General features: G+C 39.6%; 4 protein-coding genes across 4 annotated transcripts; all 4 read right to left on the reverse strand.

The window, feature by feature from the left end:
- Positions 1–20,347: 20,347 nt before the first annotated feature.
- Positions 20,348–26,974, reverse strand: LOC119733419 (ZP domain-containing protein-like). The gene is made up of 6 exons (XM_038206995.1): positions 26,786–26,974; positions 26,164–26,306; positions 24,225–24,488; positions 23,206–23,311; positions 21,848–22,037; positions 20,348–20,574 (listed from the first exon to the last, which is right to left on the reverse strand). Exons 1-6 carry the CDS (start codon positions 26,951–26,953, stop codon positions 20,417–20,419), a joined length of 1,029 nt encoding a protein of 342 aa, XP_038062923.1. The 5' UTR covers positions 26,954–26,974; the 3' UTR covers positions 20,348–20,416.
- LOC119733063 lies at positions 26,972–35,995 on the reverse strand. The gene is made up of 11 exons (XM_038206644.1): positions 35,870–35,995; positions 34,978–35,050; positions 33,545–33,642; positions 32,279–32,561; positions 31,864–31,923; positions 31,281–31,369; positions 30,445–30,706; positions 29,685–29,798; positions 28,620–28,679; positions 28,007–28,092; positions 26,972–27,114 (listed from the first exon to the last, which is right to left on the reverse strand). The coding sequence occupies exons 1-11, from the start codon at positions 35,993–35,995 to the stop codon at positions 26,977–26,979; spliced, it is 1,389 nt and encodes a 462-aa protein (XP_038062572.1). The 3' UTR covers positions 26,972–26,976.
- Positions 35,996–36,907: 912 nt separating this feature from the next.
- Positions 36,908–44,464, reverse strand: LOC119732887 (caspase-8-like). The gene is made up of 4 exons (XM_038206479.1): positions 44,423–44,464; positions 43,430–43,531; positions 41,752–42,023; positions 36,908–40,171 (listed from the first exon to the last, which is right to left on the reverse strand). Exons 2-4 carry the CDS (start codon positions 43,521–43,523, stop codon positions 39,821–39,823), a joined length of 717 nt encoding a protein of 238 aa, XP_038062407.1. The 5' UTR covers positions 43,524–43,531; positions 44,423–44,464; the 3' UTR covers positions 36,908–39,820.
- Positions 44,465–60,681: 16,217 nt separating this feature from the next.
- On the reverse strand, positions 60,682–61,545 carry LOC119733064 (myosin heavy chain kinase D-like). The gene has a single exon (XM_038206645.1). The coding sequence runs from the start codon at positions 61,543–61,545 to the stop codon at positions 60,682–60,684; it is 864 nt and encodes a 287-aa protein (XP_038062573.1).
- Between the last annotated feature and the right edge of the window lie 10,544 nt (positions 61,546–72,089).

Here is a 72,089-nt window from a genome sequence, read left to right on the forward strand (position 1 = left end):
AGGTACTTTGTTGACTTTAACCACGCACCGTTTTCCGTTCACACGGTCATCTCCATGATATGTACCCAGGTAAACCCGTCTGAATGCACCTTCAGCGTACATTTGTTTATCAAACTCAACGTAGGTATCCTTGTATCCAATCACTGGAGCGCGGTTGCTTTGGTCATTACCCATGTTTTCTTGGAACGAAATAATTCTGGAAAAGAGAACCAAAAACACGGCTCTTTAAATATGTTGCCAAAGTGTAACGCACCATTTCGGAACTGGGCACAAATCCACAACTTAATAGTGACACAACATTTGTCAAAGGCAGTAGATTTGACTAAGGGAAAGGAAATGTTAACAAAAGAGTTGAGATTGAGGGAAATTAGTTAAGGATGCGAGTGCCAGTAAAATACCAGAAAAGGTATGCGAAATAGCAAGGCTCTTTTTATTTCATCTGGTGGGAGAGTATTATACCAGAGGATGGACAAGTCCGGCCTCAGGTCGACCTGTGCTTTGCTTTTGCCGCACCGGAACTAGACTTGGTCAAGGCGTTCGTCGATGGTGTTCGTAATGACAAAAAAATCTCGTTAGTCAGGTGGCTTATGGTCGGAATCGTGACCGACTGTTCCAAAGCACCAAACTTTTCAGATAGATTTTTATAGCCCTAAAGAAAATATTCAGAATGGGTAACACCTCAAATTATTTTGGTAAGGGTGCCTATTTGCATAAATCATTAGAACCTGCCGCGTAATATATTTATTACCACATTTGGGGAAATTTGTATTATTTTTTTTTTTTTTTTAATATATTTTGGGCATTCAACTTACATATTTACCTAAATGACATTTTCTAAAGCATATCAGAGACTGGATGATGATGAGGACATCATACAAGTGGCTACCATAAAGTTGCGCGCATTTACCTTTTCCTCAGGTATCATCAAGTAGTCTCGCCAAACCTCAGTATTGATGAACTTCAAATTCACCAGGTTACTTACTGGCACAGTAACCCTAACAAAAAATAAATGGAAAATCTTGTAAAAAAAAAATAATAATAAAAAACTATAACATCTTGATATTGAGACAAACGGAAATAGAAAGGGGGCGGGGGGGGGGGGGGGGGGCAGGAAATGAAGTGTCCCTCAATCAGTGTTGTTGACTCGAGTTGCTGACTCGGACTCGAGTCGCTATTTTTCCGACTATTTTTCTGACTTGGAAAAAAATGACTTGAGACTTGACTTGATTTGACAAAGAAAGACTCGTGACTTGACTTGACTTGACAAAATTGACATTAACAAAATAGTTTGGTCATAGTTACAAAAAAACTGTTTTGGTGCACCCACCAGTTTATTATCGGTTGATGACTGATTGAAACTTGACTGGAGAGAAGTCCGTAAATCCCACTGCGCACCAAGCTGAGCTCAGACGGACTACTCAACGCGGAACCTGGCGCTTTGTGCCTGCCACGCGTGGTTTTGTGCAAAGTCTGATCACCTTCCGATAACATACATGTACATGTATCTTCAACATTACTTCATATCGTTCAAATGCTGTGTACTTATAACATGTTGCAAACGGTTTTAACGACTGGAACAACGACTATGACATAGTTTATGAGAGGAAAGAATTCACATCACAAAGCAAAAAAATGCTTTGGAATTGGTTTGTTTAACTCCTTCAAAAAATCATTATGTTTTTCAAAAGAATTTAAAAACTGATAAGAATTATCTAAAGACATTTTGCTCAACAAAAAAAATGTGTATGGAAAAAGAATTTTTTATAAGTATGAAAACTGCACTTAAATTCTCCTAACATAATGAACACTTCGGGACTTGCACATGTAAACTGGTTCCCGTACATCTTGCCGCCCCACACTGAATGCTAGCGACTATTCAGTCGCTACCGTTAGAGCCAACTAACGCCTCAAACACACATGTACATGTGTACATGTACGTACGTACGTTACCGCGTGGCTAGGCTTCGTGCGTCAACATGTCTGCCCCGACAAGTTCGCGTCCGAAGGTGGTGACCTTTGGTTTCAAAGATTTTGAATCGTCTTCAAAGAAACTTGTACAAATTTGACTTGAGAGTTGAATTTGGAGCTCATCAACACTGAGGTTTGCAAGATTACTTGATGACATCTGGAGACAAGGTAAATGCGCGCAATTTTAGGGCATAATAATAGCCATTTTGGATCGTTACTATGTCCTCATAATTATTCAGTAACTTATGCTTTAGAAAATGTAAGGATGTGTAAGTAGAATCATCAAATATACTTTTTTAAAAATATAACAAATAAAAAATATAACGTAACATGTCGATGGATTTGGCATGTAAACAGACAAAAATGTGTGACGAAACCACCCATTTTTGTGAAACATCCATGTATTTCGAGACAATTTACTTTACACACAGCCTTATTGTGCAAAGCCGGCGAGCTAATTGACATAAAGAGAGTGCATAATATATCCAATACAAGTGAGTGCTTGTCGACCTTTCACTATTTTCAGCGACGTTACTCCATGCATCCATTGTGCGCGTCATCAGATAGTCACTTCCATTCTACACTCGGGTGAATTGCAATGGCTTTGCTACAGCACGCATACTTAGACCATAAGCCTAACAAATCAGGCCCTATGCATATGAAAAACTTTTCAAAGCTTTCGCACTGTGCAGCATGCACGATAATTACAATAAACCTCATGTGAAAATAAGTTGGCATGTTTAATTTCTTTAAATAAATCATTCAAGAAAATGAAACAGCCTATGACCAGTATGGTAATGGGATGTCCCCGAAACGCGACCAACGAAACGGCACTGTGAACCTCTTTTGAGAGTACCAGGTAAATTTGCATATTCACCTTTTATTCAAATATGAATTGAATATTCATGAAGTATTCTTTCATATACCGTGGCTCAAAAAAGGTCATTGATTAAACACATAGATAATTCATCGTAAAACCTTATTGCATTGGGAAAACAAATATAAATTAATTTTCGAGATTTCAAATTTTTCTTTTTCCTTGCTCTGTGCAGCAAGTAAATATCTTTAGCAAGCATATCATTAGGTTTTTACTGTTTTTTAATAAAGAAGTTCAATGGGTCCCGGCCCGGCGCGAAAGAGCAGTGTTGATGCATGACGCAAAAAGAAAAAATGAGACAATCAACTCCATATGATGATACTCTTGCTACTCCCGAGTGCAGCAGTGGTGGAAACATACCGAGTGTTGGCCTGTAAAGTGAGTTAATATGACGTTTGTCGTTGTAAACGATGTCGTCTGCTACTTCAAATAATACGTGGGTATTATGCGCGCGGTATTCTGGGTCTGCGTACGCGGGATTATACGAGATTAATTCGAGAAAACAGAAACACACGAAAAGTGCCTCGATACATGCACTGTTTGCACTGTTTGGCCAAGATGGCTAAATAAGTGCAAAGTTAATATCGTGTGCTTTATTTTGATACCAAAAATAACTGCTTTTGAAAAATATAAAGTGTTGTTACGGCCTGTCAACAAAATCCTATTTTTTATCAACTAAATCGAGTGCCGATAGTATTTAGGTGTACATTCGATTCTTAAAAAAGGCCGAAAGAAACAGCAAGGCTCGGTAAATAGAAGAAAGTATACGCTTCGTTTTCATGTGAAACACGTGCAGGAGACTTCTAACGTTTGGTCCAAATCACCGGTTGAAAAATGAAGACTTTTGCGAGATTTTATGACTTCCAATCACATGTTCGCGTGAAAACATTGTGAATAGCACGTGCTAACGTGCATTCGTGCAATGAATGACTTATGAATATTAAGCAGGCCATACTGGAGTTCAACCAATTAGTGGGCGTATAGGTCACAAGGTCACACCGTGTTTGGGCTCCTCGATCTATGCTTTACAATGGCGACGATCTTTTCGCGTTGTGAAATAAAATGGAAGTTGTTGAAAACATTAGGTGTCAATCATAGCACAGTGTTTCAGGTAATTAGCGTTTTTATTCATAAAAACGCGCGCAGGTGGTTTTAAAATTATTTCTACCCAGACAATCAGCGTTGTCTGCGTATTCGCACAGCAGAAGTTTCAAAGAAAACGCACATCTCATGGTGAGGAGTAGAAACTATGTTGTACCATTTAGGGCACTAATGCAGCGTGATGTCTGTCCTTAACCGGTGCGATGTGAGTGTATCGTGGCGCGATGTCCGTCCATAACCGGCGCGGTGTTTGTGTATCGCGGCGCGATGTCCGGAAACCGGCGCTGTGTGTGTGTGTCGCGGCGCGATGTCCGTCCATAACCGGCGCGATGTGTGTGTATCGCGGCGCGATATCCGTCTATAACCGGTGCGTTGTGAGTGTTTCGTGTTTAGTCCCATTACTGGCATTATTGACCTTAATGGTAAAACATAAAAAAAACAGATACACGCACGCGTTCTTTTGAATGTTTTGAAACGGCTTTGGGTACGCAGAACACGTGGCGCTATCAATGGATCTCAATTACATCTTTTACCACAATCATATATAAAAAAATCCCTTTGTTTTGAATCACATTAGAATGTCGTGTTACATGCAGCACAAGTCAAGGATCTAGAGCATGATGAATGCAGACGTTTGATTCTCGAAAACGTACGCATATTTCACTTCAAATTAGATTTTAAGTTTCGATTTTACAGACAGACATTTTTCTCATTTAACACTACCTTTGAATGATATTTATCTCGACACGATTCAATCATACTTTAAGTTGTACTTCATAGCAAACACAGACCGTAAATCACAGGAAAGGAGCACACGTTGTGCATCTGGCGGTAAACGCGTAGTTTCTGCGGACACAGCCAGCCTCGTTTTCACACCCGGAAGTATGCAGATTGACGCTAAACTCGTCGTTGTGTGATTCCTCTATAAGTTCCATCCAGGAAGGATGTGAACTTCTGTTTATAATAAGTGCTGGCATATGATATGTCATTTTATACAACACCTGAATAAATCCCCGTCATCTGATTGATGAATTGTAGATCACGTGACATATAAGTATTCGGTATAATGCACGGTGCGACCATGCGTTATACCCATGCGTTATACCGTTTCACTTTGCGCTTGTTCGCGTATTGTTCAAAAGAGCCAGTGCTACAGCGTTGGGTTCAAACATTTTCGTGAAGGGGTAGTTCAACATCTTTAAAATCAAAATAAATTGTAGTTTATAATTTACCAATCAAATGACGAGAATTTTTTCAGGTGTTGAATAAAACAAATAACGAATGTTTTACGTTCGTGCGATGGAAAGAATAATTTCATTCGGTGACAGATTGAATGTTCTATTCCACTCGGCTTCGCCTCGTGGAATAGAACATTCAATCTGTCACCTCATGAAATTATTCTTACCATCGCACTCACAACCATTCGTTATTTGTATAATATTCTCATATAGGACTTTGAATTATGACGTCACATGTCACGTGATTACGTCATCATGACCTTCCATCAAATTTCACCTACAACACATCCCGGTCTAGGTACCCTCAACCCAAACGGACCTGTAGTTCAATTTTTAACAATGCTTTTCCGGTTTCAACCGGAAGGAAGGGTCACGTGATTTCGAAAGTAAAATAAAAAATGATGATCTTGGATTATTCTATCAAATCCCGTAAAAATCAGATCTCTGACAGTTGATGTTGTATTGATTTTCAAATATTAAATCTAGGAATCTTTGGTTGCTTGCAATCTGATACCTAAATGATGTCATGGTGACGTTATTACCAGAAAGATTGAGAGCTTAGTTAACTGTGCAAATTGAAGCAAAAATCTGGATTAAATCTCTCGTGGTTGATTTTTCAGTAATGTTTTTAAGGTTAAAAGGTATTTTCATGGTAACTTCAGGTCTGATGACGTCATCAATCCCCCCTGCAAATATTTTTAGCAATCATACAAATGATTTCAGCAAACTTCGCCACACTCATCAACTGATTATTCATTTTAAGTTTTTTCAACCTGACGTTAGAGGGAGCTTTAACATTTGATGACTTCACCGTTAATTTGTTTGTAAAGAACAACTTAGCCATAGCATACATTGTTGACAGCAAGTTTACATCTTTTAACAATTTTAATTTACAAGGCACTTCCGGTTTCAAACGGAAGGAAGGGTCACGTGATTGTACATGTAATTTCAAAAATGAAGACACGGGATTATTATATCAATTGCCACAAAAGTCATGTCAGGTCTCCAACGGTTGATTTTATATTCATTTTCAAAGATTACAGCTATTAATATTTAACGTGACGTCACGTGACCCATGATGACGTCATCATGCCGTCACTTCACTTTTTCATCTAAAACACATCCCGGTCTAGGAGCACACCAACTTTCAACCCATTCAGACATGAAATTCTGGAGATATAGGACTTCAAAATATGCACATTAAATGTTACGTCACGTGACTCGTGATGACGTCATGAGGACGTGAACGTTCGGCACACATCTGCGGTGGTGGTCTAAGTGTGTGCCAGGTATAAAGACAAAAACGTGTACAAATGCAATGGGCAAAAATGACTGGAAAATATCTTAACGAAAACAAAGGTTGTTTCGGCAAATATGCCGAAACAGCCAATTATGTCAAACTTACGTCTCGTGCAGAAAACTGTTTCCCGGAGTATAGGCCCTTATCAACGGTATCCTGATGTTTTTAAGACGAAAAGACCTCAGACTTAGAAAAGGTGTACCACAGTGTCCATTGCAAGTTGATTTCAAAGCTTTGTGCCGTGGTCGGCTACCGGACCCACTTTTATTGGGTCCATTAAAATCCTTATCACTGAAAATTCCATTTGGGCGGTGGGGATGAAAACTTCAAAACAACATTCCGTATTGTATTGAACACTATCTGACTTAAAATAGTGTGTTCATTCTATGAACATCATTCTCGATAGAGACTGCCATAGACCATAATTAACTTCAAATATTTTGTTCGCATCAAAATCATTTAAATATGAACAATGTTTTTACACATACTAAATCTCCCAATCCAAGGCAATCTTTTAAAATGTTTCAAACTGCTGTGAGTTACGGTGATCCGTTTGGAAATCACCCCCCCCCCCTTCAAACAAGTGGTGCACGCTTTTTGCAACTTTGTACATCTCGGGTTTTTCCAGTGTTCTATTAATAGAAGCATACACGGCAGGGCAGCTGATCTTCGTGAAGCAAACAACACTTCAGAATCAGCTGGGGCAAAGAACTTGCTCAACACGAGACCACTGTAAACTACATTCAGGTTGTTTTCCTGAATACGGGTCTGTATACTATCCATCATTCAAGCGAAGCTGTTGGAAAAGGGCTAGTTTATGTGGAATTTTGGTTGCTGTGCATGTAGTCTAATATTGTTTTCTAAACATAACAGTATTTTCCAGTGATGTAGTCGAGTCTAATTCGTCCGAGTCCAGTCAAGTCCAAGAAGGTCCGATTCGAAGCCTAGTACGAGTCGACTTTTGGCCGGTTGCGGCTGAAGTCCGAGTCAAACCTGTCAAGTGCTAGTCGAGTCCGAGTCCAGTTGTGAAGACGTATTAAAACAGAATACATAAATATATCAATCAAGTCCGTATAAAAAATATATATTATACGCTTTAGTCAATAATAGAATGATGGCATAACTGGGAGTAACAAAAATTAAAAGTGATCATACAACTCAGGTAGAACAATTTTGAAACAATTTAAAGGTTTTTCAAGACTAAATAGTTCTGTTATGGACTCGATTTAAGTCCGACAGCTAGTCTGAGTCGGTCACTAGCAGAGTTCGAGCAAACCAAATCTAAATACCACGAGTCAAAGCCGAGTCACGAGTCAAACAGAATCGACTACAGTCTGGACTGAGTCTGATCGGAAAAAATACATTCTTTTCGATGTTCCGCTAGAGGGCGTCCTGTCGGCAGATATTAAAACTATGCTTTTTTGTGTAAGATATTACTCATTTAACACTTCCATAATGTATTTGTCTGTAGTAAAATGCTTTGGTTTTGGAATTAGATTCATTTTAATGCACTTCCGGTAACACCGGAAGTGAAGGCCAAGCGGTTTTGTGCCCGGAAATAACTTTTCGAAACATGTTAGAATGCTGTAAGAATATCTATAATTAGTTACGAATGCAACAAGAATAAACCAAGAATTGAAATTGGTTCCCGAATCACTCCGACTATTTTGAACATGTCCCATTTTGTCAGTCAGGGCGCTTCCCGATCTTTCACAATCGTTCACCGAACTATCAGAATCATCCCGAAGCAGCCAAGAATCATTGTCCGATTTACTCAAGAATAACTATTCGCCACAATTCGGCTAAAAAAATTAGCATGTGTGAACATAGCATTAAGGATTTATCAAAATTGTGTTGCTAACTAAAAAGGCCCTGTGCTAGTCCTAAAAAAGACGGGAAATCCAGTTTACTCGCAAAATAGATAAGTATTCGCTGGATCAAAGTTGCCGTAGAAACGGTAAGTTTAAAATTGATGACCTTTACCTAGGAGGCGAGGTGAAATATCAATTAAACAAAAGAACTGTGTGTACACTGTTCAATTTTGTTACATTATTTTATTATGGACGCGTGACCGATTTGTTTTCTTTCGCACAAACGACATAAGTTATTCAACACTTCTGTACCATTATTGGTATATTTAAGACTGGTCAGAATTTACGTTCGCTAGATCAAAGCGCCCCTAGATACGGTAAGTCTAAAATTAACAGGCGATAGGATTGGAGGTCATTATGTCAGTCAAATTATAGAACTGTGTCTACACTGTCCTATTTTTTTTTTTAATTGATAAGAATTATAGCTAAATGCGTTGCCCTTTTTGAGGGCACAAACAAGATAAGTCAACGCACCTTTACCATTATTGGTATATAATAAGGCTGATACGAATTAACGTTGGTGATTGATACATGATTCGTCGTAAAAACTGCAGGAATCAATAAAAGCAGGAATAAATTCAATCGTTCATTGCTTCCATGTTGTTCAATGTATACAAAAGTGCCTTTTTTCCAAAATGGACAGTTTCTCTGTTTGTTCCATGACCCTATGCAATACAATAATATTTTTAAAATCCATATCATTAGGTTTTGACGTTTTTTGTTTGTTCTTGTTGTCAGACACACCTTGCATGCAGTATCTCTCGACTTGATCGCACCGACTGAACAATCATTTTTAACAGAACACCCGTGGCAAGATGCATCAGCATTTGTGCTGTGACATCACCTAAAATTCCTTTTACACTGAAATATTTTACAAAACAACATACCGTGAACTTCCTTCGAGTCAATTCAAAACATTTTTTTCAGCTTAAACGCCGCAAACGTTGGCTTTATTGCCTTTTTGGTCAGATTCATGTATGAAAGCCCGAGGGCTTTCCGTGTGCCATGGAGGAGGCCTGTTTGAAAAGGGGATACGAATACGTTGATAATGTCTCAGCCTTGCCCTGCTCACAATGATTTGTCAAAGTTCTAGAGCTGACTAAATAGGCAGCAATAGAACTGGAAAAGACGGGAAAACCCGTTTACTCGCACAATAGATTGGTATTCGATGGATCAAAATCCCCCTAGATACGGTAAGATTAAAATTCATAGCCTATAGCTAGCTAGGAGGCGACGTCAAATGGCAATCAAACAAAAGAACTGTGTGTACAGCGGTCAATTTCTCTATACAAGAATTATACACGCGAGACCGATTTGTTTCTTGCGCACAAACAAGATAAGTAATATTCAATGCACCTTTACCAATATTTGCACATTAAAGGACGATAGGAATACACGTTTGCAATTGATGTGTAATTTGTTAAGCATTAGGGGAAACCAGCAATCAATAAAAGTAGGAAGATAGTCAAACGTGCATTGCTTCCATATTGTTCAATGCATACAAATGGGACTTATTCTTTTTACAAGGTTGCAAGCGTTTCTACTTCCTCGCTCTTTTTAATACATGACTATCTTTAGCAGACATATCATTAGGTTTTATGCAGTCTCTCATGACCTGATCTTGACGTTTTGCAAATCATTTTAAAGAGAACACCCAAGCCTGCATGGATCAGAAATTGTTATGTAACGATTTTAAAATTACAAGTGAAGAACTTTTACACAAAAGTCTCTTAACTAAAAGTTTTGAGTCAATTCAAAGCTTGAAACGCTGTGTGTGTTGCGGCGTACATCAAACGTTGGTTTTACGCCTGTTTGGTCAGGTTCAAGTCTTAAAGAATGAGGGTTTTCAGTGGTCCTGATCTGAGGGGGCCTCTTAATTGGCAGCGCTTCTAAAAAGAAAAGAACATCTGGTCCAGTCCAAAAGTAAATTTTCATTGCAACTCAGAACTAGAGATAATTTAGTGATGGCGAATGATAAAAAGAAGAATCAAAGTTTTACCAAATTTATAAGACAATACAAAATATTTGCCCACAATGTTTTCGGCTTGCGCCGCTTAAGGGACCTTTAAAGTTTATTGGCGGACTAAATGGGATCTATTATGGTGGCTGTGGAAAAGACAGAAAATCCCGTTTACTCGCGAAATAAATTTGGTATTACAGGGAACAGGAGACAATACAAATCAAAGGATCGAAGTTCCCTCAGATACGGAAAGTTAAAATTAACAGCCAATAGGAGGCCAGACCAATGTCCATCGAACACAAGAACAGTGTCAGCATATTGTTCACACTTTTAAATGTATTTATTTATAAGAGATTACAGCCACGAAAAATTTTGAGACTGTAGCTTTCGTCCCACTTTTTAGCCTAAAATACGATAATTTTCAGCTTATTTTTAACCAAAACAGGATCTAACTAGAGGTTCGCGTTTGTTGTTACAAACGCAGAGTGGTCGGGTAGACAACCATTTCATTAGACATTGTCCAATTAAGTTATGAATATGTTTATGTCAGAAAAACAGGACCAAGAACTTCAACATTTCCAGTACCAATTATTTTGTACAAAAGAATGCGTCTTTTAAGGTGTGATAAATTTCAGTAAACAGTTGGGTACGCGTACAAGTTATTTCCGGTTTGATGGCGTCATCAGTCAAACAGGGAAGGGAGGACACTTGTTTATCATTAAGTAAAAATAACGCATGGAAATATGGAAATTAAGTGTATGTAATAATAACAGCTAACTTCCAGTTTGATGATGTCACAGTATTTGGAAGCAAAAGGTCAATATTAAGTGTAACAGATGTCATTTTGGGGGGGCAAAAAACAAAGTCATGAGACAGGGATCAAATGATGGATTTAAATTAAAAATAAAATGGTTATTGTTGAATTCTTCCTACAGTAACTTCCGGTTCTGATGACGTTATGATTATGGAACCTTGCAAATTAATTTGCGGTTGCTCACGGGATATATAGGGGAAATAAATCATAAAAATTTGATTGAGGGTTTTAACATTTTAAAAGATTAAACTGTTTTCTATGTGCCGCAGGAGGGCGCCCTTTCGTGGATGACGTCAAAATAATGTTTTTGTGATTGGCATTCCTCACTTAACTCTTCCATAATGTATTTGTCTGTAGTAAAATGCTTCCGTTTTAGAGTTAGATTCATTTTCTATTGCACTTCCGGTAACACCGGAAGTAAAGGTCAAGCAGTTTTGTGCCCAGAAATGAGAAATGTTGCTCAAGGCATAGTCTACAACCTCACGAAAAAACGAACACGATACTGTATTTAGTTCAAGAGATATAGGTCAAAGTATTTTGTTAAACCGTGCAATCAAATCGCTTGTAATTTGATACCTGATGACGTCATGATGACGTAACAACAGTTATAACATCTTCGTAACATGGTACAACTACAAGTTCACACAAGGTTTTATGATCATACCATAAACCGTTTGGAAGAAATTGTGCTTTGTTTCGAATTCAGGCTAACGTCTTCATTTTGAATTCACCTAACTTTGACCTTCCGGTAGACCCGGAAGTAAAGGTCAAGTGAGTTCACGTACACGACAAAAAATGTTTATCAATTTATGGTCTATCTGTTTACAAGATTGGAGCATAATTGATTATTTTGTTGAAGAGTTATAGATGAAAGAAGATCGTCATTTTTTCAACGAAAATCGCTTGTAATTTGACACCCGATGACGTCATTATGACGTCAGTGTAATATGCACCACTCCGAGTGAGGGTCAATATATGTTTAAAGTTACAAAGTTCATATCATATACCATTTAGGAGAAAACACGCGGAAACGTGCTATGCAGAAAGAAAAAAAAAGAAAGAAAGAAAGAAAGAAAGATTAATTGCAACAAATCCAAAGAGTGGTCGGGTTGTGCCCGACCACTCAAATAGATAATAGATTAATAGGTTTTATCAATGCAACTGTATCGGATTTGTTACACATAAAGTATCATTAACTTCCATACATTTCCTATTAAGTTATAAAACAAACGACAATTTTTTTTCTATTGGACCCCTAATTTATAGAATGACCCTCATATGAAATTCGTTATAAATCATTATTGTTTTGGGGAAAAATAATTAAAGCAAGAAGATAGTGAATCATGCATTGCTTCCATATCATTCAATGCATACAAATGTGACTTAATGGGTTTTCTGTAACTCAAAACATGGCGAATGATAAAAAAAATATCAAAATTTTCCCTGATAACGGCTGGGTTGAATATATTATAAACAAAAAGGACGCGAGCATTACTCTTACAACCGTATTAATGCGTCATCATTTAAATTTTGTGGTTGAATTATGTCCCTCGTGACCATGTCTCTGTGGCATGGGACCGTTTGTAACATTGCACCGGTGAAAGTTTTGTCCTTAGGTCTGCATAATTATCATTATGTTGTGAGACACAAGAAAGGGTACTTACTCTTTGCATGAATTATGTCAGTTCCTCTAGTCCGTTGCACCTACGCAACCGCTGCAGAGAAGCTCGTGCTTGCAGAGCAACTAAAACGTGTTGTTTACACCTTTTGAGGTATTTTTCCATGTGTGTGCGGACATTCAGTTCACTGAGGATTATGGGATCCTTTTGGAGAGAAAAATACGACACCGTGGATTATAACTGTCTTATATCTAAAGATTGCTTTAAATTATAATGAAAGTGCCCATGGAAGTCGTATACCTAAAGAAAAGTGCATTAATTTCAAATTTCAAATTTCGTGCACGCCGAGTGTTTGGCGGAGATTTGGTGGCACTCCAAAAACAAATTTGCACTGCAAATCAAACAGGACGTAGTAGGCCCTATATCGATAACAAATGATAAAAAGGGGCAAAGGCTCCCTTGATACGGCCAGACTAAATATATCAGCAATTAGGAGGCGGATGGTAATACTCATTTTTGTACGAGTGCCCTTTGCCACCGAGTGCCTTTTTTCACGAGTGCCCTTTGTATCTGTCCCGCAAACGTCGGCAAAGTGCCTCCTTGAAGAGTGCCACCTCATTGTCCGATACTGGCCATGATCGTCCTCTTTAAACAGCGCCCCCATAGGATGAAGGTGTCCATTAAGTATGACACAAATATGGACAATATGGAAGAACAATACCAGACCTGCAGCCACATTGACACTCATTGCAATTACAAGTGTGATGTGGAACACTACCAGACGTTTGCTGCATTTGCTCCCTCTCATTTCGTACAGCTGCTTGACCACAGCGATGTGGGAATGCCTATGCTCCTCAAAAGTACAACTACAGTGTGAAAGAGGTGACGCCAAGTGGACCTTTCCAATCAACCTTCCCGTTCACCTCTCAAGCAACATGACTTCTTGAGGAACACTTTTTGAGGGTCGCTTTGATTACATCTTTGCAGTGCTGTCTCTGCCCGCCCTTGTTTCTAGCACCTCTTAAAACTATAATTTCTTCTCTTTGTCTTCTCTATGCAGTTTTTGTCAGGCTTTTTAACTACATTGCCAAAGGCACTTTTGAGGAATCTTTGGTTTCACTACCAAAAAAAAATAAATACAAATAATAAATTCACTCTACTTTTCACTTAGTAGACACTATGTTTTTTCAGATGTGTTTCACCATTGTCTTTTCTGATTCTTTCTTCACTCATTCTGCGATGTTTTGCGGCCATATTCATGAAACATTACTTACTTAGCAGCCAGCTAGGCCTAAGTAGGGTACTAAAATGCCTAGTAGTCTACTATGATGTTGACAACTAAATTGTATTTCATGAAACCTTACTAAGAACCTTGCTAACTAGTTAATTTCGTTGCAAACATGAGTAACCGGAATTGGGTGCTTTTAGGAGGAGTGTGCATGTATGGAATGTGATGACAACAGATGCAATAGTGCTTGTGACAGGTGTATTATAGGCTAATCCATGTCCAGTACTTGCATGGATAAGCAAAAAAAAACAACTAAAATCCTAGGCATGTATATTTGTTATAGTGTACTGCCCTGAATCAACATCAAATTCTCTAGCAATTGAAGATAAAGCTAGGTTATCAGACATGGCTACAAAAAGGGCCGGCAAGGAAGGCAAATTATTCTCAAGAAGAAAGCTCTTTATGGCAGACAAGTATGAGGAATTAGGCATAAGGATGCAAACACTAATTGCAGTATCGCTGGGCTTATAATCCTCTATTTATCAAAATGCCCCTTTTTAAAATGGAGATGTTCTGAATTCGCCGAAATACTCCAAACGGGGGTGTGGATTTTGATGGATTCAGGGTGGTTACAATTAATCATCTTGAGCATGTTTCGTTTATTTAATTGGCTTAATTGTTGTTACGAGGTAAATAATTTTGCATCTCGAGTTGAGTCATTTTAAGCTTCTTTTCCCTCCTTTTATTCTCTGGATAATTCTTTTTGGTTAAACTAATGATATATTGGGGGATTGTTCGATCCAAAATGATCAACGTACCTAAAACTAGCAAAAGTACTCTTGTCTGATGGCACTGCATTATATTGCAAAATTAAGCGATTTGGGGTTCACTTCTACCTACTTCTACCAAGTAATACCAGTTCAAAGACCATTCCTTTATGCAAGCCATCACGTGCAAGGGCCATAAAAACTCTCTATTAAAAGAAACTGACTCCATGTCGCGTCGGCGAGTGGGGCGGTGGGGGATGACCCAAAAAGTCGAGCATCGGGGCGGTCGAAAATTCGAAAAATGTGCGGGGGGGGGGGGGGGGAAGAGGAGAGAATGCTGGACAACACATGATAACAGTGGGTGCTGTTTATGAAACAAAATACTTGCATCGGAACAGTGCATTCAAAGCTTTTTTACCATTTGCTCTCCATTTTGAGAACTTTTTTGATTATTTCAAAGTTAGAATATATATTCTCTAAATCGGCAGTTTTTGGTTTCTCACCACAAAAATACGGGGCAGATGATCAAATAGACCTTTTCATCAAACAATGATAGTGCATTCAAATTAGGCCCCCATACTTTGAAAAATTTTACAGTGGCTAAAACATTCGGGCAATTTTCTCTCAATTTGTCTAGGATTTCTCACTTTTCATTTTAGAAAAGCCCTTTAATTCTTCATCGGCAAAATACTTTCTGGTCTGAATAGTTTTAAGGGCACAAAATGAAACGTTAATTAAAAATAAATGCTTTTGTCCCGTGTTCATGCTAGAGGAGATCAGCAGGGCTCCTTTCCGTACGAGTAAAAAGAAACCTGTGTGCTTCGGGGAACCATCCACAAAATGACGTGCCGAATCGTGTTGCTGAATCCCGGTGCACAATCGACACAGAGCAGGTAGGCCTAGTCGTGTAGTTTCGACGATAACGAAACTTGAGAGAGGTAATTTTTGGGGGAAAATATTTCGCTGAGATACAGTGTTAAATATCACCTAGTTTAACTTTGTAAAATGAGGTCTGTGTTTTGAATTATGAACGGAAGTTGTAAAAGTTAGAGGGTTCTAAACTACATGATTACCGGCACAAACTACCGGTACCTCGCCGTGCACGAACGGCCACGTCGACCGGGCACTTGGCACCGCTGTGCCCGGTAAAAGTGACCGTCCGTGCACCGCGTACCGCGTAGCATGGCATGCGTCGGCGCATGCGATTCAGTGCCAACGTTATTTTTAGTTTTTCTTAAATTGGGAACAACTACACTAAAAACTATCGAAAAGCTCAACTGGGAGAAGGGGAACAAGCAAATGTCTTGAATGAATTCGTTGAAATATTTACATTTCAATGAGATCATTGCTGCCACCAAAGTGTGATTTCTAATCTGAACAGGCAAATTAATACATGTAACACACACAAATTTCAAATGCAAGAGAATTAATTTAAAAATGCAAGAGAAATAAATGAAAAGAAAACGTACCTTGAAAGCAGCCTGGCCAAAATAGGCCTACTCCATTTTTTCGTTTTTCTCACAAGAGGAGGTAATGTACACGAGTCATTATACCTAGCTTCGCCGACCAAATTACAGCTCAATACAAAGTACTGTGGCAAAGGGAGATACAGGAGAAAAAATGTCAATGGTCATTCCTTGCCAGTCCCTTGTCCACTTATGTTACGGTTGAGTGAGCAAAGCACAATTTAAAGAATTCTTTTTGAAAATATAACAATTGATATGTCTCACATAGCTGCTAGCAGTCTAGTTTCTATTGGATCCGCTGTGCCTTGTAACAAAAACAAAGGGAACCCAACTACCAGAATAAAATTGTGCAAAGCGCAACATTAAACCGGCTACTAAAAATAAGGTTCTTACAATGGAACTGTTATGAGACGCGGATGCAGACTTGTCTACGTAATTTTACATTGGAATTTAATGTTCTGCAAATTAATGTGAGACATAAACATTTGGTTACATTTTTTGGAGGGTGCAGTTTTTAACATTAAACTGTCCCACACTCTTCATTACAACAAAGGGTGCTGTTGCTGTGATTAAATTTCAGGCACACACGTTTAATTTTAGAGGTCGCTGTTCAAATTATGAAACCGAGATTGCTTAGTGAAGCTATTTGTGCGTTAATTCGTTCGCTCGTTGATTGAATGTTGAAACAACAATGAATCACCAAAACAAAAGCTGAAACTAACCACAACGAAAAATCAGAAATTCTGGTGACATATTTGGTAATGAAGTAGTGTATCGGTCTTGTTAATATTGAAATACTGCTGTCAACTTCAAAGGCTTACTTGGATTCCTGGGAAGAATGGCACGGGGCTATATTTCAGCAGTTGTGTGTTCACGTTTGAGAGGAACAGCTCCTCTATTTAATCTCCAAAAACACGTTTCTCCTATCCAGTGTCCTCTCCAACAACCAACAACTACACGCTCTTATCTTATGCATGTCTCCCAATCCCACGAATGTATACAATGTAGCAACTTCAACACGCGTCTCGCACAATGACCCCGTGACCCCTGCCAGCCTGCCCCAGTGCACGATGTATTAGGAGAATAACAATTCAGACTGAACACAAAGATGCATTATTGCAATAAACTGCTATATTAAACAAGTGCCCTTTATTAACGTCGAAACTTTACTGCAATCGTACAGCACATGGCTGAGCATGCATGTATTTGAAATACAAAAAGGTAGTAGCATTGTCAGGTATGCTGAATTTGTCACTTGGTCATCCAATTGTCAAAAGTCTATGGATTCGTGAACTAGTTGTACGAGGACAGTGCAAACAAAAGACATTTCTTTTTGGCATGTTTGTGTCCGTCCCTGTACAGTGTTCAAACTACAGAAGTTCATGTATGACCCATGACCTCGAAAAACAAATGACTGCATGCATATTCAAAAAAACTCTCCACATTTTACCACGATAGTGACAAGACGTCTCAAAATGTGGAATTACATAGTGTCAAATTCAAATTCAGTAACTTTTCAGGAAATGTATCGCAGTGTGGCTCTAATTACGGAAGAAGTATAAGACCCTGTTTAAAATAGTGGCACGGATAGGGAGATATTTGGGGAATTGTTCACTTTGATGATAAAAGCATGGCATTTGGCACACAGTCAGGGTATGTCTAAAGAGATATATTTAGCTATTGGGCCATCGCAGACTAGGCCTTTGAAATAAATGAAGGTAGAATAACAAGCAATTTTCAAAAATTGCAAAATCCTGCCATTGCTTGTTAAGCAACCCTTATTTTTTTCAAAGGACAAAACTGCGATAGCCCTATAGCAAAATATCTTTCTCATGACATACTCTGACTGAGTGCCAAATGCTTTGTTCTTCAAATGAACAATCTCATCACTTATCTGCCGCACTTAAACACACTGTGAAATGAAAGTGGGTATTGTACTTAGTTCCTCCTTTTCTTAAGCCCCAGTAATGACTGGCACTTGGTATTTAACAATATTTACTGGGTTGTTGAAATGAAAAATAATCAGCTGGATTTAACTTATACTCTCCCTGTTTCATTTGTACAACAAAAACACAAGGGAAAGAATGTAGTATCTAGACGCCACTTCTGTGGTTGTGTACAAAGTATATTGAGAGTTAAATGCATTTTCAAAGTATTTTTTAACAAGTTTGGAATTGTTTCTCAGTCCAACATTCATGTATCACCAATATTTGTGCGATGACTAACCTTCATTGAAAAAAAAACAGGCGTCAGGATGCCACATTCTTTCCCGCTCAAGATAGAGCCGTTGGATCCCCAGTCGTCGAGTCCCAATAGCTCCCGTACGTGAACGAACTCATGCACACAACTTTCTCGACAAGTCAAACCACAAAAATCCGTTCAAAACAACGGATTTCATTCACATTTGATACTCAAGAAATGTCCTGCATGTTCTGAGAACATGGACTCAACAAGTAGCGTCCACAAATTGATCACTGCCAACGACTGAAATGAATAAAATTCTTTATGACAAAAGTGAAACTTACAGTACGTATGCAAAGGTCTGATGCTGGCGAGAGAGAGTTTTGCACGTACGCACATAATTATATGCAAGTAGGCCATGGCGAAGTCGTTGCGTAGGACTGTTAGGCTCTGCCCAAAACTTAGTTTAGTAGAGAGCTGTAGGCCTCAAAAGTAATTGTAAACTTTAAGTTGCACTAAGAGTATTAAAAGGATAAAGGGTACCAGAAAAATATCAGGCTTTAAATTGAAGATTATAACTCTTACATGATATATAATATTAATTAACCGAAAGCATGTAATCGACGGTGCGCCTACGTATACTGTAAACAAAGTAGACTGGTTACATGTCCTAAAGTATCATGCATATGCGCTGATCTCTATATAAAGAGAGCAGTGTTCACATTCCGAATAATTGAGGCAAAGGTTGTTTTGAGTGTAGTGCAGTGGACATACATGTCCCTGTTAAGGAGGGGGGGGGGGGGGTGTGTTCGCAACAAAACAAAACATGTAGGATGATATTTTTGGCTGGCTGGGAACATTCAAAAATTGAGCTAGATAAAAAGAAGGTGTGTGTGTGTGGGGGGGGGGGAATTACAGTATACATTCTAGTCCTAGAGGATGACTTATTACCTTTCATGTACACATATGTGCATGAGCGTGGCGCGGGGGGGGGGGGGGGGGGGGCAAGGGTCCTTCCCCTGGGGGCCCGGACAAGCGCAATAAAAAGTACAAAAAGGAGGGGGAACAAAGTGGAAAAAAAGGGCGGTCATTTACTCCAACGCTTTATCCAGCGGCGAATCAAAGCGGTTGGGGGGGGGGGGGGCCTACGGTCAAATACCACCATTAACCCGCACTGACACGCTAAACAAAAAATGTATATAGGCCTACCCTCCTTCCCCACCACCCTTCCCCCTACCGCCAAGAAAACAATAATAATATTAAATCGATCTTTAACTCCCTTTTCCCGACTAATTAGTGAAAATACAAAAAATGTGTTCAAACAAAGAAAATAAAGAAAGCAATCAAACGACATTTGCAACAACATTAATTCGACGATTTATTCATCTATTAATTTCTACGCAATTGACATGTAAGCCGTGAGTAATTAGCTTGTGAAACATTAATGGTTAAACGATAATTAAAAAATGGCAACGTTTTTCTCCACTTTTATGACTATACTATATCAATACAACATTGCTGATGATACAAATTTCATTCATTTTCATTAGGGATGCTCAAAAATCGTGAGCCACTCCAGTCGCCAGTTTCAGCTAGTTTTTTCTCACCAAATCGGCAGGGCATATGCTTAAATTTTCGGGTAATTAGCCATTTTTCTACTGCTAATAAGAAGAAAAATGGGGAACAAAACTAAATTTAAAAAAATTTACTCACAATTATCGAAACTGATTAATTTTGCCAAACGAGTTTGAAGAAAAAAAAAATGCTTACTACTCTACTTAGCCAGTTATTTTTATTTAAACACGATATGTTAATATTGAAATTAAGAACTGACTGACAGACTACACTGTGTATAATTTTGCTGCATTAAATTAACTTCTATTGAATATCACCCACGCCTAACAGCATATAAGATTTTTACTTAATTTAAAAATAAGATTTTTACTTAATTTAAATATAATTTTAAAATATTGATGAATGATTTCCTTTTATGAACTAAGACTAGACTAGTAGACAGCTCCTGTATCTAGTTTTCTTCAGTGGCCAGTGGCGAGTACAGTTGAAGGCGTTGGGTGCGTTTACGCATCACGACAATCAGTGTGCCGAGTACCAGCACGCAGCCAACCAATAGGCAGACAGTAGTCAAAAGGATTGGCAACTGAACAGACGACAGCTCACTTCCTTCTGAGAAAAAAAAAACAAGTTAAAATGCTAATATTTTTAGGCAGGAACTTAACACAAAATGCCAGTATCCGACTCAACCTATTCAACTGTAATTATAAAAATGCACAAATTTTGAATTGTTGTCACATCCTTTGAGCCCCACCCATCTTTGTCCATCCAAGCCTAACCTTCCCCGAATATCCACCCCAACTGCACTTGACACAAATCACACACCTAAGTGTGTATTTGCATGCAATCAGGGACCCTCTATTGTCCCTCTTTTGTTGTACTCATACTTTTTAGGAAGACCTCCCATATGTTTTGTACACGAATCCAACTTGGGTTCCTCTCGGGAATTGTGGACCCTACTGCCCTCTATTGAAACGAACTCCCATTTTCACTACATTCATCCAATCAAACCTAGAAAGCCCATCCCTGCATTTACACTTTTCCAACCCACTCTACCGTATTCTATCCCCACCTGACCATGCTCCACACTTTGTATACATGTATGCCATCATGACCCAATATTTGATCAAAATAATGTACCCCACTCCACCCTACACCATCCCATCTCCTACATTCCACCCCTCTATTCCAACAGTACTCTCTACACAATTCATTCCTTAACCCCACTCCATGCCAACCTACCCAATATCACCCACCCTATCTATTTGCCCCTCCCTATCCCACCCACAACTATCTCTGAATATACACAAGTCTTGAACATTGAGTGCAGAAAAAAAAAGAAAAACAAAATCAGTCTGACTTATAATATACTAACTCTATAGTGAACACATTTCTCCAAAATTCACATGAGGTAAAGACTAGGTCCTCAGTATTTCACTAACCAAGTTTGAGGTCTCAATTCAAATTTTCAAGGAGTCTTTTCGTCAACATTTTGGATCTTAGAGTGAAGCCAAGTAGTTTCGTTTTGAAGCTCAAGGGCAAAGCTAGACAGGTACATGTCCAACTATTTTAAAAAGACCTACTTTAAGTAGTCTTGTGGCATGACTATGTGCAGAAGTAAATAATGTGTAGTAATATAGACTAGGTACAGGATTTCTCATTTGACATATTTGATTGATACAGTACTAAAGGGGTGTTGTGTTGGACTGGTTGTTTCATTTGTCAGTCTATTGTACTGCATGTTTTTACTATCTTATGTTTGGCACTCTCAAACACAGTAGTGAGAGTCCCAAAAATGTTGACTAACACTTACACCCTACCACCCTACCCATCCCCACCCTAGTCATGCTCCATTTTCATAGCCTACCCCTCCTCCTTTCCCTACCTTTCCCCCCATCTTCCATCACGGATATGGGTCCCTGCGTGATGGCATAAGCGCGGGAACCAGACGCAGATCTGGCATGGCGTCTGTGCACACCGGGGAGTAAGTTCATGCTTCTAGTTGGACATCCAATGGCACAGCGCGAGTATGCATCAGTGGAGTTACACAGAACCATGTCACAATGAACGTACACCTATAAAGAAGGAACAGATTTGGAATTTAGATAAAAACTTGAGACATTAAGTTACAACATCTAGGTCCCTAGTATTCAGATGGAAAAGAATAATTTGTCTCTGTGTGCATCAACTACAATCATTAGCCTCAGTCCCCCCTTGAAACTCTTGGCTTTTTAAATCTGAGCCCACTGAGATTTTGAAAATCCTGCACCTGCTTCTGAATCATTCTTGCTGACCAGTAGTTTTGTGTGAGCTGGGATCCATGGGAGATCAGTGAGTTTTTCTCACTGAGTGGATCAATAAGAAATAAATAAATAAATAAATAAATAACCTGACATGCAACTGTAGGTCTATGACATGGTGCCTGGCAGATATATGAATAAGAATATAGTAAAACAAACAAGAAATTAACTTAAGATTTGGAATTTTCCAAAGAACAGTGAGAAACTTTCTCTACTTGATTTTTATTATTAATGCCAAGCCTTGGTGTTAAACCATTCCAAATCTGTTATGTAATTGAAAGTAACTACAGAGTGTGTCAAACAAAATGCAACATTCAGGCAAACAAATAAGTAAAACTGATAATTGCTTTTTCTTCAATGAACTTATATATCAGATTAAAGCTCTCAATCCACTCCTTGGACATGCTAAATCTGGGTTGAGCACTGAATAGGCATTGAATGGGCATTGAATAATGACATCACATGTGACCTAATTAAAATGTACACCCTTTCACTTAATGGATTGTATTTTGGGATCTAGGGACCCAATGGCATGGGGTAAAACGGGGTGAACTGAAGTATAGTCAGGCTTTAATGTAATATCTTATTTCATTGAAGAAAAAAAACAATTAAACTGTGTTTATTCATTGTTTTTTCCAACAGTTTCACTCTTTTGGCACACTCTGTACAGTTGTACAGTATGCGCGCTTTGTCATTTATATAAGATTATTGGCAACTAAACAAGCAAGAAAACAATTAGAACCTGCTCTATAAGGGTTTCATTCTCTGTGCCAAACCTTACTAGATTTGACTGGTATGTTAAACCACTCAAAATCTACTTCAGTACAACATATGCACAGTACATGTCAAACAACAAAGGCACTTTTCTTTTTTTGACCTTGCTGCTTTGCTATACAGCGCCCGCTTCAGTTCATGCACAACCTCAAAAAGATTAAACACCTACCACAGGCTGAGGTAGGGTATCTACGAATGCAAAGGCATCAATCTCGAAACGTTCTATGTCCGGGTCGTCTGATGGATGGAACACCACTGTGTTGTCCTCAATGCACCTGCACAATAAAAATTAAATGAAAGAACAGTAAAATGGGTGATCTTGACTCTATGCCAGTTTTTGCATTTCATTATATTTTTGATTTAATTGGGAAAAAAGATCCTCTTAATGTCAATTACACGTTTGGGCACAAGATCAAGAATGTCATTATTGTTCTCTTTGTGGTTCCTGTGCAGAATCAAAGGAAGCACAGGGAACCACAACTTCCTAGCCCACATTTTAAACAAATAGAAAAAAGGCCTATACTTGACTCTGAATATGAGTTGATATCCATTTTGTTCAGAAACATGTATATTAGCCTTTTGATTTCTATTTTTGTAACCTGGGTGGGGGCCCTTACAAAAATGTCATATGGCGAGGCTATGGGAAACACATGGGAGTAATAAGGATTCTCATGGTGTTTTCTTAAAAAACACGATGGTGTCTCATGGGAACACCAAGCACAGCGAAAAAAACCCGCCATGCTGTCCCATGGACACCATTTGTTTTCCATGGGAAAAACCCCAAGGTGAAAATTCCAGGCGGTACGTGGGGTCCAAAACCCCATGGACCACCATGGGAAATCTCCATGGCGACCCCATGGGCAATCTCCATTGTATTCCAATGAAAAATCTCCATGGCGATCCCATGGGATATTTCCAAGGGATAGTTTTGTAAGGAGTGGGGGGGGGGGGCTACGATTGTGTGATGGTGTGAGACTTTTGTTGATTATATTGAAATATACATGAACTCAAAGACCTATAGCACACACAAATCATTTTCTGATCCCCTACCAACAAAAACAACTCTTTTGTTAAAACTACCTCGACAGATGAACCATCAGTAGCTTGGCTGTGTGAATCTGAACATGCTGAAGATGTAAGGGTACACATGACTCAATTTCATTTGCACATTAGAAACCATTAGCTCACCCATCTTGGATGAAAGTGTAACGATGAAAATCATCCGAGTTGGAGGAAGGCGTGGCACGACACGTCTGCACAAACAGCTCCAGTCCAGGCTCACTCCAAGTTCGAGCCTCAAAGTAGAGCTTGTTTCCCATTGCGACGTGGACGGGGTAGTCAGCGGGCTGGTAGGGTGTGGTGTAATCGTTGCCATGGTAAAGTCTGAGGGAGAAGTTGAAGGAGCCGAAGCCATCCTCTCGGAATGTGATCTTGGAGGTATCCGGACGGAAACTGCATTATGAAAAGATGAAAAATCAATACCGTCAATATCTTGGTCTCAGGCTGCACCTCTTACTGGTTTCCTCCAAACCACCCCAGTGAGTCCAGTGATCCTTTACTTAAAGTCAAAGATGCACTAGCCTCAATTCTTAATATTTAAATCTTGGGTTACCCCAGCCTGGTCATTCCTGAATTTCAACCCACGTAAGTTAGCATCCATGTGCATCATTCACTGGACTGGAATATAATATCCAGGTCTTGGGTTTAACTCTGCCTGAGTTCTTCAATCAACCCAGGTCAGCGATCCAAATCCATGCACTGGATTAGAATCATAATACCTTATAGTCTCTGGTTATATCACTTCATCTGATTGGTTCCCTCAGTAATCATTATACCTTGGTCTCTGGTTTAATATATCACCTCATCTGGTTGCTTCCCTCAGTAATCATAATACCTTAGTCTCTGGTTATATCACCTCATCTGATTGGTTCCCTCAGTAATCATAATACCTTAGTCCCTGGTTATATCACCTCATCTGATTGGTTCCCTCAGTAATCATAATAATAGTCTCTAGTTATTTCACCCCATTTGATTGGTTCCCTCCAACCTACTTTATAGCCCAGTTAAATCCTCTTAGGTATATGATCACAGGGACTCTAGCCTCATATGCCTGGTTTCCTCATCAGAACCTAGTTCAGCAATCCAATCCCTTCAATGGCCATGATGCATCACATGACTAACAACCAGTATGGTCTCGGGTTCCAACATGGTTCCTTCCAACCTATCCTAGTTCACACTATGAACCAGAAAAGTCTGAAAAGCTTAAGATAGCCTACGGACAAAAATGTCTGCTAATGTAAACAATGGCGATCATTATTCAGTTTTTACTAGACATTTTGTTCGGAACAAAAGTGTATTATACTGACATTTCATGCAGTGTTGGTTGTAACCCTGCTAATCCCCTTCAACCCAACTCTATTTTAGACATCTGTTCTAGTTTTATATATAATGCACTAGACTCGAATTTCAACAGCTAGGTATCAGAATATACCCTTGCTTATTTCCATCCAACTTGAAATCCCTTCAATGTTCATGAATCACTGGACAGAATATCAATATCTTGTCTCTGGTTATTTCCTGGCCTATGTCCTTCCTTCCAACTCAATCCTAGTCCTGCAATCTATGCATTGTCCACTGTACATTTGACCTATGGTCTTATGGGTACCTCCAATCCGTCCCAGCTCTGCAGTCCGTTCAACATCCATGATGCATCGATTGCAATCCTAACATCTAGGTGTCAGGTTAAATGTAACCAGGTTTCATTGCACTCAACCCACAACGATTTTCTTTCAATGTCCGTGATGCACTACACTGGAATCCCAATATCCTGGTCTCAAGGTATACCCTCTAGCATCCAACAAAACCTAGCTTCTAAGCAATGTTGTAGTCGAGTCCATCACAAGTCCTTCAGGCTTATAAAGTCAAGTCACTAGTCATTCAAATGAACTGTTAAAAAAGCATTCCTTTTTCATTGTTCACCCAGTTACTTGTGACTGTACTTGTGAAAGGACTTGTGATGGACTGGACTACAACACTGCTTCTACGTCCATCGTGCACTGGACAGAAATCTCAATCTCTCAGTCTATCAGTCGTGGATTCTAACCCAGCCTACTTCACCCAGACCCACCTTATTTCAGCGAACCCTTCCAAATCCATGATGCACTGGACTGGAATCTCGATATCTCGGTCTCGGGTTATAACACTGCCTGGTTCGACAGGGACAGCCTCATCGTGGATGACGTTGAAAAAAATCACACTGTCTCCATGAACCTGCCAGAAAACAAACGAAAACAAGTAATGTTGCAAACAAACCACAAGGAAACGTTTTAACGCACGTTTCAAAATAGAATCATGAAACCTTGGTATATTTATTTCAAGGTATTTTCTTCAGCTAATCCTGACAATTGCAGCAAACAATGTATATATCACTGACCTCACAGTTTGTATATGCCAAACTTTCAAAAGGACCACAACATGAAGCCAACAATTGTTGCGTTGTAACATTGTTTTAATGCGTTGCACAAAGAAATCGACCACCAACAAAAGGCTGGATATCTCAGTTGGTAGAGCAACGGAATGGCAATCCGGAGGTCGCTGGTTCAAAACCGCTTCAGTCAATTTCTTTGTTCAACTAAGCCCATTTGACTTTTAGGTAAACTTTTGTAATTAACCTTCACAAAGGCACGTTAAGAACTAAAATGAAAGCTGTACCAAAAAATCAGAATCCAGAATAATATTTTAGAATATACCTCCATGAAAGTTCCACATCGGTCGTATGTTGTTGCAATCTTAACGTGGGTGGCGTTATGATGACTACCGACGCACGCCGGGTCAAGAAAATGCAAATGAGACGACAGGACATCACCAATCACAGAGCGGGGGATGAAGACCGTCATGCCAGAATCGCAGCAGTCCATTGATGGCAAGAGGGGTGGTTGAGTCATTCAGGGTTGGTGGGTAGACCATCCGATCTCCTATGTTGTGAATTCTGTAGGCTGTTTGGTAGGGTTGTCAGATTCCGATGATGTGGTTGAATCCTCAAGTACATGAGTGGTGTATATTGGGACCTCATCAGTAGCTGTGAAAAAAAATCCAAAATTGACAACGCTATTCCATTTACTTCTTTTGTTTTGGTCAGATTACCGATTGACTCAGTTATCTGATAACAAATTCAATGTTTGAACCTCACAATTTGTTACAACACCGATATAAGTCGATTTGGCATACGTAGTAATCTGATAGGCTATAGCAAATTTACCGTTTGAAACTCATTTGGTACAAGACAAATGAGGTTAGTCGATTAGGCATACGTTGTAATCTGATAAACTCAAAAGTTTGAACCTCACCATTTGGTGCAACACCATACACAGCTCTACAAAGGTATGTATCATTGACAGCGGCAGATGGTTAATAGCATGGAGCTGCGCCATTTACTGCACCTTCATCAAGTAGGACATAATATTCCTGTCCTATGGGAAGGTAACTTGGCCCATGGACTAGAACTTGCAGCGTGTCGGGAGCTGGAAATCGGACGTTGTAAGTAACCCAGGTGGGGATTCCTAATCTAAACTGTCCGCTGCTTTCGTAGAAATTAGCATAGACCCAACTGGAGCCTGTTGCCTTGGTTATCTGCAATTTGAATTTCAATGGCAGTGAGTTCAGTCCAGTCACAAGAAATAACGGATGAACAACAACAAAGGAATGCCTTTGTCAAAGCTCATTCATATAGCATGTGATCTGAATTGGGACTGGAAGACTTGTGATGGATTTGTGATGACTCGACATCTCTGTTCCATTTTAAAGGGAAGTTCTTGAACTTTTAATTTATTACTACCTTATTTGCATCGCTGCAGACATGCATAAATAAACAAAAATAAAAGCTTTGAAATGATTACTTGAACCATGGAACATGATACATCATCTATGCTCACACACTTTAGCATGACTACCTCGTTGGCTAGTATACTCACATGTTGATCAAATCTGAAATTCCAGATCCAGCTATAATAAGGGCTGACTGTAGCGTCAGCCCAGGCCTCAACGACAGCAGGATATGCTATAGAAACATCAATCAATAACTTATGTATTAATATGGGTACAACTGAGATGCCGACACAGTAATGACTCGAGGCTTAGTAATAAGAGGTATCTGAATTGAAAGGTGTACCCACTGTGATAATTTTAAGTTGTGACATTCACACATACAGACACGGGAGAGAAGAGCTACTGGTACTTTTGTTCATGATGGAGGGGTGTATAGCTGGGTTCAGCTGTTAATGCCACTTGAACAGTTTTCGCTTGACGGTATAAAATAATGTATAATTGCATGCTTGCCATCTTAAATTATTCAAAATATATTGAAGTGACAGTCCAACCCTCGTGAGGGTCATATTCTGTTCTGTAATATAGGTTTTCCGATTTTGGAAGGGGCTTGAACTCCCCCCCCCCCCAACAAAAATTATGGAAAAAAAACAGAACGAAGATATTGATTGTTTACCAAATTTGAAGTAAATGGAGCTAGGAATCCAACGCTGGGACTTCTGATAATCAAATATAAAATTAGAAGTGAAAAAACACTCTTACCCATACTTGCACAGTCCATCCATGGAGTTGTTGCTGGCTCGGTAAACGGGGATTCCGTAACTACATGACGAGGTTATTTAGAAAATAAATTAACTGGTAGTTGTTAACTTGTCTGATAAATGAGATCATGAGATTTTACATATTTAGGCATTGTGATAAACATGTAACATATAAGTCTAACATCACATGGCGTCCCGAAACATGGCACGAATTAATTTTGTTCTCAACCTTGCTTGAGCAACATGATGGTCAACATTTCACAGAAAGTGAATATCCCTATTCGTACTTATACAAGTCTGATACAATGTTACGATTATGTCATTCGAACATGAATGTCCCCGTTTTACTTTAGATACGTAGTACACCCAATTATGATGTGTTAAATGTAATTATCTGACGTGAGTGAAAAAAAAACACTTTTGAGTATGTCAATGATGATGATTATAATAGTTAATGGTGTACAGGTTGATTTGGAATATACGATTCTTCCAATTAGGTCACACAAGGCGACTGTCAGCCGGATTCAATGCCCTTTACACAACCGCATTTTGGACGTCTGGCCTTGCTTACAAGATTTCCAAATCGATTTTTGTTTCTCTCTTACTCAAGGTGATAATAGCAAAAAATATTTAGCCGAATGAGTTTCATGCTCAACATTAATGACGTTTTTCAAAATTCTTCCCAACAGTTGGTCAATTGTTACCCACATAAACCGACAATAAGGTAATTTCATACCAATGTTAGGTCTATAACATTGCCTAACAGTGCTTTAACCAACTTACAGTGTATGAATAGGTGGGTGAGTTAATAGTTTGTTCTGTCGTGTATTGTTTTGGAAGTGGAGTAGTTTTCACAACCTTCCTTCGAGTTAAAGTCTTCGCTATAAGAATCTATCTGCCAAGTTTGGTGCTTTGGACCAGTCGGTCAGAATGTTGTCAAACATTAATTCTACGCCAACTGACTATTGGAAGTTGATTCCAACAAGTTACTAGAGTGCTATATACATAGGTGGGTGAGTTAAAGACTTTCTGTCCAGCATTATCATGGAAGTTGAGTATACTACACCTTCCTGGGTTGTTGGCCAATATTCGGTTGTTGGCTGGAAGCCTGGGTTGTCGCGTGTCGTCCAGTCTCCAAACTGCTCGGTGGTGTATGCGTATGTTGGGGCCCCATCAGTAGCTGTGTCAAAATGATGCAGAAAACAAAACGCCTTTATTAGTCATTTCATCCCATGTTTTTTATTTATCACACTGTCCAGTCTGCTGTCATATAGATTTAGATCATAATCAAACTGAAAGAGTACATGTATGTCATGGCAACAAATAAACTAATGCGAATAACTTTTTACGCCTGTATGTATCCCCACGTTATTACCCGAACTGCCTATTCGAAAAATTATAAAAGGCCTACCGTCCTGATGTGTGATATAGTTGTTTTTATATGCGCTCAATAATGGAATGTAGGAACGAATGTTGCACTTACTATAGCTCCCATAAAAACAATCGTATAGATAACGTGTGATGTTATGAATTCTCATGGCTTGTATTAGGAAGCAGAAATATTCCAAATCTATGAAGAGCGGATTATTATTCCTGAAGAAGTACTAAAGAATCTACAGTAGTAACATTAAATCCAGATTTTGTTGTTTATGACAAATCCAACAAAGCAAGGCAGGTGGACACCACCACATGGTATCAGAATACAACTGTTGACTGCTATACACGCAATGTGACATGGCAGTTTATCACCAGAGAGGCCAAAGAATTAAAAAAATATAAAAAAAATGTTCCACACCACAGCAGTCAAGTGTAAAACAGATACCTACCTGGTGGTGAGCCGGTGTACAGTGTGATAGCAAGCCAACCAGAAGGAGCATTACAAGGGGCAGGACCAGTCACTACATCCTCAGCCATTATAATGGTAAACACTCCATTACCATCCAAATCATATAGATCCAAATTCATCGGCGAATAACAGTCTGTTTCTATTGTGTCTACAGCCGTCTGGACGATTTTGCAGTTCTGGGCAGACTGCCAAGCATGTCGTCTGTATATGTAAACACCTGTTAGGCTCTGAGCCACCGTGACCTAATGAATAGTTGGAAGAAAATACAGCATCAAGTGCAATGCCAACTGCTAATTTGCAGACAATGGCACTGGTAAGCAGGCCATTAGTCTCAGATATTCACGTGTGCACAGAACGCCTGATATATATGGACATGTAAATTTAATGCTATCCCGGGTGTGCAGCCATTTGGTGTTAACTTTAGAAATTGTGACTTCGTTTCGAGCAAACATTCGGTCCAAGCTGTTGATTTGCACTTGAGCTGCCACGCTCTTCGGTAACAAAACAACGGGTCACCGAAGACTCGATAGAAGGCGCTCGCTGAATGGTTAGGATCTGGAGATCATGGCGGAGTCTTGTTTTGCACAATTAATCGCCGCACATATCATTTAACGCTTGCCTTGCAAGTGGCTATTCCATAAAAGGATCCTTTCCAACAAGGAAGCACGTAGTTTGTTTCTTACAAGCTCTCTGACAAACGTAGTATAAGCCCAGCGTTCTTAAAAAAAAATGTGAAATCACCAAACTTTCAATTGTACATCCCCAATTAATGCAAACAAAAGTTAATTGTTACCTGTAATCCAATTTGATACTAACCTCTCGATCATACTTGAGGGTTAGTTTAGCTATGCTGAGTGAAGAGTAAAATCCATCAGCTGGCCAAGACTGAATGACAGTGGGACGTTCTGTAAAGGAAATTATTTCACAGCTTCCAACAGTCATCCAAAAATACAGTTTGAATCCCATATTATAAGACATATTCTTGGCATCATTTACTCTAGGTAGGATTAAATAACTTCTAAGTAAAGTTTCATGGCACTGTATGGACACAGTAGGCCGTTATGTTTACCACATCTTAGATTTATTTAATAGCAAAAGCATTTTAGAGCAAAGCATGAGCTTTAGAACATTAGCACCCTCCCACACACTGGTAGTCTTTTTTAAGATTTTTTTTCATGACATGTTGCTTTAGTCTTTGGGCCCAAATCGTTTTCGAACAATATGAAGAAAAAGTAGTCGGAAGGATAAAACGTAACAAACGTGTCAAAGTGTTCCTCTAACGCAAGAGTAGTCAAGTCTTAGTACTTCCATTGTACCCGATTGATTTAAATAATCAAAACATGTCAACAGTGAGGGCGCCCTTCGCAAGCTTACAGTTTTACAAGCAGCCGTATCTTACCTGTGTCAGAGCAACTTGATGGTGGCGCTGAAGTTGTGTTGTACGGAGTATCGTAGTATCCTACATGAGTACAGAAACAACATTATTTTGTTATCAAAAGCGCCACAAAATGGTGCGACTTAATATAAAGATAAACACAATTCATTCTTGTTAGCTACATTTTGGACAAAAGAAGTCTTTGAAACAAATCATATCAAGCAAAAAACTAAAGGAGCTGATCATTTTGGAAAGGTTGAGTGGTTAAGTCACCTTAAGTAAACATGCAGTAAAGTCAAGAATAAGCCTCGTGCAATTTACATGCATATGGACACCACAAAAACTATATTTATTGCACATAACCAATTGTACCCCACTTCACTCTTGTCAAAAATAAACCGATATAAGCATACTTCTACAAATGGTATAATGTTCTTACGATCTGGCAAGCCACTGTACAATACTTTGTAGAAATTGGGGTCCGTAACGGCAGCTGATGGAACATAGCATGGCCCAGGACCGGTCACTACGCCCTCATCCAACAGCACATGAAACACTTGCCCTCCAGCTAGCAGCGCTTTCAAGTTCGCGGGTACAACAACTTGCAATGTGTCTGGGGCAGGGAAATGAACGTTGTCACCAGCGGAGGCGTCGATTGAAAATACCCATGCGCCGACCCTGTAGTAAACCTTGACAAAAGCAGGTCTGGTCGCCCTATTCACCTGTGTGCGGAATTCCATTCAATTTTTCACAATATGGATAATGACAGAACTCACTAATCTCCGTAAAGCTCGCCGCACATGAGTGCTACGTGATGAGCATAAAGTCATTCGAGGCCGTTTGCTCAGCAGCGAAGCTCACCGTGTGCGGTAAAATTTTACTGAGTGTTCTGCCTCTCGAGGCCGAGAGGCAAATATCTATCTGTTTGCCTCGAATGACTTTTTGCTAGGCACGTAGCTCTCGTGTGCGGCGAGCTTAACACACTTAGTTCTGCGTACATTCGTTCGCAACAGACTGTTCAATGATATGTTCAAGTATGTGCACCGTTTGTCGGATGCCGCAACCTTTGCGATCACGTGGAAGCCTTCTACAAGGGGCATTTTCATTGAAATTATGTCCCGATTATGTCACTGTATCCAAAGCAGAGTGCGACATGTTTTCAACGAAATTCCCTGAAAACGTGATAACAAAGACTGTGTTGTCGCCCATTTTGACGGTTAAAAAAGACGTGAATAACAGCTGAGTGACGCCAAATGACTGTTGCTATTTCAAATAGTTTTTTGACCACAATCTTTTCATTCTAAATGCTTTAATAAAGAAGATATTTCTATTGTTTCTGTCCAGAATATACCGTCATTGCAGCAAATTGGCGGCACGGGGGGTGGGGGGGGGGGGGGGGGCACGGGGATCCCCTGGAAAAGCAACCAAATCAAATGGAGAAAAAGGGGGGGGGGAGTGGTGTGAAGTCATATTTGCTATTCTTAAACATCTGGGCGTCTGCAGTGGTGTTAATGGGGGTGGGGTGGGTAAATGTCCCCCGCCCACCTTCGAACCTTCGATTTTTGTGGGTAATGTGCTTTGCTTCACCTACCCCCCCCCCCCCCCCCCCCACCTCCTAGGAAAATAACATTGCGACATCCATGATCGCAGCGCTTTTTCTGCTCGACAATATGGATATTATAGAAGGATCAGTATTCACACTCACGTTTTGGTTGAATTTGAAATGGAAAGTCCAGTCGGCGGTGTGTGGAATTCTGGTGACTGCTGGATCGGGCCAGGTCTCGAGAATAACAGGAGGGGATGCTAGGCCAATATCAATCAAAACAAATATCACATATAAAATATATGCATAAAATATAAGAATTGGTGGCAGGCGCGGTTCTAGAACCAATATTTGGGGGGGGGGGGCTAGCACTGTGGATCCAGAATTTTGTTCAGGGAGGCGTGCTGAAATGTAGAACGGTTATTTTTTCCAGACACTTAGGCCTCCAAAAATCAATAGGGGGAGGGGGCATATTTTCAATTGGGGCCATATTTTCAATGGGGAGCGCAAATTAAATCCTAAAATCATTCACACTATATTAACTAATGCACCCCTTGTCACGGCTATTTCTCCTTTAGGGGGAGACCGTTCGCATGTCAACACAATCCTTCTTTTTGGTAATGCAATTTTTTTTTTTTACGGAATTTATTTTGGAGGGGCTAGACAAAATTTTTGGGGGCTACAGCCCCCCCAGCCCCCCCCCCCCCCCGTACAACCGCGCCTGATTGGTGGGCGAGTCAAAGATGCAGCAGGGGTGAAAGCAGGGGACTTAACAAATGTCGTCTCTCTGACTGACCTGACATAGAACAACAGATCATGCCCACCACCCACTTTGTTTATGATCAAAAGGTAAACTATTGTGCAATTTTGTGCCACGTAATCCAGCATACTAACTGTATATTGCAACCCTATCATGCCACAAAATGAAGTCAGGTTTTGTGGTAGGTAGTGTTGCAGTACAATGTATGTGGTCTCACTGTCCTGTTAATGAACTTCAGAATAATTCTTCAGGTTTTGAGTTCGAATCCAGCCTCCTACCTGCAGTGCCAGTATCCATTGGTGTAAACACACATATTTCTTACTGAGGATAAGAGAGCTAGCAAGGTTGTAGGTCGTTTAAAAGTGTGAACGAGATGTTATTCTCCATTATACAATGGAATTAGAGTAAATAGTTCCAGGGATGTTTTATATGAAGCCCGGGAAGGGACAGGGTGGAATTTTTTTTTGGAGTTTGCTAATTCGTTCGCACGAATAACTCCAGTAATTCGTTCGCACGAATTACTAATTCGTTCCCACGAATTAGTAATTCGTGCGAACGAATTAGGAATTCGTGCGAACGAAATAGCAATTCGTGCGAACGAAATAGCAATTCGTGCGAACGAATTACTAATTCGTGCGAACGAATTAGCAATTCGTGCGAACGAATTAGCAATTCGTGCGAACGATTTAGTAATTCGTGCGAACGAATTAGGAAATTCCAAAAAAAAAATCCACCCTGTCCCTTCCCGGGCTTCATAGTTTTAACTATACACCGTAGTTTGGGTTAGGCAATTGACAAAAACAATAATCTGAATTGAAGAGAAAAAGAAGCTTACCAGAGTATGAGCACTGCAGCGACTTAATGGCGGGTTGTTCATCATGCTGACTAGGTGAAACATCAACAGTGTCCTGTGGAAAGAAATGTTTAAATGTGACCCGCTCTGCAATAATTGAGTCAGAATTCGCAAAACTCACGTTTTGAGGTAACTACGTTAATGAAATGAGAATGAAATAAGGTTACATTTGGTATGTCATGGATCTCTCTATGACATTTGGTTGCTTTGTTGTGCTTGTTTCATTCTGTCAATTTCCACAAAAACTAGAAAAGTCTCAATGGAGAAAACAGGGCTTGCAAAATGACAAATATACTGTAACCAACCAAAAAAATCATCAACAATCCACATTTTGTTCCTTTCGAACTTTTTTTCTTAAGACATCTAAACTAAAACTACCAAACAACCAAACTAAAACAATACCAAAAAATCTTAATTTTGATCAAATGTTCACCGTTTCCATTTCAAAATCTCAAAAGCTTGATTCAAATTATGCGACATCAGACTATTTACTTTTCAGAGCGGGTCACCAATATTTGGTTATGGACTTTGCCTCTACTGGAGTTATGTTTATAAAAAAAAATACTGTGTACTCTATGCTATTCAAGGGTTTGCTAGACAAAGACAAAGTTTACACAGGTTGGATTGCCACTCGACACCGTGCTATTAACAGTGCTTAGTCAGCAGGCCGGTTCAATTAAATATAATAGTAACGGGTAAAGCAATGAATATCTTTTATAGTGAGAAGCTTACGTTTTGGAGATTTTAGGTTTGCCTGTCCCAACAATATTTCATATAATGTGTTTCGACACAAGAATACATCAGGATATATCGAGATAAAACTCGGAAAAACCAATGTTCATGCACAATGGTATTTCAGATCCTGGACACTGACCTGAGACCCGTTTTCAGTCGCCTTCACAGATAAAGTTAAATCTCTGACATGGGACGAGTGGGCCTCCCCACAGTGGCATCCTTGAAGAGAGACCACAACTAGCAGGGCCTGAAGCAAACCACCCATCTTGCAGACGGACCGGGATATTGCTCTTTCCTGCACGTTTTCTACTTTTGACACAGGTTTTGGAATTCCAACGCCCTTATAAACTGGATGAACTACCAGTTATCAATTAACCCGGATTTACTTTAAGAACAGTTAAATCTATCTGGTTACTGTACAGGGGAGCCATTTACCCAGGAGGGGTATTAATTATTTTTTGCCTGTTTAAATAGATATACAACACAGATGCAGACTTTTCCAGAATTAAAGTATTTCAACGACAGCATGTGACAATAGTTGCTTTGTGATTTGTCCTGTCCAATATTGTCACAATATCAAATTCGAATTCACCACTCTTTAAGTAAGTATACATTGTAACAAAATGTATACATCTTAATACAATGTAATAAATGAAACATTGTTTGCGAGCAATCTTTGAAATCTGCAAATATCCGTGGTATCTTGGCAGCTGTGTAGACGATAATCCGTTTGATGGACATGTATGCATGTCCGGGTTTCCACTGACTTAGATAAAGATTTTGAGTAGTTTGGGCAAATAGTGAACTTTGTTTATTTGCAGATGGCGAACTGCGACCCGCACTGCACACACGGTATGGATGCACAAAACGTATCATGAAAGAAACACCATCACCAAGCAACTTAAAAATTTTGAGTAGTTGGGCAAATCGAGATTTTTTTATTATTTGCAGATTGCGAACTGCGACCTGCATTGCACACACGGATGCACAAAGCGTATCATGAAAGGGACATCAACACCAAGCAACTTTTAGCATAATTTTGAATTAGTGTTTTTCTTTGTACGTCGTGTCTGCTTGGTTTTTTTTTCCCGAAGTCGTAATACAGTATTACATTGAACCTTATATGACACGGTTTCGAGCCGGACAGGAAATATACAAAATAGTGGACAAACAGAAATCAATTTCTCCTTCAAATAATCTGATTGACAACAACCCAAAGAATCGTATTTACATTCACATAAATAAACTGCAATCAAATATTCACCCAAAATAAACGTACATGTATGTTTAAAACGAGTAATTCAAGCTTCAGGGTAGGTGAAATACGTACCAGATTGAAAATTTCACTTTTTTTTACTAAAATATGTGATGCAGAATCTCTGAATCAAGTTAAAAAGTTAAAAACAAAATGTAAATTTCAAACTCTCGAAATGCGTCTAAAATATGATAAGGTTTAAAGTCTCAGAAAGTTATATTCAAATCCCAAAAAGTGAGAAACTGGTTACTAAGCTTACTTACAACACATGTACTCTTAAATCCAACATAACATGTGTTGCCACATCAATTCAATTCAGTTTTCGATATTTTATTTTTTACAATTAATATTAAAACAATTAAAACAAAAACAACTAAAAGTGAAATTCCTCTTCCCAATTTGCAAAAAAACCCCAATACTTATACATAAAATCTTAACATATAAGAATTAACATCAGACGAATTAAAGAACAAATAAAGAATTATAAAACGCCATCGAAAACCCCAGCATCAAATCAATGATTAATCTACGATATTCAATCAAATGATACGATTAACAGCAAATACTGCATGCTCCTTGAATCCGTGAAATGTGCGGCGCTACTACTTAAAACCTAAATATTCTACTCTGGCAGAAAACTTCAACCTGTCCTTGGCAAACGAGGTGTCAGAAACCTATAGCCTGCGGTCAGGCTCAATGAGTCCTGCCTAGTTCTGTCAATCAGATAGTCACTCAAGTACTTGGCCATCCAAGTATCAACATATATACCCGAAATATAACAACCTCACATCTCTAAAACAATGAACAGTTAGTTGGCACTAATATTTAGTTCATCCCAAACTTCTTTGAAACTAATTCCAATCTGAAAACTAGGAGTTCTAGCTCTATAAATCCTGATCATAATTCCAACTTCATCCTGGCAATTCAAGCTCTCGATTAACAACTTCTCAATAACAACAATCCAACCGAGATTCGAAGATACATTATTTCATAATCGCAATCAAATTAATAAATAATTTACTAGCAATAAATCTTTGTAAATGAGTACAAATAAAAATAAATGAAATTAGCCTTACAGTTCGTTTCTTCTAGGTTCACTTAGTGTCTTTGCCCAGTGCCTGGTCCATCATCTCTCAAGACAAGATGACCAAACTGGCATTAAAAGGAGCCAAAACTTACACAAACTTTCACAGAGAAATTGCAGCAAACCGTCAAAGTGCACACAGCATAATCTTCGGCAAAAAAGGTGCCAAACTGGTTCAAAAACACGAATTCAAAATATCTCTAATCGCAAAACTGAAAGACCTGTCAGGTCAAACACCTGTGGCGTCTAATGAGTGTTCTGGCCGGCATATGGGACCACACCTAAGTTTAAAACATACCAGGAATCAAAAAGCATATACATTGTTATCTCCTCTACATTGCATGTGGCTCACGTAAGTCCTAAAGTCCCTATTACAACTCAAGATCTAATTTGACTAACTATGACCCCACTGGAAAACCTTTAGATACGCTGGATGGAAGAATATAAAGCCAAAGACTGTATTCATTCACCTGGGAATTGGTTAACTATGCTGCGGTCAAGAGACCGACTGCATACAAGGTTGACTGAACAGGCTCTCTACACAAACATAAAATACAAGTAAAATTGCAGGGAAAAAGGGAAATTAATAATGACAGCCCCCCCCCCCCTCGCGATCGCTGATGAACTATGTAGTCTATTGTCCGATTGCCAGTCTCGTCATTGTTATTAGGGAGACAAAAATACAAACTAACCTATACAAGGTGAAATACTTAAGTCCTTACTCTTTTCTTTAAAATGTGCTTTCAAAGTACTCTTTGTACCTACGAAGTGTGCTATCAGCTTAATGTTGTGCTATCAAATTAATGTGATTAATCAAGACATTGATAGATTTCAGCTGTTTACAAAATCGTATGTGTCTTACTTGTTCAAAAGTATTAAAATTAGGATTTTGACAGGCAAAATATGCATGAAATAAGACAAAACACTCACAAAATACTGCTAAAGTATAAAATGAGAGACGTCAACAGATCAAGCCAGCAGAAACTGATCAATTTAAAGCTTGTTATATACAAGCCAACCTAGAGAACCAACCATTACATGCTGGCCTCATGAAAAAAAATTCTAATTTTTAATAAAACAATATAGGCCTGGATAAATTGTCGTGATCGATAGCTTCATCAAACGTGGTGTTGGCGTACTGTAAGATTAGTTTTAATGATAAACAGCACTGGTTGAAATCTCAATAAGTCAAACTCTGATAACGCAAAACAATTGTTTAGTCAAACAAAGGATCTATTTCCTTTAGTAGTATAACAATGATATACAACCCTTCTTAACTCAAAACTCTGCTTAAGTCTAATTTTGAACCGGTCGCCTTGAGGTTGGACTTATCAAAATTTCACTGTACAGTACTTAAGTTGCCATCCATTACAACATTATCATATTATATGGGAAACAGATATTCATGCATGTTTATAAATGTACTACTTTTTCGGTTTTTCATTCACCGATGGTTGCAACTCAGGTAAAACCTATTATTACACTGTGCGTCTCCCAAATGCAGAACTCCACCAGAAGTCCTTTGTTACGGTACCTGCTGTAATATTAGATTTGAGCTGGCCATTGGACCCTGGCAAGCACAGTGCTCATTAAGTGAGTCTGTGTGTGAATTCTTTTTCAAGAAAAGAAAATAACCATCGTGTCCCCTAGAGCCAAAAACGAGAATAAGGTACTGATTTAATTGTCTGTGTTGTGTCACAGTTTTCTTTTTATCTCTTCCTTGTTATGAACTTACAGATAAAAGGATGGATTTACTGAACCAGACTACGCAGATACACAGCCTTAGTTAATGTATAGCAGGGTGCTGGCACCTGTTTCATGGTTTGGGCATTCAGATCGGACACTTTGCTGTTCACGCTAGTTAAGATGTCCAGAATATGAGTAGTATTGTGAGACTTGGACATCTCATCTACTAACGCATTGACATACCAACTTCCTTGTGTTGGATCACGGTATGAGACATATCCTGGTACCGTGGAGTAGCTCAGCAGAAAGTCAGCTTCATTAGGTAGTGTTTCGGGTAGGCCAGCTCCTAATCCAACCAGAAAAGCATCAGTATCCATTTCTTGTACTCCTTCTTGATGGCTACTGCCTTGACAAGCCTGGAATAAAACACATCAGTAACAACTGAACTCATTACTTGCTGGGCAATCAACAAATACATCCCTTATTTATAAAACAACACTGATGCCTCAACATTGCTATTCAAATAGAGCATGTAAGTTGAAATCAAAACACCTGCGAGATTTTCTGGGCACAACGTAAAGGATCTACAATGTGTGTAACGTCACCTTTGTTTACATGATGTTGCGTCCAGAGTGGGCCCATCCCATCAATGGCAATAAATGGGTATTTTGAAAGAAAAGTAATCATTACAATTTACAACAAATTGAAATATTGCCAAGTGATGACTATTGAAAAGTGTTGACCACAACTTCGGTTATGATCACGCAGACAGCAGATAACAAATGGGTAAATCCAAACACGGGGTCTGTGACTAAACTTGTCTGTGGTTGTTACCAAGATGTTCACTTAAACGTGGACTGGTGAGTCTTACATACATTATTGATAAGGGGCTACGACACGAGTCGCATTAAGAAGTTTCATGGACATTGTTTTAATGAACATTTATGTCAAGATGATCAATAGCAGCATATGACAATAACGAGAGTGCATGTGAGCTTTGGACACAGCTTTCTCATGCCAAAGTGTCGAAAAGCCGGAAACCAGCACCCACAAAGACACTAACATACATGTTTACGTTACATACTTAGTTTGGACATTCCTTTGTTTTCGTGAAGTTAAGAAAACCTGTGAAAAAAACCTCATTTTTCTTTCACTGTGAAAACTCTTTCAACCCAATTTTTTTCTATGATTCCCTTTAGTGTTTCTCTCATTTTGCCACAGATAAACCTAACCCAAAAATGCCTTGTTTTTCAGAGAGGGAGAAAGACGTCGCTGCTTCCTGGTTTATGTGAACCTCTTTTGTTCGGATGTCCACACAGTGAATGTAATGCTTGTACATACCTGTTTGTGTATGGTGTAAATCGAAGGTTTTCTATTGTTCCTCTTCCTTTTTCCTTTGTTTGTAACTTTTTGCAACAGCTCTTATTGGTTTTGTACACGTTTTCCAACCGAAGAGTCCTCGACTTGGTTCCTGTCCTCCATTCATCGATGATGTTGCACGTGTGTTTCCTTGATTTACACCATAAACAAACGCACGCAAACAGTCGCATGGTCGATTGTGGGGTATTTGCAATTCTCCCTTTATCCATCGATCTTCTTTAGAACTTCTCTTCTGGGGTACCGTTTGACAAAGGCTGACCTGTGGGTACCATTGTTCCTTTTTTGTGAGTAAGGTAAGTCTTGTAACTCTCCATATTGTAACCAGGCCACAGAGATAGATATAATACAATAGAGAAAATCGATAGAAAGCAAATGCGGGATGAAACATTTTATTTCCGCATGGTTGTGTCCTAAAACCTGTACATCAAAACACAAATTAAGCATTACAATACAGTACAGATGAAGATCCCTCTGACAAAGGTATACCCATGTAAACTGAGGTTTCCAAATGAAATGTCATTAAATATTTCCATTTATTTCCATATCTCGGCGTCACATATAGTTGCAAAGTATTATAAGTAGAGAGACAAAAATATCACACTGGTATTCAACGTACCTGTATGAAAAACAGTTTTGGCTTGCCAATAAGACTCCGACATGAAGTTCCTGTGAAAAGTCCCAGGATCTGTTGTATTTGCAGAGGCGTGTTATCTGTGCCGGAGACTGTACCCAATGTCCCATGTGTCATGATACAACATGCAAAACAGTCATAGTCACTGTGATTACGCAGACTGACTCTTTTGAACCAATCAAGCATGTCACTGGCTGTAAGATTCTTCTCGACTTCCACCTGGAAATGAAGTTTGTTGAACAGACGCTCCAATTTACCTGCACATAACACGAAAGATGATATTGACCCGTTATCACCTGACTAGTGGGATGTGCGGCACCTACCAGCTGGGTGGAGGCTATATACATGTAGGTACTATACCAACGTTTATCATAAGTACTACACGACAACAACCAACGTACACAAATGTGCATGACTGAGTACGACATCCAACAGCCAACGGGTCAGAAATATATTCTGCGTACACAGTAAATTTGACTGACCGGACGGCTGTTGAATTTCGTACTCAACATAAAATATCGATTGGCTTATCACAATTCCGCATGCAATTTTTCCCCCGCATATACTACGGCCATAAAACCAGGCGGGTCATATGCTCCACATGTGCACATGCATTTTACCTCAGCGCTCAGAGTGCTAGTGGTAGGGTGCAGTCATACACTGTGCTAATGTATCACTGGGGTCAGCTTTGGTGAAGCAATTTTGCACATTTTTCGCAGGTCATTAACGTTATGATTTTAGTAAAAGAGTTTTTGAGTGGTTTGTATTATAGATAATTTTGTAATATAATAGTGAAAGTCTGAACGAAACAATGAATCCTTTTTTTTTCATTTGCCAACTGCCATAGTGTGACTTCAAAGGACTATAAAATCACAGCATAGGACCTGCATATACACTGGACACCTCTCCATTAACCGTTTCATTTTTCAAACACTCATTAGACCTTTGAAACAAAAACGTGACACACAAACAGACAGACATCAGACACTGTAGAATCTAATCTAATATAGGATAGCGCGGCTTCACGTAGTTTTTAGTGATGGCTGTTTCATTGTGAGCGGAAGACTTTGTACACTCGTGTGTGGTGGGTAACCCTGGTAATCAGCCAAATCATTGCCAATCATTATACAGAGTGAGTAAAAAAACCGAAACCCAAATGTCGGGACCATTGTTGTTTTACTGAAGTTCTGCATGTAGAACTTTTAAAATCTAGGATATGAAAGCCCAATTCCTTTGCTTTCTTTTAGTACAAGAATCATTCAAAAAGTTCCGTGTTCTTTCAGCAAAACGAAAACAATCACGTAAGGATGTGTGTGAATTGTTTTCGTTTTGCTGAAAGAGCGCACACCTTTTTGTGATCCGTGGACAGAACTTTAAACCGGTGGTTGTGTTTAAAACTCCGTAACTTAAAAAGTGCATGAGTGATCTGAATGATTCTTGTACTAAAAGAAAGCTTATGAATTGGGTTTTCATATCCGAGATTTTAAAAGTGCTACATGCAGAACTTCACTAAAACAACGGTCCCGACCACTGGGTTTCTCAACGCGGTTTCTCATTCCTCACCAACTGCATTGTATCATGGTGAATCTAAGCAACTACACAAAATTGTAGGTGGATATTCTTAGTCAGAAACACCTTTTTGCGAAACAACATAATCTCAAACCTGTGTCTGTATCACTTCCTAGGCGGGGTTCGTGTGATCCCTCAAAGTCGACGTTGTTGATGATCATACACAGCCCCCTTGACCTCCGGTCCATTTTGTATTCTAGTAAACATAGTGATTCATTCACAGGACCATTTCACATTCAACAAATTACATAACAATTTAGTAAACGTGGGCACGCTATGCTACATGATCCTCTTAGGTGTTTCTCTTCATTTTGCCAAAGATAAACCTAACCCAAAAATGCCTCTAAACCTGTTTTCCAGAAATGGGGAAAAACTGTGTGGACTTGCCCAAGTCCACACAACGTCTCCTCTACCTGGTTTATGTGAACCTCTTTTGTTGGAAAGTCCACACAGTGAATGTAATGCCAACCCACGCACACAGGCATAGAAGTGGGGTACTTCCTTTGCTCTCATGTACTAAAATTTTGTAATGTCGCACACTATTTTCAAAATGCTCTTATTCAACCAGAATTAATTTCCTGGGCTGAAATTCGGACCTAATATCCATTTTCTAAAACTCTTCCATTTGCGACACATCAACCCACCTTGGAAATTCCTAGTTTTTGAGTAAAATCCATATATCTTTTTCGCGAAAAGCTTGTGGGGTACCAAAACGGTACCCTCCAAGTCGGTGGGCATTCCTTGTGGGGTACCTCCCATTGTTGCGGTATCACATAAGGCAGGGTTTATACGTTCACCCAAATACACACAGAAGGAATACGTTAACGCAATATCCCCTCCGGCTTACAGCCAGGGGGATACAAAGCCACCACATTGCAGGGATCATTTGTTTTCCAGTATTGTGATGCTTTGGAAATAGAAGGGGCGAAACATTTACCAATACATACCTAAAAATCCTACACAAACTCCAGGTAAATAATGAGTTATGGAACATTAAGGTGAAAAAACCCACATTGCAGGAATAATTTGTTTTCCAGTATTGCGACGCTTTGAGAATTTTAGAGACGCAAACTTTACCAATACATACCTGATACAGGGGTCTCCTCGGTTTGTGATGTTCCTAATTCTGTAGGAGAAACATAACAAAGATTTGATATTCCGATTTGTTAGAAGTTCGAAATACAGTCTATTTCACAACAAACACAGTTAATCAGGACCCACTGATCAACAGATATGTGACATAATTCATCGACTGAATAAATCCCCGTTACCTGATTGGTGGGTAGTTGATTACGTGTTATTAAAGTCCACACTCATTGGAGGAGGGGTCATAATTTTGAACTTGATCACCTCATTATGACGTCAATTATATAGACCTTTGGTGAATTTGGTTAACTGCATTTTGATACCCCGTTTGCTACCGAAGACTGTAAATTGTCCAAGATTGACAGCGGTTTATGCTATATAATGCAGTATGAAAATGTAACAATACAAAAGCGTAATTTGCCCCTATCGACTGCACATTGCCCCGATAAAGCGCGGATAACTCAATTCGCGTGATCCCATGCATGAAAACACTTCAATCGAATTCCCTGCCGTTCGTTTCGTGCAGTGTGGCATTGTCACGCAGCAATTTCCATTCGCGTACTCTTTAAATGTGCAACTTTTAAAACATATATCTTTTTCGCGAAAAGCTTGTGGGGTACCAAAACGGTACCCTCCAAGTCGGTGGGCATTCCTTGTGGGGTACCTCCCATTGTTGCGGTATCACATAAGGCAGGGTTTATACGTTCACCCAAATACACACAGAAGGAATACGTTAACGCAATATCCCCCCCCCCCCCAGCTTACAGCCAGGGGGATACAAAGCCACCACATTGCAGGGATCATTTGTTATCCAGTATTGTGATGCTTTGGAATTGAAGGGGCGGAACATTTACCAATACATACCTAAAAATCCTACACAAACTCCAGGTAAATAATGAGTTACGGAACATTAAGGTGAAAAAAACCCACATTGCAGGAATAATTTGTTTTCCAGTATTGCGACGCTTTGAGAATTTTAGAGACGCAAACTTTACCAATACATACCTGATACAGGGGTCTCCTCGGTTTGTGATGTACCTAATTCAGTAGGAGAAACATAACAAAGATTTGATCTTCCGATTTGTTAGAAGTTCGAAAAACAGTCTATTTCACAACAAACACAGTTAATCAGGACCCACTGATCAACAGATATGTGACATAATTCATCGACTGAATAAATCCCCGTTACCTGATTGGTGGGTAGTTGATCACGTGTTATTAAAGTCCACACTCATTGGAGGGGTCATAATTTTGAACTTGATCACCTCATTATGACGTCAATTATATAGACCTTTGGTGAATTTGGTTAACGGCATTTTGATACCCCGTTTGCTACCGAAGACTGTAAATTGTCCAAGATTGACAGCGGTTTATGCTATATAATGCAGTATGAAAATGTAACAATACATAACCGTAATTTGCCCCTATCGACTGCACATTGCCCCGAAAAAGCGCGGATAACTCAATTCGCTTGATCCCATGCATGAAAACACTTCAATCGAATTCCCTGCCGTTCGTTTCATGCAGTGTGGCATTGTCACGCAGCAATTTCCACTCGCGTACTCTTTAAATTTGCAACTTTTAAAACTGCATCATTTGTCATATACTGTTGTCAATAATGTACGATTTACAATCTTTGGAAGCAAAGTGGGTATTAAAATGTACCTGACAACATTCCCCAAAGGTCTTTATAAATGATGTTATCATTAGACGATCAGATTAAAACTTATGACCCTCCAATGAATGTGGACTTTCTTCTATCTTTTTTTTTGCATTTTCATTGATAATATATCATAAATTCCAAGATATGCAACCACTTTCAGAAACCCCACTCAGAATAATAATAATAATAATAATAATAACTGTATTTATATAGCGCTTTTTGCCAGAGGATACAAAGCGCTGGGGGAGAATGCAACCAAGCCAGGTAAATGAAGTATATGAACATTATGAGACCCATTATGTTGCACCTTATAAGGGTTTACAAGGTGCTGCGGCGCATAAATGGCCTATTTTTAGCAATTTGTGCTATGTTGCTGTAAACATGTATTCAATTTCTGCACGTAATGTCTTTCTTTAATTCTTTTTACCTTACGCATACAATTAGCAGAGACAATTATTTACCGTGGAGAAATTCTGCGATATCTGCCCTTCCGATGTTCTCCAATGCTGTGCGCAATGTGGTCCTCTGCTGTTTGACACTGGTGGCCTGGGCCCGTTTCCAAATAACGAGCAGTTCGAAAGCTTGCCGAATGATGTCGTCTTGGTAGTATTTCTCTATAGTCACCACCTCTGTCAATAGCATGCCCAGCTGATTTGCAAGGCGAACCCAATCCCATTTAAGCATCACTGCGACCCAGTTCACGGTGTCGTTATCTAACCATAGTTCTTGGGAGAAAAAAAGAAAATAGGTCTACTAAGTAATATATGTTTTTCCGCATATTAAAAACAAATTTATTCAAATTCATTAACGGAATTAACTTCAATTTCGTCTCAAAATTTATGACCTTGCATATGACCTGGGTATGTTCAATTTTTTCTTTGGTCGCTCATTTTCGCACTTTGTTCAAACAATTTCATATCTTAGCCATACTTTTTCGTGAAAGACAATTCAATTTCGTCGTCCGCAATTGCCGAACGTACAATATGAAGCAATTCGTCATTTTGCAATCAATGTTATATAATGTTATTTTAAATTCGTCACATGATTGTATGCTAATATCTTCGATATTTTTTTGTTTTCGTCTGTTCATTTCTACTTTAAACATATTTAATTCATCACCGACACCACGAACTGACACCCGGTGGTCAGCGTTGCAGAAATACAAATCGGAGAAAAACGCTTTTAAAGGTTTGACACGAATTTACTCAGTAAAATAATCCATCTATCTTAGAGGTTTTAGTATCACTTAACGTGAAAATGCTTTAACTTTGATTAGCAATTGAATGATTAAGACGGGTGTCAGTTCGTGAAAACGAAAATCGTGTGTTTTCGGAGAGTGCACGCATGCAATAGCGTAAAGCCCCTGTCACACTTTTGCGTATCCTAATTCCTTATGAGTTCCTTATCAAACATTTTCAATACGCAGCCGTGCGATCAAAAACGTCGAAATGTTTTGATTACTTTGACTTATGTGCGACGCAAATCTAGCGAACAAATAACGAATTCAGCGCATCCACTGCGTATGAGATGCGTATGAGTTGCGTATGCAGTGCGCAAGTTCGCTATCTGTGCGTTTCTCATAAGTTACGAATAAGTACAATGCGCTGCCCGCTCGCAGGACGAGCGGTACTAATTCGTGCAATACGTCGGCATTCGATATGAGTTCGTTCAGCGTGCGTCGTATCTGCGCTGCAAGTACGCTATGTATACATCCAATATAGGAGGTCAGCGTATTACCGCGTATGAACGGCTTATCCCCCATGAACACATAGCGTACTCGTACCGCGCTCGACCGATGCGGGACCGATGCGCTGCGTATAACTTATGACCTGCGTAACAGCGTACGCAGCATAGTTTTGTGCATGCCCAAAACTATCCAGCGTACTGGGCCGTACCATGTGTATGCCTGCGTACATAAAACTTACACAAAACGATAGAGATGCATATGAGGTGCGTATTGTGCGTATGACTGCGCATGAAAAAAATGTCAATGCGCAACTCATAAGGAATTAGGATATGCAGAAGTGTGACAGGGCCCTCAAGCCCCTGTCACACTTTCGCGTATCCTAATTCCTTATGAGTTCCTTATCAAATTTTTTCAATACGCAGCCGTACGCTCAAAACGTCGAATTTTTTTGAATACTTTGACTTATGTGCGACGAACATCTAGCGTACAAGTAACTAATTCAGCGCATCCATTGCGTATGAGATTCGTATGAGTTGCGTATGCAGTGCACAACATTATTTTTCGGGCTGCGAATAGGTCAGTGTGCAGTGCGGATGCTGAGCGTATTCCGGACGCACCCGACTTATGCCGACCGCATGCCTGACGCAATACGTCGACATTCGCTATGAGTTCGTTCAGCGTGCGTTGTATCTGCGCAGCAAGTACGCTATGTATACTTCCAATATAGGCGGCTCATCATGCTGACGGGGTGCGTACCGGGAGGTCAGCGTATTACCGCGTATGAACGGCTTATCCCTCACGAACACATAGCGTACTCGTAACGTGCTCGACCGATGCGGGACTGATGTGCTGCGTATTTATAACTTATGACCTGCGTAACAGCGTACGCAGCGTAGTTTTGTGCATGCCCAAAACTATCCAGGGTACTGGGCCGTACCATGCGTATGCCTGCGTACATAAAACTTACACAAAACGATAGAGATGCATATGAGGTGCGTATTGTGCGTACGACTGCGTATGAAAAAAATGTCAATGCGCAACTCATAAGGAATTAGGATACGCAGAAGTGTGACAGGGCCCTAAGGGAGTGTCAGTTCGTGAAAACAAAAATTGACGTGTTTTGGGAGAGTGCGCGCACACACTGCGCATGCGTGCGCGCACTCTCCAAAAACACGTCAATTTTCGTTTTCGCGAACTGACACTCCCTAACGCTATTTCATGCGTGCACTATCCGAAAACACATAAAACAAATTTCACGAACTGACACCCTGTGCAGTGTCACTTCGTGGTAACAAAAAACACCAGAATTGACCAATTTCTTGAAAATTCATTGGTAAAATTTGCTTATTTTAGATGATTTTGGCAATTTCAACTTTGGTAAAATTTGTAAAATGTGTAAAATTTGCTTATTTTAGATGATTTTGGCAATTTTAACTTCGTAATGTTAAACTTCAAGATACAAACTGCTAATATCGGCAAAAAAAGAAAATTTGAATTTTTAAAAAACATTTGTACACATTTGATGCAGACTCTGCATCAAATGGATACACAAATAAGTATTGAAAAAGAAATCATTTTGCATATTAATATCCATAAATACATATTGAGGTTATAGAACTACGTTCAACAAGGAAAATACAATACAGACAGATACAATAAATTTGTCACCGACATCACAAACTGACACCCTCTGAGTTTGTGATGTCGGTGACAAATTTATTGTGTCTGTCTATATTGTATTGTATTGTATTATCCTTGTTGAACGTAGTTCTATAACCTCAATATGTATTTATGGATATTAATATGCAAAATGATTTCTTTTTCAATACTTATTTGTGTATCCCTTTAGTTCTTCGACATTTTCATGTGTCAACAACTGGAAGAAATAAGTTCTATACATAGGCAAATGAAAATGTATACTTTGCAATTCATGCAAGAAATAAGTAGGCAAATACTCATGTAAAGCAAATGAACATGTATTTAGTCAGTGTACAGTAAATAGTCGTCTGATATTCAACAAAGAGTCGTCGGATCTCAGCTCGAAATTTGCTAAAACGTGAAACAAAATGGTGGCCGTGCGATGCATTTTTGAAGGAAAATAAGCTCTCATTGGTCTGTAAAGCTACTTTGAAATTTCAACTCCGGTCTAATTCAAAATTAGGCCTATTCAATGAATTTTCTATTTACAACTTTACACACATTTCCTCGGTAATTTATAATCTCGTTTATGTAATGTTTATGGCATAAAACTGGTTTAGAAAATGACTCTTCTTATTTTGCGATGGCCACTATGTACATCGTAACTTGTGACGTGTTTTAAACCGTTGTCAAGGAACTTACGACGCAATCAACACATCGCAACTTTCGTGAAATGGATGATACGACGCGTCGCGAGTTGCGACGTGTTACAACTCGTTACTCGAGTTGCGACGTGTCGCAGCGCTTCGTGAAATCGGGTGCTGCACCCTTCTTTAGAATTTGAGCGCTATTGTTACTTCAAACAAACAAAATGCACAAATTACGGAAAGATTTCCATATACGAAGTTCACTCAACACCCTGTGTACAAACCCTATGAGATTGGACTGAAAAATTCTAAGTGTTTTCTAAGAAAATGCTTGTATTTTCTCACTGCACAAATTGATTTTGATGACATGAAATTGCTATCTGGGGGCTTGTTAGTCAATACAGAGGAAAATTAGTGAACTTCATATATGGAAATCTTTCCCAAATTACAAATGATGGACTATACCTTTAAAGGTGGAATGTACCATCCGAACCGGGTTGAAAATAAAAGTGAGTATGGAGGGTGCGTCTGATGAAGATGTTGTACCAGTCTGCTGGCACATAAGCATTGATATGTGGGCGGGCACTGTGGTACAGGTATATTGGTTCATCAGGAGGTAGCATCTCAAGTGAATTATTACATATATCCTGGATAAACTGTTGGAAACTCTCCAGTGTTGTCGTCGCTAGTATGACAGAGTGATGAATCAGCCCAATCTCGTCGGATAGTGCAAAATTAATGTTAGACCCCCTTTACACAAGGCTGCAACCTTTGAGCCTCCATTTTGCGACCATAAAACTGGCCAGGTCGCCGTTGGAGGCTCAAAGGAGGCCGAATGGTTGCCTAGGTCGGTCAAAGGTGGTACACAGGATGTTCTGACATCGCCATGGACGCCATGGTCGCCGTAAATGTTCAAAACAGTCGCACAAAGGTCGTCGAGGAAGTTGGTTGCTCAAAGGTGGCTCAAATGAGACAGAAGGGAGGCACAAGCATTGCCGTGGGTGCAGAATGGATGCCCAATGGTCGGCCAATGGTCACCACGTAATAGATCCGTTCTGTTGCAAATTTTAACGTCAATCTTGGCGATGCGCCTGCCTCCCTTGTGCCTCAAGGGTCGCCTAGGAGGCAGAAACATGGCTGAATGGTCGACCAGTTATCACCGTTAGTTGCCGTTGGTCGCCGATGATCGCACAGAAGAGGCACAGAGGAAGCTCAATGGTTGCCCAAATATTGCTCTGGGGTCGCCCACGTCGCCTATAATTGCGTTGGTTGCCGTAGGTTGCACAGGGGAAGCACAAGGGGAGGCAGGCAAGTGGCTCAGTGGACCCACAGGTCGCTCATAGCTCGACATGAAAATGCCCGAACAAATGCAGTTTTGGTGGTTCAAGGGAGGCACAAGGATCGCTGGAGGTGCAGTGACATACAAACAGGATTTTCTGGGTTTAATAATAATAATAATAATAATAATAAATTACTCTTTTGGCTGCAATAGGGTGACTTTCCCATAGACTTGTGCACAAACCTAAACTGTCACCTAACCCAAGTTTACCTTATGTTTTTTTCCACGAAATTTAGTATTTATACTAATTGGACCATGAAGAATCGATCTAGATGGTTTTCGACGGCAAAATTCCTTGTCCTAAGGGTCGTTTTCATAAAAGGGCGACAGTTATTTTGTCGCCTCAATAAGGTGTATCGCCCTATTGTGTTCGCAAAACCTGTCGCCCTATTACAGTAATAGTAGTAATAAAAGAGAATACAACTACTTTGGAGGTTCTTTTAAACATTTTATTGAGTAAAGTTTACGTCTTTTCTGCGTAAAATGCAGGAGTAAAGTTTGACACAACAGAAGCTGTGTCAAGTTTACCCCCATAACGACCATGTTCCCCCTTCTTACTGCCATAAACAGTACAATTTTACCCAATGTTGCCTATGTTTTTTTTCTTAGAGTGAAAAATATAGTTAAACAGGATCTTCGTTTGAAACTGATCAAAGTCTTTTTCTAAGCTGTCAACGACTTCGTCTACCTTGGCAGAAAGATCTCTAACACAGGATGTCGTGAGCTTAACACTCTAAGCAGACTAGGTCTCACCTCATCAGCCACAAACAGCCAACACAGAGTGTGGAAGTTGAGAAGGCTCCAACTCGCAACCAAATTAGTAATATACCGGACTTGTGTCATCCAGTTCTTCTATACGGCTCTGAAATATGGACACTCCCCCAGACCGATCCGAGAAGACTCGAGGCCTTCCATCAACGATGCCAAAGGGTCATCCTCGGAATCCGTTGGCATGACCATATCACCAATGCAGAGGTCGCGTAGAACTACACAACCTACCATTGGACATGTAGGCCTAGTCCGTCATCGCAGAGAGGCTCTCTTCCGTTACACTGACTGCTTTGCCGACAATACCTCGGCAAAGAAGGCACTTAACATCGACATGGCAGAGGCAGGATTCTCTCGGCACCTGGCTGGTCGAGACCCTAAGGCCGCCCAAGGACAACCTGAGTCGAGCAACTGGGACCGCCCAGCGAGGTTGACAGGCTCTGGAACCAGGCTACAAACCGCGGACACAGGAGATTAATATGTCTATGCGGTAAGGTGAGTGAGTGATGCCTCAATGCTTCCAATAAACCCTGGACCACGCGGTTCCTCCTGGTTGGATTTCCGTTCCTTAGAGTGGTCAGACATCGCGTATCGGCACACTGGTGCAATATGTCACTATTATTTTGCTCAAACGTAACGATTTACTTATACTGATTCGTCAAGATGAATCGCTATGAATGAGGTATGTCGTCGCCAATTTGTTATGTATCCAAGAGAACTTGCACACGGGGACCAGTCTCATGTAACTTCTGTAACTCTTTTATTACAACACGAGAAGGCGCTTTATTAAACTATCAAATAATATACTCCAGTAAGGTCATTAAACTCCCTGTGAAATGATTCCTTAGTGCCTGCTGTCATTTTGAAGAAAACAATAAAAGGTCATTTCCAAAGATAGTAACATATTTTTGGAATGTCTTATTTGTCGTCGGTTTGTAATTGGGGGACTCCAATGGGTGTAAGCGTTGACACGACGCACACGGGAGCGCGGCTGGTATTATTCTCGGTCCATATGTGACATCACGAAGCACAATGAGAATCATGTCCCGAATGCTGATTTAGAGGTTGTGTTACTAGAGGGCGCAATTCAAAATATGACTCTGCAACTATTGAATCAGAATCGCGATCCAAAATATTGTGTTTTCATGAAATATACAGCATTCATAGAACTAAGTTGTTAAGCACCCGTTTTCAGATTTTGAGCACCTTTGTTGCTTCAAATAAAAAAAAATCCACATGATCCATTTCACCTTCAATGAAGATAGTCCTAAATATTTATGAAAACCCTGACCGTAATAAAATAATTTGAAACCAGGCAACGACTGATAACATCTTTTTGGGTGAGGAAGGCGGGACGGTGAGTGAGGAAGGTGGCAGGGTACTGCTCATCCCCTCCATCATAAACTGACCCTTAGCAACTTGTCCAACTACTACTTACCTGTAGCAGCAAAGGCGGCGGGTATCTGAGCCTCCTGTTGCATCGTGGTTGGGACATTAGTCGCTGCTTCAGATTGCGCACCCATGGTTCTATGGAACAACAATGGCCAAACAGGAGAGTCAGTCCTATTGTCAATGATTTATGAAAAGCTGTTTAACATTTTGTTCGTTGTTAGGTAAACTTGTAATTATTTAACAGATTTTTAGGTACATTCACATCGGATCACTGTCAAGGCAAAAGGCAAGGCAAGCAAAGTTTGAAAATTAGGGACTCTCAATAAACCAGATTGACATTTAAATGTACATTGCACAATGGGTATGGATGACAATTGCGGCCACCCTGTCGTGTATTGACCTACCACCGTGGACGTCCTATTGTCCCTTTTTTGTTTGTACTTCAACCTTTTAGGAAGACTTTCATGTGCTTTGTACACTATCCGTCAATTTTCGTCCACGGTTTGATTGCCTAAACACTCCCATCGTGACTAGCGTTGTATACTGTGGTGTGCACGGCCTAAATTCTCCGTTACTTTTAAGAATCATCGACCTCAAATACATTTTACATTTATTAAGGCAAGGTTTTGTCATCTTTGAGGATCAGTTTCGATAGCTTTGGTGGCGCAAATGGAAATAATTCAGATCCAAAATACACAATACTGCATGGTTTGTATCGCGAGCGCGGTGCGGTGACCCTACTCTAAACAATGTGTGACGTCATCAGTACAACGGGCTATTATATAGACCTTTTTCACTAGTAATTATAATACAATGCCTAATGGGGCCGTGAGGAAAGAAGCGAAAGCGGTTCACAGAGGTACAAACAATTGGGTCATTCTCCCTATTTCTTGAGGATTTCTCGTCTTCTTATGGGTTAAATACTATCCAGCATACTTCTTTATGCACAAAATAAAAACAAAAAACAAATCACTTTCGTCCCGTGCGAACGAGGTTGAGGAAAATTAGCGGGCTCTTTTCTGCAAGAGTGAAAAATACCCGTGTGATTCGCGGTACCATCCAACAAATTTCGGCCCGAATCGTGGGCTGAACCACGGGCTGCGCCGACACAAGCGACGTCACGAGGTACGCGGTGCGCGGACGATTACGTCGACCGGGATGGATGCCCGGTGCCCGGGTGATGTGACTGTCTGTGGATTATGTGTGGTACACTTTCTTTTAAAGGGGCACTGCGTCCTGAAATCCCCGAAAATGTAATGTTTGGGATTGTTTACTAAACCTATTTCAAACATCTGGTTTAAAAGAAACCAACCTAATGTCTTACCATTCCCGAGAAAATACGGGGGAAAAAAATCGATTGTTTATATCGGACACGACGGGGTATGATACGTGTTTCCTGTCGTTTTCAATTAATGTAATACATCGTGTATTACCTGTATTGGGATTAAGCACACCACCACAACAATCCGACCTTTTTATGTTGCTTATAATCGTGTTAGGTTAAGTGGAATATTGCATTATAAAATTTTGGGGAAAAAAACATGCGGTTTCGGATCTCACACAACGAATTGAAGGACAATTGACAGCAACGAGGACAACAACGACAACAACGGATAAAAAAACCACCACTCAATTCGGCACTTCCATTGAGTTAACGTAATTGTTCAGTTTATCCGAGTTGGGTTTTAAGACCCTTTACCCAATGTTCATCTGCGATTACAAAAGTTGTAAAATTTGTGAAATTAATTAATTGTGTTTATGCTGGAGAGACATTATCTTTACATGATAAGGTTTTATGCTCTAACTTAATATGACAAAGACAACTACATGGGCTACTAACAGTTCCTATATGAATTTGTTGTGTTCACTTAAGCTCAAACCTCTGTGCGGGCCCGTTTCCGGGCGAGAATCCCGGTAAAAAAGCCCCTTTTTTCGATGTTTCGAGTCATAGTTTGATAACCATGCGGTCTTTTTCAATGGGGTTAAACGGTTCTGTACAATTTAACTCTTTATCTTTCTCATGGTATATGTTATTTTTTTTATCTTGAAAAAAATCACCGTACTTTCGGCTTTGAAAATGTGAACTTTTCATCATTTTCCTGTGTAAACGCACCGATTGAGCGCCCTCGCGTCGACTCTTTTGACTGTAACTCCTGATTAGAGTATCGAATTGTGTGGGGGTAAACGGAATCGAATAGCTTAGCTCCTCCTCTTACCTTACATGTAAAACTTGCTATGATTGGTTGAAAAAAACCCACCGTACTTTTCACAAAGAAAAAAGTGGCCAATGACAACTTTCGATAGATAAGGCATCGTTCGAGACTTACATGTACATTGATGTACCACTGCTTACCACGCGTTTCATGATCTCGGACTCTGCTCATCACCTGTTTTTCAGGACACGTTCTCCCCAATTCTACTTTAGATAAGACATTTAAAAACTATCCATTTGTAAATCAGTTATCTGGCATTACAACTGTGGTCTTTTTAGAAGTTAATTTCATTTTAAAATAATGTAATTTTGGATCTGAATACTGTTCACTTCAAGGCAGTTGTAGAAATTTGTGATGGAAAGAACGTGCACTTGTTTATTGGGCTGTACCATTTTAATTGTGGGGAGGATATCTATATGCATGTACACGTTAGCGTATACGTCAGATTTCTTGAAGAATGCAAAAATGGAATAAGATGTTTATATTAAGTTTGAAAACATCGCTCACTGGGATGTATTTGAACATTTTTTTGTGCAGGTTAAATAATCCAGTAACTACAAAATATAACGACTTCTTGTAAAAACAGTAATTGCAAATACTGCTTGATAAAACCACTAATCGGATGACCTTTTTGGAAAGGTTAAAACCCGAGCAAAGTTTTAATGTAAAAAAAGCTCAGTGATTGGACTTTAATCAGTCACGAGTGAACAGTTTGGGGCTTAATGAGCTGATATAAGCTGAAGGAGGGGGTTTCCATCTGAAATAACCAAAGGCCCAATATCTTAAGTTTTAAAGTCTGTTGAATGCTGGCATTATATACCTTGCGTTCAGTGGCGTAAATTTGTGCCGGGGACTTGGGTTGGAAATTCGAATAGCGGGGGGGGGGGGGGAGCTTGGCTTGCTGGACACCACATGACACTAGGGGCGCTGTTCTTGATACAGATGTTCATCTTATGTAAATGTATACTTACGCGCCTTAACCTAACATCAAAACGGTGCATTTAAAGCTTTTGTGTTCCAACCCTCCCCCCCCCCAGCACTATTTCATACGACAACAAAGAATTAAGCCATTTCATTGTTTCATTAAACCTGGGCCAAATCTCATGGCTTTGCTTAACGTTAGTGAAAGATAGCCCCACTGTAGATTTTGAAAATCAGGTGATCGTCACAAAGTGGCGAGCATGCTTGAACAACGCCAACTAATGATCATTTCGCATTCGGTCCCATTCATTAAAAAAAAAACGTTCTTTAAGTTTCAAAAGGCGATATCTCACTCCCCCTCCGCCGTCCGGCCCAATTTGCGAATATGAGGTGGTAGGCGATTACAAAGGGGGGGGGGTATGGCTGAAATGTGGAAAACTAACAAGTATACAAAATTGCAAGCAGTTGACAACAATACCTATTCCTTGAGGCAGTGCTAGTGAGATGGACTGACTGTAAAATTTGTGTGTGTTTTGGGGGTCAAATATGCAAAGAGTAAATAGTTGAAAATGTTTAGTACATGTTGGTTCTATTAGGAAATGTTGTACCTCATTACATAGTGAAAGTAAGAGCCATAAATCACATGCAGTATCAATACCGTACCTTGCTCTACGTTGTAATTTGTTTTATAACACTTCACCCACAGATTCTGCATGATTTTAATATTTTAAATTATTTAAATCTGAACACAGTTGAAATAAACTTCAGTTTCAATACAAAATTGGTGGAATATGTATTTCTCTCTTAAAAACTACCCCTTCACGAAATGTTTGAACCCAAGTCTGCGGCGCGCTCTCTTTGGAATAATACGCGCTACGCACAACGCGCACACCGGCATGCATTTGCACACAAATACCGCGCCGTTGAAATAGTACTTTGGTTGCTAATGGTATAGTACTTTGGTTGCTATGCGCATAGTACTTTTGGCCGTGCACAGGAAGATAGCAAAGTTAGAAAGTAACATGTGACTCGCTCTCGGCCAATCAAGACACAGAATCTGTGGGTGAGGTGTTATAATAGGAAATATAGCAACAAAGCTCTAGTTTGGTACTTCCAATGTATTTTTATCGCACAGTAGTGAAGATGACAAATGGTGACGCGCGAATTTGATGACAGGCCACTATCAGTGTTGTGTTTTTCTTCTCGCTTCCTATTGGTTAGTTTTCATAGCCTGCTGTTACTGGGCAAACTTTGATCCTTTAATGTCATCACCCCTGGTTTTTTATTTGTTTAGTACTTATTTACTTTTCGAAAGATTCAAAGTGTAAGTGCACAGGGATTTCCCATATTGTTTACCAAATGGCATCCAACAATATCGTGGCCAGTCAATAATTGAGACCACATAAATTGTATATGTTTGAATGAAAATTTACGACAAAATACTATAAGTATAAAATGACATAAACATCTACTATTAAATAGTTTTGTTTAAGAAATATTAGTATTGTATCTTTATCTGCAACATGATAAAATGAGTTACTACACTTAGATTCATGATTTGTTGAATTGAAAAATCCCTAAACGATCTTTGTAAGTAAAATATGCATGAAAGCTTCGGTATGTAGATATCAGCAAAAGTATAGATATTAAAAATACAAAATGTTGTGACGTCCAAACAATGCAATATTTCATGTGAAACACTGTGCAAAAAGGTCACTAAATTAAACATTTCAAAACAGTTGCAAGTTAATACACACATGCAAAATGTAAACCCTGATGACTGCTGTAATGATTGCGTGGGCGGAGGACGCCCCCCTGTTGCGCCCCGACCCCTTCCTCGGTATCATCGCCCGTGAAACCTAGAATAGTATTTAAAGCATGGAATTTTGCGTCGGGGAGACGTAAATTCAGTCTTGCATTTTTCACTACACGGACGTAATTTTATCAGGACTTTGAACGAAGTTTTATAAAGACTTTTTCAACCAACTTGGTTTAAAACCTTATTTTCTAGGTAATATTCTGGACGAACATTGGAGTAAATCAAATTAGGCTTTGCCCTTCACCGACGTATAAACACTGTATACTCAGCGTGTTACCTCCCAAGTGAAAGTTGGAAAAATCACTGGGGTGGGACTCGAACCCACGACCTCCTGCTTTCTAGTGCAGATGTCTTACCACTCGAACACCAAGCTAACGGGATCGATCGGCTGGTTCAAATCTTAAAGTACATGGGATTCAATCAAATTTGTTTTAAAGTAAAAAAATAACACGTTATTGTCTGCGTCGCAAACGATCCAAAATGTGCAACAACATGGTATAGTAAGTGAAATTTTCACTTACGACTGTAAACACAGTCAAACAAAAAATGTGCCCTAGTTGAAAACGACTGATAACTATAATATTCTTTTTATGGTAAAAACCATTTCTCTACGAAAAAGAAGAGCTTGACTGCAAGGTGTTCATTATTGCACGGAAAAGCCTTTAGTCAACATTTTCACGAACTTTAAAACAAGTTGTTTTCCGCTTGGTTTACTCTGTGTATTTGATATTTCCTTCTCCAGCTCATATCAGCCCTTTTAAGCCACGTACTATTGACTTATAAAATATTGAACAAAGTCCAATCACCAAGCTTTTTGGATAAACCCTCCCCTTTAACCTATTTTAACAAAAGGCCGTCCAACTACTAATAATTGCAATCGCGTTATTTTATGTACACCATATCTTTATGCGTTCTATCTATAAGTTAATTCGTAACTTATAAGAACACCATACTCAAAACTTACTCACAATCTGTTCATTGACGTGTTTATATTTTGTTCCTCTGTCGTTTGCCCTTGATGAAGGCCTTACTAAGGCTACTTTTATTTTTGATTTATATATTTCAGGTCAATCCAGTCAGTGAGCAGTTTGCAGCAGTTTAATTCATTACATTTACATACCCTTTATCATATAACGCCAGCGTAGACTGACAAGATTGACTGTACAACCAATGTGAATCACAACACTATACGGTATATTTCGCTACACATTCATATACTTGAGGGCAAGTGATGAAGATTCGAAATACCTGTTTAGTTAGACTTTGAATCTGAAGAAAAGTCTTCAAAAAATAGAGCTGATGACATTAGGGTGTCAAAGTTAGCCTAGTAACTGCAAGCCAAGAAATCTACAGCAACTATTCAACACTGACAGCGGCCTGACGTGATCACGTTCGCGCGTCGTCGATTTAAGCTATTGGAAAATCCAACATACCCTTCGTAATTTTCACAGTCTTACCCACCAAAAGAACATAACTACTGTCCTTTGCTGCGCGCGGGTTTAATATTGAGGGACACAACTGAATGCGTAATAATTCAGGCCAAGGGAAGTTTCATGCTTTTGACATGAAAGCATAGCAACATATTTTGTGCAAACAGCCATGACCTGTTTAATCTTATAACAACCATGACCTGTGTAAAAAATAATAATAATAATATTGATGCATGCCCTTTAACCAATATTGTGTGAGTCTTTTTTCCCACTTAATATTCAGAAATGTTCAAACCGCATGGCACCATTGACTCCGTGCATATACACGAGCTGTGCATCTTTCGGGGGTGGAGGCACATCGCATGCACGAACTGGTTCACGCGCGAATGATGCCGTTAGGTACCGGTGTAGCACGAATTTAGGTTTTATGAAATACTGATCCATTGGTTGTATTGCGCATGCTCATGCATAGATAACTAGGAGAGGGATCGGTCACGTGAGAGAGTTTTACCAATAAAAGGGGAAAAGAGTCCGATTTTCATTCGGGTCCGATTCTCATATGACACCGGTATGCAAGTATTATTTTATTCCAAATGTGCATCAACCGGTAACGTCTTTGCGTGAGCGTAATACGCTCTGCCGACGTCGCCTTATAATGAGGCGACGTCGGCAGAGCATGTTTAATCTTTTAACAATTTTCTGCCCATGCAACTGCACACATCTCACATTCCTGACAAACTGTCTTACCGGCTGCGATGCAACAGCTCACCATGACGTCCACTCAACGCAAGCGTTTTGGCAACGTTGTTGTGCAGCTCTTGTATGGGTTGGGCCTGTAACCCGACATTGGGCAACTCGCATGTGTTAGTTGAATAACCTCTTAATTTGACAGTATCATTGACCTGATCCTTCTGCCTATAACCTGATCGTTTTACCAAGACAGGTTTTATTAACCCATCACACAAGTGATTGCATTTGTGATTTTGGAAGAACTTTAACACGCCATTCGCCCCCAGATCGGTTGAACCGTAGTAGTCGAGCAAGTACCTAAAATTATCAATGCTATGAATTGCTGGATCGGTGAAGATGTAGCTGTTCTGGTTGTTAATCTGGTTGTAAACTCCTTGTAAGTCTGTCACGAGGATTTGGCCGTTTGATTCATGGTACGTGAAGTGGGAGAAGGCTACTGGAACAAGGGTATTTTCATTGGGGTTCACGTTACCGAAGTTGTTTGAGAATTGGACGAACCGTCCCCGAATGAAATGCTCAATCGCTACCGATGTACCCTCTGGTACCATCGCATCGGCTGTCTGTGCATCTTCACCTTTGGCCCCAAAACCCGTTTCAGACAAACGGTCGCTCATTTTCTTTCTTAGGGTGCTGTGGGTAGCAATTCTTTTGACTTTGGAAATGATGGGAATGAGAACCTCAATCGTTGGAATGCCTTTATCGCTGTGTTTGACGTTGAACCTCTCAGCCATTTCATGGGCTTTCATGGAGGTGCGTTTGTGCGCATACCAAGTGTCTTCTTGCAATCTGGCACAGTAATCCTCTTTAAAGTGTTTCACAACACACTTCTCACGCATTCTCTCTTGGTCGACGGGCATTATTCTGCCTCGGAAGGCGTATTTAAACGTTCCATTGGCAAACCAGTTGTCCTCAAAATCCGCACACACTTCTTTACCATCCCATGTAAAGGATTCAGATATGTGGGATTTAGATATGTTGCTTTCAATTAAAGTTTCTCGGCTCCGAGAACTACCGGTACCCATTTTTCGCTGGACTCATTCACCTGAAAGAAGACAAGACAAGCCTTGTTAGCTAATCCCACAGCTTAATACTATAGTCTATTGAATCGATTCATAACAGCTATTCCATATGTCTTTGTACATGACTCTGGTGTACACCATAGAGCAGCTTTAAGCTCATTACGAATGGTATACTCCAATACAACAGCCTGGCACGGATCTCTTCACCAGCCAACAATCGGGCCATGTCAAAAGTGATATTTAAGTTAGTCAATATTTACTGAGTCAGTCAGTTAGTCAGTGAGCAAAAAGAGGAGTCACGTAAATTTACTTTAAACTGTGAGTGACCCAAACGGTCATACCGTTGCGAAGGGCGATTTCTAAAGGCTACGTAACACTTCCTTTTGAACGAAACTACATGTGCACACACATGTTCACGGTGGCGGGCGAAATCTTTAAAAAAGAATTTCTCCTGTTTGGAAGACCGTATCTTCGTGCAACTTTCAGGGTTTACTTTCCTCATAATGATCCAAGTACGTGCTAAAAATCGTTGTGATGAGATCATCACTTTCGTTGAAATTGGAAAAATAGGCCTGGCTACGTGAATCATTGAAAATTGTAACACTGACGTATGCAATAGCTGTCAATCTTTTCAAGCCTCTCGAATATTAATAAGATTCTTATTCATTATGGTGTGCAGTAAAACCTTTGAGAAAAGCCTCCTGCACGAGTTATTAATTGATAAATATCAACCTTTTTGCCGACTTTCATTGGTCGATACCGAGACCCACGCCAAAACACGCCGAGTGACGCTAATGAATATGCTTATCTACAATACGATATATGGCTTGGCCGAAATCGGTCAACCGAAGCGCCTTTGCTGAAGAATGCATGTGACTTGGGGTCGGCAGAATTCATTGTCGACATTTTCCATGGAGATCGTTCAAATTGTAGCACTAGCGTTTGCAACAACATATTAAGCTGAAATTCGGAATATACTTAGATGATATTAGTGTTCAACTGCTCGTGAAAAAACAATTTTGAGAAAGTCCTAGAAATAGATAAAAATACAGAGATTTGGGGAAGTTTTCGAACGATTTCTTCCAGACTTGAAGATCACCTATACCAGTAACCAGTATTGACGTTTCGGCATCGATGACGGCGATTCTTTTCACTGACATGAAGCTAATAATTTCTTCTTCCGTTATAATTTAACTTTTCAATCATACTGTGCATATTTTCTGAGAAACACAACGTTCAAAAGGCCATGTTTTTTTTGTGGTGCATGAATTTCACTGCTCTGCTATAGCGTGTAAGTACGTAATCGGATTAGCTTTGCCTAACAACGGCAGACGCTTTGCCTTAGCAACCACATGACTGCAAAACTGTTATTGCTAACTGTGAACGACTCAATTTCTTTAACCTGCAATTAAGAGATCTCCTTAAAAGAAGTGTAGCTAGAAAAAGACACTTAAAAAAATTACCTGCCAATTACTTTGTACCTCCAAAGTAGTTCCGCGACACCTTTCAAAGAAAGTCAGACACTTGCGCCCTGCGCTAGCTGACTAGTACTCCAGCGTCAGCTTGCCTGTGGATCTGTGATGCGCCAGACAGGATTGGCGGTTATAAAGGGCTTCTAAAAATAAAGAGCTTACATCATGATCCTACGGGGATTCCCAAGCCAGTGTTCCGATATTGAACTTGTGCTATCACCGACGTCACACTAAACGGCGGGTTGACAGTGTAACAAAAATAGAGGGCAGGCCACTGATTGGGAATCATCTTGTCGTAGTCGCGTCATGGGTGCGGGCCTGTTTTGCCTAAATTATATTCATGCGCATTCTCTTTCCGAAACAAAATCCGTAATTTCAGCTATAGTATCATAGAAGATGCAACAAGCTTTTTTGTGTCCCTTTTTAAACGACAGACTGAAAATGGACCGTATTGCCTGTATAAGTAGGGCATGCGCACAGTTTTCCCATTTTTTTCGTTTTTGAAGTTGCGATCAAAAGTTTCAAAATGGTGGCAGACCTAGTGAAAGTAAGCGCTGTCATATATTGCACAATTTCGCACGTGATTTCCCAGCGAATCGGTTTCGGTATTAAAATTCGTTCATGAATCAGTCAAGTCAACTGGGACCTTTCATGGCTCTGCTATAGGCACACAATTATAGGCTTACGGTCACCATTTTGTGATAACCGCGCCAGCAAAATTCTGTGCTAACCCTGTAAGCGCAGACTTACGGGATGTACGCATGCTTACAAGCAAAAATTTCTTGGTAGCCGGTGAAACACGCTCACCGTAAGCATGAAATTTTCTGCTATGACAATAAGCAGGCATGGCGCTAACGGTAAACAGAGCCAAGAAGTTGGGCCATGGTCAAGGTAGGGAAAGGTATACGCACTTGACCCGTAACTATGGCGTCAATAAACAAAACCACTGATGCGCTACATGTCATTTCCCCATTATTTGAACTAGTGCAGGGCCCGTTAAAAATGTGCCTGTTCGGAAGGGGCAGAACTGCTGACACAAACAACGCACTTGGATTCAACGGTGTTGTTTTCACAGGTTGAACGCACACTTAAAACAGAACCTTTGTACACGTCGTCACCCCCCGGCACTAATATTTACCCATACTAGACAATGGTATCGCCGTATACAGTAAGAGTTGCTCAGTCGACCGCCTATAGTGATGGTTACTGCAGTCGACTGCAAAATGCGTGTGCCCGTGAGGCCGCATACGTACGTGTATACATATACGGCAGGAGACAAAAATTAATGGTATGCAGTGCCTGGCGGTCTATATTCACCCATACTGGAAAATAGTATCACCCTAAATTGAAGGTTCCTTAATCGACCGTAAAACGCATATGCCCATCCTTTTTGCGTCATATTGAGCACGCGCGCATAAGCTCAAATACAGACGTACACAATTGAAGGGTGGCAGCGCGTGGCGGTCTATAGGCCATATACTGCCGTGCATGGTTTGCTTAAGAAAATGCTGCTTTTTGGCAGCATTTTTGAGAACCGAAGTGCCCGTCTAAACTGTGCCTGTTCGGGAGAGGCAAATTGCTTGGCCGTTTGTATTGGTTACTGGCGGTGTTTTGAGAGCTGCTCGTACAAACATCGCACAAGATTCAATAGTATTTACATTGTTTGCACAGGTTGAACGCACTCTCACAGGTTGAACGCACATTTTTTACATGTGGACAGAATTGAGGAAGAAAAGTGTGCTTTTGTTTATTTACCCATTGTGGATAATGTAATAGCCCCCCCCCCCCCCTGAAGTACCCATTGTTGATATTGGAATAGCCGTATGGCGCCACTGAAGTTGCGTGATGTCACAATTAACACTACGTGCGCTAGCCTTGGTCAATGCTGTCGTCGTTATTCGTCCCGTACGCGGTAATCAATCAGCGGCATATCCTCGCGCGTTATGCAGTGCATGTAAATATACAGTGCGAACAGCGAACTCATGCGGCCACTTTTTTAATGCAAATCAGTTGGAGACAATCGACAGCCTTGGTTCAACCGTCCATGTGAGGTTTTGGGGGTGGTGATCATTACGCTAATAACCTTAAATGTCGTTTTCTTATTGGTCGATCTTTACGAGAAACTTGCATAGCGGAGAAACGTGGCACCGTAATAATGCATACACGCACGTTGTGTCTCTGCACACGGCACCAATGCACAAAAAAATGTTGTTTCTGTCACGTACGCAAAGGTGAATAGCTGTAAATAATTTGATGACGTCAGGATTTGCCAAGGTGTGATTGGAAACTCCACATTAGCCCCGCCTACACTTATCTATATTTGCTATACGAGGTCGTGCGCTAGAAATCCAGCGCAAAATAAAGAAAAACATAAGCTTTCGCCGACAATTGAACCAAGGCTCTCGATCGACTCCAACTGATTTGCATAAAAATAGTGGCCTCATGAGGTCGCTGTTCGCACTGTATTTTTACATGCACTGCATAACACGCGAGGATATGCCGCTGATTGATTACCGCGTACGGGACGAATAACGACGACAGCATTGACCAAGGCTAGCGCACGTAGTGTTAATTGTGACGTCACGCAACTTCAGTGGCGCCATACGCATGCGTACACATGCAGGCCAAATCTTTCATGAGACAAATCATGCATGGGGCCAATGTGCAGCTTGTTTGCAGCTTTTTCAAGAACCGCTCGTCCAAACCACTTCAAACTCGGCACTGCACATTCTGGTGTCCCGAGCAAAACACCCGCCGATTTTAACCTCATATGGTGCCCAGTTCTGGAGATAATCAACGTACAGACAGACAAACAGAGATTCCTGGAATTATAGTAAGAATTACTTCCATATTATGAAGCGTTCTGTATATTAACGCGAGCGAAGGATCTGGCTTTGCCGAGAATTTGAAGGGAAAAAAGTCCTTAACACACAGTTTTTGATTTTTTTTCTGAGGAGGTCACGTACGGTAGTCGACCTGGTGGTACCCGTGTGGTTTTTGGCGACTATCGAACATGTCCTTGTTCTTGTCCTCATACGTCAAAAATTTCAGAAAGTGGCGTTAAAATGCCACATTACTAAACTGTTGCACTTAACGGCAAGGAATTTACCAAAAGAGACCCTAAGAATTGAATCAAGATCTCACTTGTTTCATGCAATCTTTCCAGGGAGTAGCGAAAATACTGAATTCCATGATTACGACGATTGCAGTCCGTGCGTTGGCATGTACGCTATCGAGTGGCGATAATACTGTTTCATCACAACTTCAGAACGAGGCTTAGATGGCTGCCGAAGTGTATACCCGGGTAATTTCAAGATTAACATAATTTTATAAGACATTAATAGGGGTCGGCTTGCAGTTCATGTGGCTGATAGTGGTTCGTTTTGATAATGCCCTCTTGGGTTGAGAAATCGCGTAGCCAATATACAATAAACCTTTGTTGGCTCCTAAAGATGCCGTAAATTTGAGGTAACTTTGAGTTACACAGTTACAATAGTAATAATATTTCTGATGCAATACTTTTAAATAATAACAGGTTTGAAAAACATGCATGAAATTGCGTGAACTCATATATTTTTCTTTCGTTTTTATCTGTCGAAAAGTACAAATTAAATACAAATAACAAGTTGTGTACATTAATAAAAATCAGGTGGCTGCAATTACTTGTTGATAAAACCACTACATGTACAATGTTTATAGAACGCCAGATTCTAAAAGGTGAACAAACTTAATTAGTTTTTGTTAAAGGTAAAATACAGTTTGCGGTTATTCGATAAGGTGCATGTACTTGAAAAGATTTTGAGTACGTTGCTTATCATTGCAAAGTTAAATTTTAACTACAGATACGCCTACATATTTGTGTAAATAAAATAACGTGATTGACAAATGATTATTGGAAGGTAAAAACATTTTTGTTTAGGTAAAAATAGGTTTAAGGGGAAATGCAGGTTTTTTTGTTACAAAATAAATCCGTGAGTGCCGTTTGCTTATCAGTCCATTAGAGAATAGGTTGTGCTCTTTTGGCTCTTATTGGCTCTTATGAGCTGGGAAAGGAATTTCCAACGTAAATTCCAAATAAACCAAGCGAAAAATAATTGGTTGTAAAGTTTGTATAAACAAACTCAAGACTTTTCCCTCCAACAAGAACACCTTGCAGTCAAGCTCTTTCCTTTTTGGTATACAGAAATGGTTTTACCTATATACAAAGAATATAGCCCAATCAGTTTTAGACGCGTTCAACCAGGGCCCAGTTTCTTGTCTCTGTCCACCGCCGCGGTGGTGCAGAGTCAAGAAACTGGGTCCTTCACTTACTCTGCTAACATTTTGAGTTGATGGTTAACATATTCTATAGAATGGCGACGAAATTTTGATATGTGTATAATTGTGCTTACTCCCGGAGACACATTTTGAAACGCTGTCAGCACATAATGATGACCATGAGCTGTGCCTTTAGAGGAAAACACCGCCATGAAATTGGATCCTGACCTATACAGCCACCATGCAATGACATTTTAATTTTGCATATTTCTTAAGTGTTTCACAACAAACGCGGCATACCTTGGCCGCCACAGGGACAAACAAATCACACTCGTATTTTTAATATCATTTTTTTTGCAAAAACCTGAATGACTATACTTTGATGCAAACTCAATTTATACTGGCCGCTTTCGGAGTTTCTATGCAACCCTATCTCTTTGTAATTTGTTATAGGTATGAGTGCGCTTAATACATGTACATACAGCTCTTTTTAATACTCATCCTTTTTGGTCGTAAATTTCCCTTTAAGTAACACATAAGTATTGTAATGTCTCCATTATTAACTGGGCACGACCATAGTGGATCAGAAGACGGCATATGCCTCTTTCTGTTTCAAGTGTAATTGCTGGATGCCATTTGGTAAACAATGATTATGGAAAATCCCTGTGCATTTTGACTTCTAATCTTACGAAAAGTAAAGAAGTATTAAACAAATCAAAGAGCCGATGACATTAAGGGGTCAAAGGTAGCCTAGTAACGGCAGACCAAAAAACTAGCCAATTGGAAGCCAGAAGAAAAAGGTCAACTCTGATAGTGGCCTTACGTCACATCCGTGAGTAAACATTTTGAGGGCATTATGGAAAATCCCAAGTAGGCGTATTTGTCACATGTGGACTACTGTGAGATGTAAATAACACATCCAATCAAATACAATCTGTAAGAGCTTTGCTGTTACATTTCCTTACATATTTGTGTTAGGTCTCAAATAAATTCGTAAGGATTTTACAAGGGTAGTCCGGTGGTTTGAAAAATAATAATAATCTGTGCTTACGACCATGATGCTGTATAACATTAATTGACGAGACACACATTTGCACAAATATTGTGTCCTTTTCTTTCATTGCCTGAAATCTAAAGTCACCGCTTAGGGATTTTCAATCCAATATATATTAACTTAACACAAAAGAAAAGGATACTGAATAGTAAGTATAGAATATTGCAATATCTTGAAACTTTTTACACACAGACAGACATACAATATTTTTACATGTACTTACTTGCCTCTTTAGTAATTAATTCAATAACACAAAATGTACATTCTTTTGCCATAATTCGGGTTGAATAAATTAACACATTTACTCCACTTTTGTACATAGATTTTGAGGCGTTAATAAATTTCAAACTTGGTTTTACTGGCCTATCGTAATGGCTTTTATTAAAGGACATCCGTACCGTCGCTAACGTTGAAATTACAATCGGAATGAAATGACTCCTACAGCATAAAGGTTTGCCGGTTCCTTTACATATCTCAAAACATACATGTAAAACAAGTTTGCAAAAAAACGAGTGTTCATATAAACAATTTAAACAGGGGAACATGCTCCGGTGACTTTGGCAAACGATTTTAATATTTCACAGGGATAAAGTTCCCAAACTGGCATCATATAAGACAATTCGAGTTTTCGCGATGAATTGTATAAATCCACTACTTTTCTGGTAGCAAAAATATAATGCGTGTTCAGAGCGATTCTCAATTCAGACGAAAAGGAATGACCGATTTTTAGAAATGAATTAACATTTTTAGCAAATTGGCCGGGAAAACCTATATTAACTACATCTACACATGTATATACGCATAATTGTAATGCTTTTGAAAAGATCTACAAAATGGTTACGGTGGCAGACTTACCCCACTCCAAAAAAAAAGTTTAGAGCAATTAAAATTACCTGCTTACTATCGGAAAAAGAAAACTCCTTCCGACGTTAGGTTTGAGGGTATTTTCACGTGAAATTCCTCAGAACAGACACTGATACTTAGCATAAGCATTTGTAACAGCTATAGCTTGATACATGCGTATTTAAATTAAACAAACAAAAGCAAACCCCAAAAACTGGAGATTCGCGTTGGTTGTTACAAACGCAGAGTGGTCGGGTAGAAAACTATTTTATGAAACACTGTCCAGTTAAGTCATGAATATTTTTGTGTGAGAGCAAAGGATCAGGAAATCAAATCTTTTCCAGGACAATCAATTATTTTGTTCACAAAAATGCATCTTTAACGGTGTGATAAATTTCAGTAAACAAGTTATTTCTGGCTTTCGGGAATTGAATACTGATTTAGTTTGGAATGGATGTTCATTGTGAAGTTAAATATCGTATGAAAATTTGGAAAATAAAAGTGTATATATATTCATAACACCGAACTTCCGGATTGATGACGTCACAGTGTTCGAAAGCAAATGGTAAACATTGTAATTGTATCGTTATTAGGGCTAAATTTTACGACATGGATCAAATGATAGAATTAAATTACAAATATGATCGTTGGCACATTCTCATAGAAATAACTTCCGGTCTGATGACGTCATGAATGTGAAACATTGCCAAGTTATCTGTGGTTAATCAAAGAATATCAAGGGGCGATTTGGTAAAATTTGAACCTAAGGTTTTAAAATTAAAGAAAGCAAACTCTATGCATCCTCTCGCTCTAGGGATGATGACGTGATTACACTGTTTTTGTGTCTAGCACCGGAAGTAAAGGTCAATCGGTTTTGTGTCCGGGTATACGAAATGTTTCTCACGGCATAGTCTACAACCTCACAAAAAAACGAACACAATTCGCAATTTAGTTCAAAATATATAACGCAAACTATTTTGTCAAAATTTGCCCTTAAATCGCTTGTAATTTTATATCTGATGACGTCATGATGTCGTAACAACATTTACAACATCTTCCAAACATGGTACAAGTTCACACAAGGTTTTGTGATCATACCGTAAACCGTTCGGAAAAAAATTGTGCTTTGTTTTTATTTCAGGCTAACGTCTTCATTTTGAATTCATCTAACTTTGACCTTCCGGTAGACCCGGAAGTAAAGGTCAAACGAGTTTACGCACACAACAAAAATGTTAAGCAGTTAATGGTCTATCTGATTACAGAATACAATCATCATTGATTACTGAGTTCAAGAGTTATAGGTGAAAGAAATTGGTCACTTTTTCAGATAAAATCACTTGTAATTCGACACCTAATGACGTAATCATGACGTCAGAGTAATATGCACCACTTCGGATGAGGGTCGATATATATTAAAAGTTACAACTGCATACCATATACTGTTTAGGAGAAAACCCGCGGAGAAGTATTGTCCAGAAAAAAAGGAAAGAAGAAAGATTTATGAGTACAAATCCAGACAGTGGTCGGGTTGTGCCCGACCACTGACAAAAAATACTGGTCGATAAACAAAAACAAGGCTGGTCAACGACTAAAGTGAAACGAGTTTGATACTCAAACAGTTTGAAGATTTACACCAGGGCAGACACAACAATCACTTGAAGACTAATCGAACGGTATGTACGCTAAACGCACAAACGCACAAACGCAAGCAAAGACTAGAGTTTTGTCCGTCTTATGCACGGAGCAAATGGCTTTTTCGCTGTGGGTGGTTTTATTAGGCGTAGGAAATATAGTATACCGTAGCTACCTAAATTTTAAAAATAGAAATCATCTTCAAAAATTGTACGAAGTTAAACGTGTACAAAGTCAATGGGCTTAAAATCCCACTGCAGAAAAACTGCAACTTTAAATACGTGATTTCATGACGTCATACTCTTGGCATTATTTTTGTAGGAAGGTCTTCCTTGGCTTTAACTTTGATGACGATTGAAGATTGCCAAGTTACCAAAATGGTGGTTTGAAAACGTGTACAAAGTCAATGGGCTAAAAATCCCACTGCAGAAAAACTGCACCCTTAAATACAGGATTCGCCTTTAAACTGAAACATTTTTATAAAATATTACTTGATATTCTGACTCTTGGGAATATTTTTAATCAAATGACAAAGCGTAAAAAATACGATTTCTCTTTTCTTCTCAAAGTAATTTTCGTCCGAAGTTCAGAACCACTCAGTAATCAGTGTTGTATAAGAAAAGACTTGTGGAGAAAGCTGTGTACAAAGTCTATGGGAAAAAAGTAATTATTCATAAATCCATAGTAAATCACTTGATGACCTCACCATGACGTCAATCTTCAGGACACACCTTTGCAGTTGGGGCTAGAGTTGTTCAACAAGGGACATTAATATTCATGAGTTGACAATGTGGCGCTTGGTCCGCGCCCTCACGACCACGTGCGTGTGTGGTGTATGGGAAGCATGCGATGCCGAATCTTGTCAATGTATACATGCACACACTTGCGGTATATGCTTGCTTTACATGTGGATGAGACTCTCTCTGCAGCAACTTGCGCAAGGGTATAATTTGCCGACGCCGCGTCAACTGTGTGAACAATTTCACAAGCTCGGAACTTGGCACTGTTGAGGCAAATGTTTACGCTATCATTTAATGGGCAAATCAAGATTATATCTGTATGGATTGATTTGTTAGCAATTTTTGAAAAAGGAAAGGTCTTTTCAACGGAACTTCCGGTCTGAT

Source organism: Patiria miniata, unplaced genomic scaffold (assembly GCF_015706575.1).
Source record: "Patiria miniata isolate m_02_andy unplaced genomic scaffold, ASM1570657v1 HiC_scaffold_25, whole genome shotgun sequence".
Taxonomy (NCBI): domain Eukaryota; kingdom Metazoa; phylum Echinodermata; class Asteroidea; order Valvatida; family Asterinidae; genus Patiria; species Patiria miniata.

Coding starts and splice junctions, on each gene's coding strand:
- LOC119733419 (XM_038206995.1), bottom strand. CDS start 26,953: ATGGACTGCTGCGATTCTGGCATGACGGTCTTCATCCCCCGCTCTGTG. Junction 26,307..26,785: donor GATGTGGAACTTTCATGGAG/GTATATTCTAAA, acceptor GTTTTCTGGCAG/GTTCATGGAGACAGTGTGAT. Junction 24,489..26,163: donor GAAGGGTTCGCTGAAATAAG/GTGGGTCTGGGT, acceptor TTCATAATGCAG/TTTCCGTCCGGATACCTCCA.
- LOC119733063 (XM_038206644.1), bottom strand. CDS start 35,995: ATGGGTGGTTTGCTTCAGGCCCTGCTAGTTGTGGTCTCTCTTCAAGGA. Junction 31,370..31,863: donor ATCAAGTTGCTCTGACACAG/GTAAGATACGGC, acceptor TTTCCTTTACAG/AACGTCCCACTGTCATTCAG. Junction 27,115..28,006: donor ATTTCAGATTTGATCAACAT/GTGAGTATACTA, acceptor TTTTTTTCACAG/CTACTGATGAGGTCCCAATA.
- LOC119732887 (XM_038206479.1), bottom strand. CDS start 43,523: ATGGACCGGAGGTCAAGGGGGCTGTGTATGATCATCAACAACGTCGAC. Junction 42,024..43,429: donor AGGAAGTGATACAGACACAG/GTTTGAGATTAT, acceptor TGTTATGTGCAG/GTAAATTGGAGCGTCTGTTC. Junction 40,172..41,751: donor CAAAACTGTTTTTCATACAG/GTACGTTGAATA, acceptor GTTTTATTCCAG/GCTTGTCAAGGCAGTAGCCA.
- LOC119733064 (XM_038206645.1), bottom strand. CDS start 61,545: ATGCCCGTCGACCAAGAGAGAATGCGTGAGAAGTGTGTTGTGAAACAC.